Below are 72,089 nucleotides of genomic sequence, written 5' to 3' on the forward strand. Positions count from 1 at the left end.
CTTTTTATTGGCTTTTCCATTCTTGGACACTGGTGTTTCCATACCAGGTCATGGACTTCTGGTTTAAGAAAGCGCTACTGACGTTGTGGGACAGCTTACTGGTGGTTCAGAAGGCAAGAAATATGACTGAAAGCGTTACTAGTAACACCTTTATTGAAGTAAATTGTGGTCAGCTATCACTGCAAATAATGAAGAAGCAAGCAGAGATGAAGCTGATCAGAAGGATGATTTGTACTGGTGTATCGCAAAGCCAGAACATAACATGTTCAAGATAGGATGGCAAATGGAGTTGGTATCACTGCCACTGTTGGAGTGAATGATTCGGAGAGGAGTCGATGCGGAAGAGTTTTGATGCCCATCCACCTAAACCGGGCACAAGGTTGGATCGCTCCAATTGGCAAGCTGATTTGCAGAGATCGAGAGCGGCTTTGGGCTGTGCGACCCGGGTGTGTTGCTACACCGGGGCCTGGGTCCTAAAGCGAGGCACTACACCGTGCTTAGACAATTTAAACGCTGGCCCAGACAGACTGGAAAGCCCGAAGGTGTAGACGAGGGTCAGGCTGATTTCGCTTGTTCTCTTGTGATGTTCATTTCTCTCTCCAGTGCCTGTCATCTCTCAGTTTTGTGGCCTCTTTGCCCCACTAATATGATGAACTTGAGGTCGAGGCTTGGGCCTACTACTCTGGCTGCTTGGGACAGTGGATCTAAGAATGGAATCTGGTTCGGAATGCCGTTGTTCACATCTATTGTTTGCATGAAATGTGTTTTTTTCCACTAATTCTCTGCGCAGTGGTTATGGTGTTTCTTTTTTTTTAACTGGGTTCTTCAGGTTTCTTGCTTTCTGGTGCTTGTAAGCAGACAAATCTCAAGGTGTATAATTTACACATTCATTGATAATATATGTACTTTGACTTTGAAAGGAAAATGTCAAAGTCAAAGTGCATTTATTATCAAAATATACTGTATGCCCTACATACAACCTTGAGATTTGTCTCCATACAGGCAGCCACAAAACAAAGAAGCCCTATTGAACCCATTACAAAAAAGACTGTCAAACAACCAATGTGGAGAAAAAAACAAACAATAACAGCAAGCAAACAACTGAAGCTCACGAGATTGAATCCACAGCCACCAAGTCAGTCATCACTGCAGTCTTAGTTCAATGCAGACAAGTAAACCTTGTGAAGCAGCGAACTGAACTGGCCCCTCCCTAGCCTCTGTCCTTGACATCCTGACCTTTTCGATCTGGCCCGGTGCCCAAATCGTCTAACCCTCAGGTTGTTCCTTGCTCTCAGAGCAGTGCTCTGCAACCTCGATACGCTCTCGGGCCTGGGCCCCGATGTCTCATATTCACAACAGTTAATGTTGGGAAGCTATGACAAGGCAACACTATCAGACGGTATTAATCAGCAGAGATCTCAGAGGCTACCAACAAGCCCGGCATAATCTGCTGTGCTTTGCAGAGCCTACTTTAAGAAATTGAAAACTGTTTTAAAATCATTGGTGGGCTCTACAATGATCAATATGGTTGTATTACTGAAAGATGGCTTGCTGCTCCTGTAACAACTGGACTGCAGCTTGACCAATAATCAATCAAATTGAACAATAAACTGAAAATATGCATATTGATTACAGTAATTAATGGAATATTAGATGGACCAGATTCTATCATTGAGATTTTGATGATATTTGATGCAGAAAAAAACAGAGAGCATGAGACATGGAATATTACAACACAATAGAGGCCTTCAGCTTATGATGTTGTGCCGACCTATTAACCTACTCCAAGATCAATCTAACTTTTCCCTCCTACTTAGCCCTCCATTTTTCTATCATCCATGTGCTTATCTAAGAGTTTCTTAAATGCCCCTAATAACTATATAACCATTACAGCATGGAAACAGGTCATCTCGGTCCTTCTAGTCCGTGCCAAACGCTTACTCTCATCTAGTCCCACCGACCTGCACTCAGCCCATAACCCTCCATTCCTTTCCTGTCCATATATCGATCCAATTTAACTTTAAAGGACAACATCGAACCTGCCTCAACCACTTCAGCTGGAAGCTCGTTCCACACAGCCACCACTCTCTGAGTGAAGAAGTGTACCTGCCTCTGCCACCATGCCTCACAGGGCATTCCGTGCACCCGCCACTCTCTGACACCCCCCTCCACTTTCCTCCAGTGGCCTGCTTTCAGCCATTTCTGCACTGGAAAAAAGTCTCTGACTATTCACCCGATCTCTGCCTCCTATTGTCTAGTACATCTCTATCAAGTCACCTCACATCTTCCTTCACTCCACAGAGAAAGATCTTTAATTCTACTTAATCACATGCAAAACAGGGTATCTGACACCAGTTCAGGCAAACATTTGAAATCTCTGTTGCTCAGACTCAGTCCCTTTTAGATGTAGTTTACAGATAAAGATAAAGATCAACTTTGTTTCTTGCATGTACATCAAAACATAGTGAATGTGGGTTTTATTGCAACATTTGAGAGGCAGCATATGCGCGAGTCTCATGGCGAGAAGGCTGTGAGCCAATGTTTGACTCCATTTTGCTGTTTAAAGCTTCTACTGTTCGCTGATTAAAGCAATGAGGGTGATTGAAACATCGAGGCGAATGCGGAAGGTGAGTGCCAGCTACCTGCCATACCTGCCTTTTGATCGCTGGGAGATCGCTCTGCTACAGAGAGGGGAGGCTGCCTTTTGATCGCTAGTGAGATCGCTCTGCTACAGAGAAGGAAAGGCTTGCCACTGTGCCCGGGGAATGTTACCTATGTTTTCTGTGTTTTGGATGTGGACTTGGACTATAGACTTTTTTTCAGTCTTACAGTTTTTTTTATATTCTGTGTTTCTCCCCCAATCTTTCTCATTATTTTCTGCGAGGAGGGGGATTTGGGGTCGGTATGACTGTTCCATTTTCTGTTTGTTTTTTGAGTGGGGAGTGGGATTGGGGGGTTTGATGATTGTGCTGCCATTCTTTTCTTTCTTGATTTTGTGGCTATCTGGAGAAGAAGAATTTCAGAGATGTATGCTTTGATAATAAATTAACCTTTGAAGTTTGGATAAATGCGTGATGGGAAGGGTATGAAGGGCTATGGTCCAGGTGTGAGTTGTTTGGACTAGAATAATGGTTGGGCACAAAAATAAGATAGAAACATAGAAAGAACTACACCACAATACAGGCCCTTTAGCCCACAACGCTGTGCCGAACATGTACTTACTTTAGAAATTACCTAGAGTTACCTATAGCCCTCTATTTTTCCAAGCTGCATGTACCTATCCAGGAGTCTCTTTAAAGGCCCTATCATATCCACCTCCACCACCATCGCCGGCAGCTCATTCTGCTCACCACTCTCTGTGTAAAAAACTTACCCTTGACATCCCCTCTGTACCTACTTCCAAACACCTTAAAACTGTGCCCTCTCGTGATAGTCATTTCAGCCCTGGGAAACAGCCTCTGACTATCCACATGATCAATGCCTCTCATCATCTTGTACATAAGATGGTCCAGAGGGCCTTTTTCTGTGTTCTATGACTCTATGACATCGAAACATAAGGTGAAAAGCGTCATTTGCCCCAATGGTCAATACAGTCTGAGGACGTGTAGGGGCAGCCTGCTGGTGTTGCCGTGCCTCTGGTGCTGTACTTACAGCCTGGACATCTTTGGAATATGTGCGGGAGGAAACCAGAGCACTCCGATGGTCGCGGGTAGAACATACAAACTTCTTACAGGCAGGGGTGGGAATTGAATCCTGGTCACTGACACATAAAGCATTACACTAACTATACAGCTATACGAACAGACCACACCATAAACGACCATAACCCTATTGCCAGTGCTATGAGAGTGCATAAATCTTAAAGAAATCATTTCAAAATAAATCTTATTGGGGCTTCCAAGGACAATCTATTCTCCAAAGTTCAAGTAAATTCATTATCAAAGTATGTATCTGTCACCATATACTAGCCTGAGATTTGTTTTCTTGCAGGCATTCACAGTAGAACAAAGAAACACAAGAGAATCAATGAGAAACTACACCAAGACTGACGAACAGCCAGTGTGCAAAAGAAGACTAACTGTGCAAATACAAAAGGAACAAACTAATACAGTATTAATAACAATAAGCAAACAAATAAATAGGTAACACTGAGAACATGAGCTGTAGAGTACTTGAAATTGAGTCCAAAGGCTGTGAAATCAGCTCAGAGTTGAGGTGAGTGATGTTAATCCACGCTGGTTCACGAAGCTGATGGTTGAGGGGTAATAACTGTTTCTGAACCTGATGGGGTGGGACCGAAGGCTCTTGTACCTTCTTCTTGATGGCTGCAGTGAGAAAAAGTGTATGACCTGGGTGGTAGGGTTCCTTGATGACGGATGCTGCTTACCTGAGGCAGTGCTCCGTGTAGTTATGCTCAATGACGGGAGGGCTTTTTTCATGATGGGCAGGGCTGTGCACACCATTTTTTGCAGGCTGTTCTGTTTTGGGCATTGGTGTTTCCATACCAAGCCATGATAAGATTGTAAGATATAGGAGCAGAATTAGGCCATTCAGCCCATCAAGTCTGCTCCACCATTTCATCGTTAGACCATAAGACATAGGAGCAGAATTAGGCCATTCAGCCCATTGAGTCTGTTCCAACATTCGATCATGGCTGATCCCAGATCCCACTCAACTCCATATACCTGCCTTTTTGCCATATCCTTTGATGCCCTGACCAATCAGGAAACTATCAATTTCCTCCTTAAATATACGCACGGACTTGTCCTCCACCGCCGACTGTGGCAGAGCATTCCACAGATTCACCACTCTCTGGCTAAAAAAATTCCTCCTTCCCTCTGTTCTGAAAGGTTGCCCTTCAATTTTGAGGCTAGGCCCTCTAGTTCTGGATACCCCCATGATAGGAAACACCCTCTCCACATCCACCCTGTCTAGTCCTTTCAACATTCGGTAGGTTTCAATGAGATCCCCACACATTCTTCAAAATTCCAGTGAGTACAGACCCGGAGCTGCCAAACATTCCTCATATGTTAACCACTTCATTCCCGGAATCATCCTTGTGAACCTCCTCTGGACTCTCTCCAATGACAACACATCCTTTCTGAGATATGGGGTCCAAAACTGTTGACCATACTCCAAGTGTGGCCTGACTAGTGTCTTATAGAGACTCAGCATTATTTCCTTGTTTTTATATTCTATTCCCCTTGAAATAAGTCCCAGCATTGCATTTGCCTTCTTTACCACAGACTCAACCGGTAAAATAACCTTCTGGGAGTTTTGCGCCAGGACTCCCAAGTCTTTCTGCACTTCTGATGTTTGAAACTTCTCCCTATTTAGGTAATAGTCCGCACTATTGTTCCTTTTACTAAAATGCATCATCATACATTTCCCAGCACTGTATTTCATCTGCCACTTTTTTGCCCATACTTCCAATTTGCTGAGGAAGCAATCACATCTGCAAACTTTGCCACAAAGCCATCAATTCCATTATCCTAATCATTGACAAACAATGTGAAAAGTAGCGGTCCCAATACTGACCCCGAAGAACACCACTAGTCACTGGCAGTCAACTAGAGAAGGCCCCCTTTATTGCAACTCGCTGTCTCCTGCCTGTCAGCTATTCCTCTGTCCATGCCAGTACCTTTCCTGTAACGCCATCAGATTTTATCTTGTTAAGCAGCCTCATATGTGGCACCTTACCAAATGCCTTCTGAAAATCCAAGTAAATAACATCCACTGCCTCTCCTTTGTCCCTCCTGCTTGTTACTTCCTCAAAGAACCCTAACAGATTGTTCGGTAAGATTTCCTTTTACAGAAACCATGCTGACTTTGACTTATTTTATCATTTGTCCGAGCTGATCCATTTCCCTCTCAACCCCAAATAAGATCATAAGTGATTTCTTGTCTCAAAACACACTAACACTAAGCTCACGTGGGGCGTCACAGTAGTGTAGCGGCAAACACGACACTATTACAACTCGGGGCGTTGGAATTCAGAGTTCATTTCTGCTACTGTATGTAAGGAGTTTATACCTTCTTCCCGTGACTACATAGGTTTCCTCCGGGTGCTCCAGTTTCCTCCCACAGTCCAAAGACAAAGGGGTTAGTCAGTTATTTGGTCATTGCAAGTTGATTAGGGTTAAATAGGTAGGTTCCTGGGCGGTGAGGCTCGGTGGACCAGAAGGGTCTGTCGGACGCTATATTTTTAAAGAAAAGTAAACGCAAACACACTACTCCGATTAGCAGGAGCACAGAGGTACATCTTAATGCATCTTCAAGGCAACAGATCCTCAGCTGCCTCTACTGACTCAGCTTGAAGGAATTAAGTAATTTAACAACAATTGATTTTCCCAAATAGTGAGCAGTCTTGTTTTCCACAATTGAGATCTGTTTCTGAAGCACAGGGAAGCGAGCTGCTGAAAGGTTATTACAAAAGGGGAGCCAGTAATGGATGAAAGTCAGATACTGAGTGACAGACTCTGCACATTTTCTCGGATAAATGCACCTCCATACATGAGATCCCAAGGTCATCCTGTGCATAGAGCAGTGACCCATCCACCATCACTGTCAGTTGCTGACTTTCAGAGCACTTTAGAACAAGCCTTTAGGGTGGCTGGGTGCATTCATTATACCAATAAACCTCATTGCAGTTATTGTTAAGTAGATGACACAACAGACTCGAATCACTGGTGAATCGCTTATGATGAGATGAAACATTTTCTGCCTGCGGTAGTGTAGCGATTAGCGCAACGCTATTACAGTGCAGGGCGTCGGATTTCAGAGTTCAATTCCGGTGTCCTCTGTTAGCAAGTTTGTATGTTCCTTCCCGCGTGCGCGTGGGTTTCCCCCGGGTGCTCTGGTTTCCTCCCACAGTCCAAAGACGTAATGGTCAGTAGGTTAATTGGTCATTGTGAATTGTCCTGTGATCGGGCTGTGGTTAAATTGGGGATTGCTGGGCGGCACAGCTCAAAGGGCAGGAAGGGCCTGTCTCACACTGTATTTCTAAATAAATAAATCAATCATTACAACAGGAAGCGGCCTAGATTAGAGGGCATGTCTATTGACTACAAGCTGAGCGAACCAGGGATTTTCTCTAGCATGATGAGAAGTGACTTGATAGGGGTGTACAAGATGTCAATAGGCATAGATCGAGTAGATACCCAGAGAATTTCTCTCCGAGGATGGTCACTTTGTTGTGGAGGAGAGGCTGGTGAGTGCCTAGGATCCTGAAAGTGACACTATCTCGAGTTCAGCCGTGACGGTAAAGTCAAGGCAGAGGCTCTCGACAAAGAGAAATCCAACCAAGACCTTCGCGGTGGAGCAGGCAGAAGATGGGTGACACGTCACAGCGACAGTGCACGTGGAGGAAGGCTGCCCCCAGTCATCTTTCATTCCATTCCACTGGATCCTGACCCCAATCTGTCAAGGGTTGTGTGGTGGCCGCTCATCAATCAAACTCCCCACGTTAAATAAAATCACGCACAGGCATTCTCCAGTATGGAAATCAACACTAACATCCCGGTTTTGTGGATCCCATATCGCCCTCACAGCCATCTGAGAAGCCACCGATAGACAACCCCTTTGGAGAACATCACACTCGACTTGCATGATCACACTACTACTATGTTCTACATTCTATCATTAGCTTACCTCAGTAGATTGAGTTTTGATTTTTTTCATCTAATTCCTTGCTGCTTTCAGGTGTCTCTCCCTCAAGTTCCAAGCTGAAATTTGTCAGCACCACTCATTATCACTACCTCATATCTGATCAAACGGATTTTGCTTCTTTTTTATGTTGTGGTTGTATAAGATGTTGGTAAGGTCTAATATGGAGTATTGGGTGCAGTTCTGGTGACCTACCTATAGGAAAGGTATCAATAAGATTGAAAGAGTGCAGAGAGAATTCTGTTGCCAGGACTTGAGGACCTGAGTTATAGGGAAATGTTAAATAGATTAGGACTTTATTACCAAGACCATAGGAGAATGAGGGGAGGTTTGTTAGAGATATATAGATAGTGTAAATGCAAACAGGTTTTTTCCACTAATCTTGGGTGAGGCTAGAACTAGACGTCAAGAGTTAAAGGTGAAATGTGAAATGTTAAAAGGGAACATGAAGGGAACTCCTTCACTCAGAGTGTGGTGGTGAGAGTGTGGAACGAGCTGCCAGCGGAAATGGTGGATTCAGGTTCAATTTCAACATTTAAGAGAAATTTGGATAGGTACACAGATGGGAGGTGTATGGAGAGCTGTGATCCCAGTGCAGGTTAATGGGACTAGGCAAATTAAATGTTCAGCACGGTCTAGATGGGCTGAAGGGCCTGTTTCTGTGCTGCAGCTTTCTATGATTCTATGGCCAATTATTTCTCAATCTGCTGTCCTCTTTAGGAACTGATTATAGTCTGCTCTCCAAGGGGTGGTGAGTCTGAACAACAATAGGATCACAGATTCGATTTCAATACTTTCCAACTTGATAGTCCAATGCCCTGATGTCAAATATCCAGTTCATCCTCGGCTTTAAGTGCCGATTAACAGCACCATGATTATACCCTTCCACCATGGTTTAAATTATCCCGAAATCACTTCCTGTAGCATTGTAAAGTGTATGGGTAATTACAAAATTGTTTCTCAACAAATCAATTTGTTTTATCCCTCCTTCATCCCTTTATTGGCCTGCAGGAGTTATTCATCACTGTACAGCTACCGTCAGCTGTGAAAGAGGCACAAAGTGAACAGCAGCCATTTCCAACGTTTGTCATCAATAGATCGTGAGGACTGGCTGACAGGATGTGCGCTTCCTCTGGGGTATCTTGCTGTTATCTTTTCTTCCTGCCCTCAAACTGAGTTTGAGCTTTTACCATTTCACTTCCAGACTGTTTATCTGGATTACTGGAGCCTTAAAACCAGTCACTCCAGGCAGATGGGGCTTGCCAGCCGGGCTTGGTATCTGGGAGAAGGAAAGCTCTGATCTCAAACCTCCACTGCCTTGTGGCTATACCCTCTCATGGGGAAGGCTTTTGGAGTAAACCCCGAGGAGAAATTCAGAGCTGGAGTCCCTAAGTCAGTCCTACATCGAGTTCAAAGCTAACTGCCAACTCCTGTGATGCCATTGGTGCCAAACTGTATCAGTCTCTGCCGTTCCTTTGGACTCATAGGCTGCGTGGAGAGTGGGGTCCATTGCTCTCCATATCCTGTTACTCTGGCTTGCATCCTGGCTTGTACATTGACTTAGGCAGCTAGAACTCAACATCCATGGTTGACTCCAACCAATGGAGGGATACCACTTATCCTGAAATGATGATCAGTTTATTTGGCAGGGATACAGAACCCTTATAGAGAAACATCTCTGAACCACAGACAAGATAGAAGCAAAGTGTTCTGGAAATACCTCCCAGTGATGTTACAGTGGAAATATTGCAGATGTATAATTTTCTTGGTCATTTGTAATGAAATTATGGCATTATAATAAATAATACATAAAGCATTAAATACATAAACATAATTATCACAAATTATCCCATTGATCTTAGAGATTAAAAGGTCAGCACAACATTGTGGGCTGAAGGGATTGTATTGTGCTGTAGTATTCTATATCCTAAATATTCATTCCTAAGTTTTATGACATGCAAATTTAATCCTTAATTAATAAAAGAACAGAGGTACAGTTCTCTGAGAGTAGCATCACAGAAAGACAAGGCAGTGCAGAAGGTTATGGATGTGCTGGTCTTTTTCAGTGTGAGCAATGAGCATAGCAGTTGGGATGTTATGTTGCAGCTGTACAGAGATGCTGGTGAGACTGCTCTTGGAGTTTTGTGTTCAGTTTTAGTCACCCTGTTGTAGCAAAGATGCCATTGAACTAGAAAGAGTGTAGAGGAGAATTACAAGGATGTTGTTGGGACTCCATGGGTAAATTATGGAGAAAGTCTGAGCAAGGTGGAAATGCACTCTGTAGCCATCTCCTGCACCTAATACAATGACCACTGAGTGTATGTTCATGATCTTCTGCTGCTGTAACCCATCCACTTCAAGGTTCAACATGTTGTGCATTCAGAGATGCTCTTCTATACACCACTGTTGTAACACGTGGTTATTTGAGTTGCTGTCACCTTCCTGTCATCTTGAATCAGTCTGGCCATTCTCCTCTGACCTCTCTCACTAGCAAGGCATTTTCACTCTCAGAACTGCCGCTTACTGGGTGTTTTTTTTTGTTTCTCACATCATTCGCTGTAATCTCTAGAGACTGTTATGTGTGAAAATTCCATGACACAATTAGTTTCTGAGATTTTCAAACCACCCCACCTAGCACCATCATTCTAAAGGGGAAGCCTTTTAGGACTGAGATTAGGAAAAACTTCTTCACACAGAGAGTGGTGAATCTGTGGAATTCTCTGCCACAGGAAACAGTTGAGGCCAGTTCATTGGCTATATTTAAGAGGGAGTTAGATATGGCCCTTGTGGCTAAAGGGATCAGGGGATATGGAGGGAAGGCTGGTACAGGGTTCTGAGTTGGATGATCAACCATGATCATACTGAATGGTGGTGCAGGCTCGAAGGACGGAATGGCCTACTCCTGCACCTATTTTCTATGTTTCTATGTTTCTATGATCAAAGTCTCTCAGATCACATTTCCTCCCCATTCTGATGTTTGGTCGGAACAGCAACTGAACCTCTTGACCTTGTCTGCATGCTTTTGTGCATCGAGTTCCTGACTCATGATTGGCTGATTAGATATGGCATTAATGAGTAGGAATACCAGTTTACCTAGAAAAGTGGCCACTGGGTATATATTCATTGGAATTTAAGAGACTAACTGAGGGGTGACCTTTTAAAGGAAATGTTTGTGTCCAAGTTGGCAAATCTAATGATTCCCTTAGGTTTGTTTGGGAAAAGGAATTAATGGGCCATGATGAGTGACCAGGATGAAAACACAGACTTGTTCAAAGTTCAAAGTAAATGTATTATCAAAGTACCTATATGTCACTATACACCACCCTGAGATTCCTTTTCTTTCAGGCATTCACAGTAAGTACAAAGAAACACAACAGAATCAATGAAAGACCACATACAACAAGATGGACAAACAATCAATGTGCCAAGAACAACAAACTGTGCAAATACATAAAGAAAAAAAAAGAAAAATAATAATAATAAATAAGCGATAAATATCAAGAACGTAAGATGAAGAATCCCTGAAAGTGAAAGGAGACCTGTAGTACTTGTTATCCCTCGTGTAGGGAGATAGCAATGAGAACTTGATAGGATTGTGAGAGAGACTTAGCGAACATGAAGGATCGATACTAGTGAGAAGGCTCTCAAAACTGGCATAGTCTTGCCTGTATAAATAGTTAATTCTGTGTTGTAATGAAGCAAAAATGAACAGAAAAGGACATTTTTCATCTTCTCAAACACACAAATACTTTAAGATTCAGGTATTTATATTACAGATCTCCTGGCACATTTTAGCCGTATGCTCAGCTTTGGGAAAGCTAATCAAAGGCAGATCAATGTGGGATCAGAAGTGATTGCTAATTGATGCATTATTGTCCTGATGAAGGGTCTCGGCCTGAAACGTCAACTGTTCATTCTCTTCCATAGATGCTGCCTGACTTGCTGAGTTCCTCCAGCATTTTGTGTGTGATGCTCAAGATTATCGGCATCTGCTGGATCTCTTGTTAATAATTGCTAACATTCTGGCCAGGTAAGGTTGTAGAAGTCACCAGAATTGTGTACAGTGAAGAAGCTTGTCTAATGTTACAATGGGGAAAGTGGACAGAGGAATGCTAGGTGGAATTTAACTCAGGCAAGTGCAACATAATGAATTTTGGGAAGTTAAACAGAGAAGGACATACCCAGTGAACAGCAGGGCCCGGGGGGTGTTGTTGAACAGAGGGACTCAGTACCATGAAAGTGGTGACAAAGGTATAGAGGCCAGCCAAGAAAGTGTATGGCGTCCTTGCCTTCATCGGGCCTGGCTCTCAGTACTGGAGTCAGGATCTCGGCCTGAAATATTGACTGCTCACTCTCCTCCATAGATGCTGCTTGACCTGCTGAGTTCCTCAAGCATTTTGTGTGTTGATTGGAGTTGAGATGTCGTGCTACTGGTTAGACCACACTTTGTGCACAGTTCTGGTCACCACTCTATAGGAAGGCTATGATTAACCTTGAAACATGCAGAAACATGAAGAAAGCTAATGGCATGCTGGCCTTCATAACAAGGGGAATTGAGTATAAGAGCAAAGAGGTCCTTCTGCAGCTGTACAGGGCCCTGCTGAGACCATACCTGGAGTACTGTGTGCAATTTTGGTCTCCAAATTTGAGGAAGAACATTCTTGCTATTGAGGGAGTGCAGCGTAGGTTCACAAGGTTAGTTCCCGGGATGGCGGGACTGTCATTATTGAAAGATTGGAGCGACTGGGCTTGTATACTCTGGAATTTAGAAGGCTGAGAGGGGATCTTATTGAAACCTATAAGATTATTAAGGGATTGGGCACGATAGAGGCAGGAAGCATGTTCCCGCTGATGGGTGAGTCCAGAAACAAAGGCCACAGTTTAAGAATTAGGGGTAGGCCATTTAGAACGGAGTTGAGGAAAAACTTTTTCACCCAGAGAGTGGTGGATGTATGGAATGCTCTGCCCCAGAAGGCTGTGGAGGCCAAGTTTCTGGATGCTTTCAAAAAAGAGATGGATAGAGCTCTTAACGATAGCGAAATCAAAGGTTATGGGGATAAGGCAGGAACTGGATACTGATTGTGGATGATCAGCCATGATCACAGTGAATGGCGGTGCTGGCTTGAAGGGCCAAATGGCCTACTCCTGCTCCTATTGTCTGTTGTCTGTTGAAACGATTCACACGGATGCTGACTGGAATTGGAAAGTGTTAAGTATGTGGGTTATGACCAAAGGAAAAAAATGCTGCAGTCACTTCGCACTTTAGTGCAAGGTATTTATTAGGTGTGTCAAAAATCAAACTTTCTGCACATCCCCATTGCTAAAGAAATGGAATATCCTGCCGTGCACTGTGGGAAAGTCACCATAAGCTGCATCAGCTCGGTTTAGGACCCATTGTGAGAATGCTTCGGGAGAAGACATTGAGGTGAGTACACTCACTGCAATGACAGCAGAGTGACACAGCGACATTTGTGTGTGTGTATGGAGTGCATTTTCCTAGTGCTCTCCATCACAGAAGGTTTCAGATAAAACGGAGACTGGATAGGCTGGGACAGTTCTTCCTGGTGCAAAAGAGTCTGAGCAGTGACCTTATCCAGATTTATACAATCATGAGGGATATAGGCAGGATAAATGATCACATTCATTTCCCCAGGGTTGTCACCATCATCATCATTATGCGCCGTGTCATTTGACATGGATGATCATAGTCTTTCCCGATGTTTGTTCTTGGCAAATTTTTCTACAGAATTGGTTTGCCATTGCCTTCTTCTGGGCAGTGTCTTTACAGGATGGGTGACCCCAGCCATTATCAATACTCTTCAGAGATTGTCTGCCTGGCGTCAGTGGTCATATAACCAGGACCTGTGATGTGCACCAGCTGCTCATACGACCATCCACCACCTCTCTATGGCTTCACGTGACCCTGATCGGGGGGCTAAGCAGGTGCTACACCTTGCCCAAGGGTGACCTGCAGGCTAGTGAAGGGAAGGACATCTCCTTTGGTAGAGATGTATCTCTACCCCACCACCCAAAAATTGCATGTAAATGGGTGATTATATAAGTATTATAACAGCATAGGGAAGACGGTAAGTCATAGGAGCAGAATTATGCCATTCAGCCCATCAAGTCTGCTCTGCCAGTCCATCATGACTGATTTATTATCCCTCTCAACTCCTTTCTCCTGCCTTCTTCCCATAATCCTTGGTGCCCTGACTAATCAAGAACCTACCAACCTCCACTTTAAATACACCCAATGACTTGGCCTCCACAGCAGTCTGTAGCAATGAATTCCACAGACACCAATCTCATGATAAGAAAACAATTCTTCCTTATCTTTGTTCTAAAGAGACATCCGTCTACTCTGGGGCTGTGCCCTCTAGTTCTTAAATCTTGAACTACAATATTAAGAGGAGATTTGATAGAGGTATACAAAATTATGTGGGATGTAGATAGAGCAAATGCAAGCAGACCTTTTTCACTGCGGTTGGGTGGGACTACAACCAAGGGTCATGGGTTAAGGGTGAATCGTGAAAAATTTAAGGGGAACATGAGGGAAACTTCTTCACTCAGAGGGTCTTGAGAGCGTGGAATGAGCTGCCAGCACAAGTGGTGCAGGACAGCTTGATTTTAAAAGGTTTGGATAGGTACATGGATGGTAGGCGTATGGAGGGCTATGGTCCTGGGACAGGTCAATAGGAGTAGGCAGTTATAAATAGTTCAGCACGGACTAGATGGGATGAAGGGCCTATTTCTCTGCTGTATTTTCCAGGACCCTAATCCAACAGTTTATCGACAGAAGACGAGTAGGAAGGGTTGTTTTGCGTACTGTGTTAATCTGAATGAGGTTAGGATAACTTGCTTCCTAGAATAAGATCTCGGTGATGGAAAGGAAAGCTTGCTTAATGCTCTGCAGATGGAACCTAATAAGGAGGAATGCAGACCGAAACGGCTGCATGCATTGATGATGAAGCTTTCACTCATTGTCAGAGCAGGAAACAGCTACTTATCACAGTGTTGCTGCTTGGAATCAGTCAATAAATTAGAGAACTTGTCGGCAATTTGTCACGTGGATTATTTAAGCGGCCAGAAGGTGCTGAGACGTACAACAGTTCAAAATGTCGGCCTGGAGGGAGCAGGCATCAAGGTCAGAAGCCGAAGCCATCTTCAAATTTCCTCCCGGTAGTATTGATGAGAGTCAAACAGCAAACGTTTGGAGAGAATAAGGAGTGTTTAGCCAAAAATTATGTTCAAAAGTCAATATTTTGTGAAAGTACAGTTCTGTGCAAAAATCTTAGGCACATATAAATAGCTAAGGTATGTAAGGCTTTTGCACAATACTGTAGTAATTTTATGTATTGCACTGTATTGCTGTTGCAAAAAAAAACAAATTTCATGACATATGTGAGTGATGATAAACCTGATTTGGTTATGGGTCTATCGTGGACTGAGAGTGGGAAGGGGGCAGGGACAGGGGAATCATGGTTGGGAAAAGGGGAAGGGAGAGGGGAGGGAGCAGGAAGCACCAGAGAGACATTCTGTAATGATCAATAAACCTATTGTTTGGAATCAAATGACCTTGCCTGGTGTCTCAGGGCTGGGTGTGTCTGCACCCACACCACCCCACCCCTTCCCTCAGCACTCTTTCTCTGCCAGCTGTCCCACACCCCTCCCATGGCACTCTACCCTTATCATTCCCAACATCTTTGCTCCAGCCAGATTTACAAACTAGCTGTCTGCTCCATGTTGATAAATACAGTACTGTGCACAAGTCCTAGACATCTTAAAACATAGAAAACATAGAAAATAGGTGTAGGAGTAGGTCATTCGGCCCCTCGAGCCTGCACCGCCATTTATTATGATCATGGCTGATCATCCAGCTCAGAACCCTGCACCAGCCTTCCCTCCATTCCCTCTGATCCCCCTAGCCACAAGGGCCATATCTAACTCCCTCTTAAATATAGCCAATGAACTGGCCTCAACTGTTTCCTGTGGCAGAGAATTCCACAGATTCACCACTCTCTGTGTGAAGTTGTTTTTCCTAATCTCAGTCCTAAAAGGCTTCGCCTTTATCCTCAAACTGTGACCCCTTGTTCTGGACTTCCCCAACTTCGGGAACAATCTTCCTGCATCTAGCCTCTCCAATCCCTTTAGGATTTTATACATTTCAATCAGATCCCCTCTCAATCTTCTAAATTCCAACGAGTGCAAGCCTAGTTCATCCACTCTTTCTTCATATGAAAGTCCTGCCATCCCAGGAATCAAGCTGGTGAACCTTCTTTGTACTCCCTCTATGGCAAGGATGTCTTTCCTCAGATTAGGGGACCAAAACTGCACACAATACTCCAGGTGTGGTCTCACCAAGGCCTTGTACAACTGCAGTAGTACCTCCCTGCTCCTGTACTCGAATCCTCTTGCTATAAATGCCAGCATACCATTTGCCTTTTTCACCGCCTGCTGTACCTGCTTGCCCACTTTCAATGACTGGTGTATAATGACACCCAGGTCTCGTTGCACCTCCCCTTTTCCTAATCGGCCACCATTCAGATAATAATCTGTTTTCCTATTTTTCCCACCAAAGTGGATAACTTCACATTTATCCACATTAAATTGCATCTGCCATGAATTTGCCCACTCACCCAACGTATCCAAGTCACCCTGCATCCTCTTAGCATCCTCCTCACAGCTAACACTGCCGCCCAGCTTCGTGTCATCCGCAAACTTGGAGGTGCTGCATTTAATTCCCTCATCCAAGTCATTAATATATATTGTAAACAACTGGGGTCCCAGCACTGAGCCTTGCGGTACCCCATTAGTCACTGCCTGCCATTCTGAAAAGGTCCCGTTTATTCCCACTCTTTGCTTCCTGTCTGCTAACCAATTCCCTATCCACATCAATACCTTACCCCCAATACCGTATGCTTTAAGTTTGCACACTAATCTCCTGTGTGGGACCTTGTCAAAAGCCTTTTGAAAATCCAAATATACCACATCCACTGGTTCTCCCCTATCCACTCTACTAGTTACATCCTCAAAAAATTCTATGAGATTCGTCAGACATGATTTTCCTTTCACAAATCCATGCTGACTTTGTCCGATCATTTCACCGCTTTCCAAATGTGCTGTTATCACACCTTTGATAACTGACTCCAGCAGTTTCCCCACCACCAACGTTAGGCTAACCGGTCTATAATTCCCCGGTTTCTCTCTCCCTCCTTTTTTAAAAAGTGGGGTTACATTAACCACCCTCCAATCCTCAGGAACTAGTCCAGAATCTAACGAGTTTTGAAAAATTATCACTAATGCATCCACTATTTCTTGGGCTACTTCCTTAACCACTCTAGGATGCAGACCATCTGGCCCTGGGGATTTATCTGCCTTCAATCCCTTCAATTTACCTAACACCACTTCCCTACTAACATGTATGTCGCTCAGTTCCTCTATCTCACTGGACCCTCTGTCCCCTACTATTTCTGGAAGATTATTTATGTCCTCCTTAGTGAAGACAGAACCAAAGTAATTATTCAATTGATCTGCCATGTCCTTGCTCCCCATAATCAATTCACCTGTTTCTGTCTGTAGGGGACCTACATTTGTCTTTACCAGTCTTTTCCTTTTTACATATCTATAAAAGCTTTTACAGTCTGTTTTTATGTTCCCTGCCAGTTTTCTCTCATAATCTTTTTTCCCCTTCCTAATTAAGCCCTTCGTCCTCCTCTGCTGAACTCTGAATTTCTCCCAGTCCTCAGGTGAGCCACTTAATGTACATATGTGCCTAAGATTTTTGCACAGTACTGTATGTTTCTCCAGTACAGAAAAAAAATAAAACAAATAAATATTAAGACTGAAATAATGATAATCAAATACTGTTTTTAGAATGTTTGACACTTTGGATTAACTACACTCAGTGGCCAAACATCAGAGCGGGGGAGAAGTGTGGTCTCAGTGACTCTGCACGTTGGTGCCCTTCACGGAGGTTTGAAACTGCTTTTCCCCTGGGATTTTCACGCAGATCAGTCTCGAGCGTCTCAGAGAATGGTGCAAAAAAACAACAAAAAAAAAATCCAGTGAGCAGCATTTCTGCAGGCAGAAAAGGTGAGAGGTCAGAGGTGAATGGCCAGACTGGGTTCAAGGTGACGAGAAGGCAACAGTAATGAATAAACACGCATTATGACAGTGGTGTGTGGAAAAGCATCTATGAATGCACAGGACTTCAAAACGTTGATGTGGACGGGCTGGAGCAGCAGCAGTAACTCTGCCGCGGACAGTCAGAAACCCGGCTGCGAAAGGACGAGGGGGGTTGGGCATGTGGCTAGCAACCTCATCCTGTAAAAACCCAGTGCTACAGAAATGCCAGCTGAAGCTCCAAAGACCTTATTCCTGGGAGAGGAAGGATCTTCTAAGATGGTCTGTGCCTAGGGACGATTTGAAAGACTGGCTGAGGATAGAGCATCCACTTAGTCACCACCCCTCACCCTCGACCCCGATCAGGATCAGGTGGACGGTCGTACGAGCAGCTGGTGCATATCGCAAGTCCTGGTTATGTGACCACTGACCACAGGGAGACAATCTCTGAAGAGTATTGATAATGGCTGGGGTCACCCGTCTTGTAAAGACACTGCCCAGAAGAAGGCAATGGCAAACCACTTCTGTAGAAAGTGTTGCCAAGAACAATCATGGTCAACCATGATCACCCATGTCATACAACACGGCACGTAATGATGTTGACTGTGACTATAATACTTATATTTTCTTATAGTTATGTGGGGTAACAAACACAAAATGACAGGAGGACATCAGCAGGTCAGGCAGCATCTACAGAGGGAATGAACACTCCAGTGCTTTGTGTGGGTTGCTCTGGATTTGCTGCATCTGTAGAATCTCTTGAGCTTACAATTATGTGGTGCTGCTTTGGATATTCTATTAGAGTCACTAAGTCATACAACATAGAGAAAGGTCGTTCAGCCCACGTACGCCCATTCAGTACGTGCTGACCAAGATTCTTATCTGAGCTAGCCCCATTTGCTTCTATCCTTCAAACCTTTCCTATCTGTCTAACTGCCTAAGTGCTTTTTAAATGTTGTTAATGTACCTGCCTCAGACACTTACTCTAACAACTCAATCTATACACTGGCCAGCCTCTGGGTGAAAAAGTTGCTGTTACATCTGTCACTCCCAGTTTACCAACCTGGTGGCACATTTCCTCAGTGTAGGTGGGTGGGTGTGTATCAGGAGAATAGTGGGGCCACATGAGAGAGAAGAGATTACAGGTAAATAAGGAAGGGAAAAGGGATTTACAGGATTACACAGAGTTGGGAGAGACTCATGGGTCAAATGGCCTCTTTCTATTTTGTGAGCTTGAACAGATGCCAGATCAGATCCCATAAAGGAATAAGTTTTAAAAGAAAGTACAAGTGCATCGTGTTTCATGACCGACCACCTCTAGACCAGTTGCAGACAAAGCAACTGCACTGGCGAGTTCCACCCACCGTGGGGGTCTGGAGATCCCAGTGGACTGCCATTTTAATTCTCCTCCCCATTCCAACACTGACCTGTCTGTTGTCGGCCTCCTCCAATGCCTGGGTGAGGCTGAGTGCCAACTGAAGGAACCATACCTCATATTCTGACTGGGCTGGACTGCAACTCAATGCATGAACATTGACTTCTCCATTATCATGTAACTGTTCCCTTTGTATCGCCGTTCTCTGTCCTCCAGTTTATCACAGTTCTCCCTCTACTCACCCCGGTCTCCTCACCCTATTTCTTTCCCCTCCATCTGTCCATCATTCACATACTCCTTTCCCTGGATGCTTTCATCCCACAGTTCCCATCTGCCCTCTCCTCTCCACTGCGCCCTCTCCCCCTTTCCCATTCTCCACCTTCCTATCCTATCAGGTTCCACCATCTGCAGCCCTCTGTTGCCTCCACCTATCACCTCCTAGTTATCATCATTTCTGTGCTCACCTCCTCCATCTGCTGGGTGGAGTGGTTCACTACTGCAATAATTGAGGGGCTTTCTCACCCTTCCCAGCCCCTCTCTGACCAGTGGTGAAGAAACTCTACACTGTGGTCCTTTCCCACTGAGCTTCAGTGCGACCCTCAGCGCGTTCTCCTGCAGCCTTGACCGTGCCATTCGGCAGCTTTCCTCCACAAACATCTTGATGTGCTGGTAAAGTCAACAAGTTTCGGGTAGGCCAAAGGATGTCTGATGATCTTCCAGCAACACTTGACGTCCAGCTTGGTGTATGTCCATCCACCTATCATCCCTTCTCAAGATTCAAGATTGTTCAATGTCATTTCCAGTACACAAGTATAAAGATGAATGGAATAATTGTTACTCCAGATCTGAAGCAGCTCATTAAAAAACAAACAAGATAAAGAACACAATAATAATAAAAAACACAATAAAAATAAATTTCAAAAGATAGCATATATACATGGATTGATTGTGTATCCATAAAGTGATACTAGGTACAGGAGTGTCTGTACATAGACACTGTACCGACTGTAAATGATAAAGTAGTGGTGGTTGGGGTGTGGAGGGGTGGGTTTGTGGGCAGAGGTATTGATCAGCCTTACTGCTTGGGGAAAGTAACTGTTTTTGGGTCTAGTGGTCCTCACACGGATGCTATATAACCTCCTCCCTGGTAGGAGTGAGACAAACAGTCCGTGAGCAGTACGGTCAAGTTGCATGAAGCCGTCTATCTCTCTTTCTTTAGCAAGAGTGAAACATTTTGTTCTTCAAGCAAAATCAATATTCAAAGATTGAAGGAAGCCAATTTTTGGTTCCTCCATAATGATTTTATGCATGCTTACGTCCACGAGCATGTTTCTTTGATTTTCTCTTAACTATGGTAGACTTCTCACCAGAATCAATTAATCTGCAGTTAGATACCAACAGCAAACCTGCAGTAGTTGAATTCAGAGGTAACATCTAACTGCTGTGTTCACGCTATGCATTCAGGTTGGGGCTGTAACCATGTTTGTGACTTCCTTGTAGTTATGGGCAAGAGAGAAAAGGAATACAAACCTATCATTGTGCTTACATTCTGTTCCAGGTCACATTACACTCAGGAGCCACTTTATTTTATTAATTTGTTTCTTTGGAGTTACAGTGCAGAACAGGCCTTTCCAGCACAATGAGACATGTGACCCAGCAGCCCAGCTATTTATCCCGAGCCTAATCACAGGACCATTTACAATGACCATTTAACCTGCTAACTGCTATGCCTTTGAACTTTGCAGTAAGAAACCAAACCACCCAGAGGAAACCCATGAGGTCATGGAGAGAACACACAAACTCAGTACAGATGGCACCAGAACTGAACTCTGAACTCTGACAACTCAATCTGCAATGGTGTCGCACTAACCGATACACTACCACGGCACCCTTTGTTCTACCATGAGTGTACGTCTGTAGTCTTCTGCTGCAGTAGCCCATCCACTTCAAGGTTCAACATGTTGTGTATTCACAGATGTCCTTCTGCACACCACTGTTGTAACCTGTGGTTATTTGAGTTACTGTCATTTTTCTGTCAGCTTGAACCACTCTGGCCATTCTCCCCTGACCTCTCTCATTAACAAACTATGTCCTCCCACATTGTGGGCACGTGGCCAAGTGGTTAGGGCATTCGACTAGTAACCTGAAGGTCGTGAGTCCGAGCCCCAGCCGAGGCAATGTGCTGTGTCCTTGAGCAAGGCACTTAACCACATAGTGCTCTGTGACAACACCAGTGCCAAGTTGTATCGGCCCTTGCCCTTTTCTTGGACAACATTGGTGTCGGGGAGAGGGGAGATTTGCAGCATGGACAACTGCCGGTCTTCCATACAACCTTGCCCAGGCGCAGATGTTGCCTGAAGACTTTCCAGGCGCAGATGCATGGTCTCGCAAGACTAATGGATGCCTCCCACGGAACTCTCACTCACTGGATATTTTTTTGTTTTCAACACCATTCTCTATAAACCCTAGAGACTGTTGTGTGTGAAAATCCCAGGAGATTGGCAGTTTCTGAGATACTTAAACCACCCTGTCTGGCACCAACTATCATTTCACAGCCAAGTCACCTAGAACATAATTCTTCCCCATTCTGATGTTCACTCTGAACAACAACTGAACCTCTTGACCATGCCTGTATGCTTTTATGCATTGAATTGCTGCCACATGATTGGCTGACTAGCTATTTGCATTAATGTGCAGGTGTACAAGTGTACTTAATACAGTGTCTACTGAGTGCATATTCCCAACACCATTTCAAAATTTTGCCGTGTAGGGAAAGGAATATGCAGGAGATCATGCAATTGTGTAAGAGATCAGAGGTGTACTAGGCACCTCTATCACAGAAGCTTCTGTTCATTTCATGAGGTCCCAGTCTTTCTAGGACCTATTCTCTACTCCAAGGTTGAAAAGGTTAGGACATTATTCATTGGAACATCAAAGATTGAGAGGAGATTTGATAGAGGTATACAAAATTATGAGGGGTATTGGTAGGGTAAATGCAAGCAGGCTTTTCCCACTAGGTTGGGTGGGACTACAAATAGAGGTCATGGGTTAAGGGTGAAAGTTGAAAAGTTAAAGGGGAACATGAGGGGAAACTTCTTCACTCGGAGGGTCATGTGAGTGTGGAATGAGCTGCCAGTGCAACTGGTGCATGCACGTTCTATTTCAACACTTAAGAGAAGTTTCGATAGGTACATGGATGGTAGGGGTATGGAGGGTTATGGTCCAGGTACAGGTCGATGAGTGTAGGTAGTTTAAATGGTTCAGCACAGACTAGATAGGCCAAGGAGCTCTTAGTGTCCTGTACTTTTCTATGACTCTAAGTCACTTCTGGGGAACATTTATGAGCGCGTGTGTCCAAATAGGTGGTAATTCTCCAAAAAAATCCTCCCATCTGCCGTGATAATTTTGAACAGAGGTTATCACTGGTGAATGAATTAGTAACAATAAGTGTGGACTCTTTAAGGAAAAAGAGCAAGTCATGTTGTTTCTGTTGTTCATTATAAAAATTGATTCTATTGTATGTCTTTAGTCTACTGTGAATTGTGGTTCCTTTCCACGCCAAATCAGGTGGCAACTTTGCCGCTTCTTTCACATTTCTCTGTTTTTCACAAGGCCGAGTTGCTAACTGGATGCTCAACCCAGCACGGATGGAAAACGTGCAAGGAGCCAGCCAAGTTCAAATCGGGGCTCGCTCGCCTCAAGGTCTGGTGTGGATGCCAGGAGACTACCGACTGGTTTTCGACTGTGAATGCCTTCAAGACAATGAATCTGAAGCCATCATATGGTAACATATATGTACCGTACTTGGTTGATAAATTTACTTTGAATGTTGAACTTTTATTTACATGCACGTTGTTTTATGATTTAATGAAGGTATAACGAAGACAGATTGAAATTTATCTACTTATTTGTTTATTGAGATACAACACAGAATAGGCCCTTCTAACCCTTCAAGCTGTGCTGTCCTGCAATTCCCCGATTTAATCCCAGCCTAATGACCAACTAACCTACCAACTAGTACTTCTTTGGACTGTGGGGGGAATTCCACATGGTCACGGGGAGAATGAACAAGTGCCTTACAGGCAGCAGCGGGAATTGAACCTGTGATGCTGGGGCTGCGAAGCATTAGGCTAACCACAATGTTATTGCACTGCCCCATGGATCATTTTAGAACATCTATTCAAACATTAGTAATATTAATCTTTTAAATTGAAAAATAAATATTAATTGAGGTGCTAAACCACATATATATTTTAATCGTTATTACAATATCCAATGTTCATTCACAAATGACAGAAGAAATAATTTAAACAGAACTGGCTCAGCTGTTTACACTCCAAATACGATGTGTACATCAGGGTCTGCAAGGATTTCAATACATATCACACAGTGTCATGTGCTCACGCAATTGTCTGGCCTGCGGCAAGTTTGCATGAAATGTCTCCTGTGAAAACCTCTCACTACTCTCGGGCTCTAAAAATTTCTGGCTTTGGCTGCAGTGCTCAGAAACTGAATATTTAAAAAATATATACGTAGAAAATATGAGTAATTTGAACAAAGCTAAGCAAATTGGAAATGCAAATTAATAATAAGAACTCTAGAAATGGGGGCTACATCCAGTCACAGCAGCTCAGAGTTCGAGCCTGGGTTGATACCGAAGATCAAAGCGCAAAGGTTGATTGGAAGTCCAGCATTCGTAGTCCAATGGTCAATACTTTGAGATTGGAGGCCCAGAGGCCTATCCGTGTGTGGGTGGAAGGGCAGATGGGAGAGAGGAAAGTGCCCCTTTCCCTCCCCTCTTCTTCTGTTCCCCATTCTGGCCCCACATACTTTATACTTGTCACCAAACAATTGGTACTTATGTCGTTTGGAACATCTATCCCCATTCAGAAGGCTCTTCGTATGGAAAAGCTGCTTTCCTCACCCAACCCAGCCCTCCGAGTGTTGGCTCGCCTGCCGGAGTTTGCTGTTACCATCAGGCAGGTTACGATCCCGGGTACCATCATGGGAGCTCCGGTGGGTTCGAAACTCAAGGCTAGGGCCGCCTTGTGTGCCGCATTGGCAGCAAACCTGGACGTAAGGCAAACATAAGGAGCAGGAAATGATAAAGTAGTGGTGGTTGGAGTGTGGAGGGGTGGGTCAGTGGATGGAGGTGTTGATCAGCCTTACTGCGTGGGGAAAATAACTGTTTTTGAGTCTGGTGGTCCTGGTGTGGATGCAACGTAGTCTCCTCCCTGATGGGAGTGGGGCAAACAGTCTATGAGCAGAGTGGGTGGAATCCTTCCCTTGTTACTGGCCCTTTTCTGGCATCTTTCTGTATATATGTCCTTGATATATGTCTTGGCTGAAGAAAAGTTGCTGTTCTTGATTATGGTGGTGTGGGACTTCAGCTTCTGTAACCTCCTACCCAATGGTAGCAAGAAAAGAGCTGGTCACTGACTTCAGGAAGTATGACTTGGAGGGGACTCTGCAACCTAAGTCTTTTCTTTCAACCCACCTTCTCACTGGGATTACCCTGTCACTGGGCATATTTCTTCATCGCAATGGTATTGGGACCATACCGTGATAACCTGACATGTGCACAATGGGACAGAGAGGAGCAGGAAGAAAGGGTCTCACTGAATCCCTCACTGAAGAGGAGATTGAAAGTTCTTCAGAAGAGACTTTGCTGTGGGGCAGCAAATCATAAGTTCAAGGATGGTTTGGATGTACAACCTTGTTGGGATAGGAAATAGTGAACAGATCTAAGCAGAATTCTAAGGCAGGTTAGCCTTATAGGCATCTTACCCTCACTGCTAAGAGTTTCCAGTCTAAGCCCTTTACTCGGTTACGTGGACTTACCCTGGGTCATATTCTACTTTAAAATCATTTTTGCATTTACTCTGGATCTCTGGAGAACCATGGTCCCCATCGTCCTCTGGAGAGTTTGTAGTCATGTTACCACCTCTAAGAGTGATGTAATATTAAATCAATTTAAAATGAAATTTTCTCTGTTGTTGATTTGTATTCAGTCTGTTGCCACAGCATTAATTTTATGTTGCATTGTGACATCTTTATTTTAAGGAATGTTTTAAACTGCCATCTGCCATTTGCATCAGAAATGAAAATTACTCAGATTAATGTAAATGAAGAATAAAGGAATATGATGGCTTCATCTTTGGGAAGGAATTTTGTTACAAATAAATAAGGAGTTATGGAAACACGAATGCCCTTGTATGGAAAATCCTACAAAAAATTATGGATATAACTCAATCCATCATGGGTAAAGCACTCCCCACTTCTGAGCACATCTAAGTGAAACACTGTCACAGGAAAACTGCATCCATCATCAAGGACCCCCACCAATCAGGCCAGGCTCTCTTCTTGCTGCTGCAATCATGAAGAAGGTACAGGAGCATCAGAACTCGTACAACCAGGTTCAGGAGCAGTTATTATCCCTCAACCATCAGGCTCTTCAACCAGAGGTTCAACTTATATACTCAACTTCGCTCGCCCCATCACTGAACTGTTTTCACAACCTATGGACTCTCTTTCAAGGTCTCTTCATCTCACTGATTCTATTGTTTCCTGTATTTTCTGTGAATGCCCGCAAGAACATGAACCTCAAGGTTGTATATGGTGACATATATAAACTTTGATAATAAATTTACTTTCAACTTTGAACATTAAATTCTTGTGCTCAGTTAAATCACTTAACTCCTAAAACATGGACAATTCAGCTCTTCTTTCAAACTTCTGATCAGTTCAGTTACTCCAGTTACTTTCCCCAAGCAGTAAGGCTGATCAACACATCCTCCCACAAACCACATCCCTTACCTCCACTACTATATCATTTCCTGTCAGAGTCACCTTATGTACAAACACTCCTATGCCTAGTATCACTTTATGGACATACAATAAATCTATGCACATAAGCTATCTTATGTATTTACATTTATTGTGTTTTGTATTACAGTATTGTGCTTCTTATTTTATTTTTTTTGTGCTATATCAGATGCGGAGTAACAATTATTTCATTCTCCTTTGCACTTGTGTGCTGGAAATGACATTAAACATTCTTGAACTTTGAATTATGAACTTAGTTAACACATGGTAAGTAAAGCTTTCTGACAAATTTACAAACCACCTGCTGTCAGCAGAAAAGAAAAATGGAAAATCCGAAAGGTTAAAACTCTGGTCATTCAAAAGTGACCAGCTGAGATGTATTTTTACCAACCAGCCACCAAGTTCATGGGGTAAAGACAAAGCCTGTGTAATGCATATCTTCAGAATTTTCCAGTTGATTTACAACATTCACTTTGTGCAACAGTTATTTTGTGCTTATTGTCTCTGTTACTTTTAAGAACGTGGATTTATACATTTCATTGATTCTTTTGTGTTTCTTTGCATTTACTGTGAATTCCTGCAAGAAAATGAATCTCGCGGTTGCATATGGTGACAAATATATACTTTGATAATATACTTACTTTGAACTTTGAACATAATGACATGATAGCTAGACTGCTGGTCCAGAAAAGGGATAAAGCAAATTGTTAGATGTCACATCCTTGTACAGTTTTAGAGGTTTTAATTTAATTCTGTTATAAGAAAAATCTTTAACTTTTTTATAACTTTATAAGAAACTTTTTTTCTCTTTTCTAGAAACAAAGAAGCATAGAAAACCTACAGCACAGCCCCTTTGGCCCACAAGGCTGTGCCGAACATGTCCTTAACTTAGAAATTGCCTAGGGTTACCCATAGCCCCCTATTTTTCTAAGCTCCATATACCTGTCCAGGAGTTTCTTAAAAGACCCTATTGTATCCGCCTCCACCACCATCACCGGCAGCCCATTCCACGCACTCACCACTCTCTGCATAAAGAATTTACTCCTGACATCTCCTCTGCACCTAATTCAACCTTTCTTTCTTTCTCTTTATTTCACTTTCTGTATCTAACTTAGACCATAAGACCATAAGATGATAAGATATAGGAGCAGAATTAGGCCATTTGGTCTATCCAATCTGCTCCGCCATTTCTTCATGGCTGATCCATTTCCTTCTCAGCCCCAATCTCCTAGCTTCTCCCCGTATCCCTCCCTGACCAATCAAGAGTCTATCAACCTCTGCCTTATATATACCCAATGACCTGGGCTCCAGCCCCACCAATGGCAATGAATTCCACAGATTCACCACCCTGTGTCTAAAGAAATTCCTCATCATCTCCGTTCTAAATGGATGTCCCTCTATTCAGAGGCTGTGTCCTCTGGTCCTAGACTCTCCCACCACAGGAAACATCCTCCCCACAGCCACTCTATAGACACCTTTCAATATTCAATAGGTTTCAATGAGATCACCCCTCATTCTTCTGAATTTCACTGAGTAGAGGCCCAGAGCTATAAAACGCTCCTCATATGGCAAGAGTTTCAATCCTGGAATCATTTTCTTGAACCCTCTGTAATGTCAACAATGCACACAAAATGCTGGAGGACCTTGGTAAGTCAGACAGCATCTACAGAGGAGAAATAAACAATCAGCATTTCAGGCCAAGACCCTTGACTCTGACTGTTTAATTGTCAGGGTCTGTTCTGGGACCATTACAAAGAAGGTATGACAGCAGCTCTACTTACTTAGAAGTTTGTTTAGGTTTGGCATGTCACCTAAAATTTGACAAACTTCTATAGATGCACAGTGGAGAGTATCCTAACCGGTCGCATCACAGTCTGGTATGGAAACAGCAACACCCTGGAATGGAAAAGTCTACAGAGGGTGAGGGATACAGTCCAGTCCATCACAGGCAACCTCTCCCCACCATTAAGCACATCTACAAGAAAGCAGCATCCATCATCAAGGGCCCCCAGCATCCAGGCCATGTTCTCCTCTCTATACTAGCATTGGGAAGGAAGTTCAGGACCTTGAGGACCCACACCACCAGGTTCAGGAACAGTTATTACCTTACAACCGTTAGGTCCCTGAACCAGCGTAGATAACTTCACTCACCTCAACTCTGAACTGATTCCACAACCTACAGATGCACTTTTAAGAACTCTACAACTCATGTTCTCAGTATTTTTTTAAATTTGCGTATCTTGTCCTCTTTTATACATTGGTTGTTTTGTCAGTCCTCTATTCTATTATATATTTTCCTGTAAATGCATGCAAGTAAATGAATCTCTAGGCAGTATATGGTAACATATGTGAACTTTGATAATGAATTTACTTTGATTTTGACTTTTAACTTTTTTCCTCTCTATAGATGCTGCCTGATTTGCAGAGTTCCTCCAGTAATTTGTGTGTGTTGCTCCAGATTTCCAGCACCAGCAGGATCTTAGAAACATAGAAATGTAGAAAACCTACAGCACAATACAGGCTCTTCGGCCCACAAAGCTGTGCTGAACATGCCCTTACCTTAGAACCACCTAGGCTTACCCATAGCCCTCTATTTTTCTAAGCTCCATGTGCCTATCCAGGAGTTTCTTAAAAGACCCTATCATTTCCGCCTCCACCACCGTCGTCGGCAGCCCATTCCACACACCACCCTCTGTGTAAAAAACTTACCCCTGACATCTCCTCCGTACCTGCTTCCATGCACCTTAAAACTATGCCCTCTCGTGCTAGCCATTTTGACCCTGGGGAAAAGCCTCTGACTATTCACACAATTAATGCCTCTCATTATCTTGTACACTTCTATCAAATCACCTCTCATCCTCCGTTGCTCCAAGGAGAAAAGGCTGAGTTCACACAACCTATTCTTATAAGGTACTCTCATAAGAATCTTGTGTGTTTTTGATTCTTACTCATCCTTTTCATCTAATTAGTCTTCTAATTTTATCTGTCATTAGTTAAGGACTCACTCTTCTGCTCTTATCACTCATTACCTTCCAGGAACCTTTTTGATTTGTCACGTTACTGCCAGCTCATATATAATCCACTTAAATGAGCTTAAGAAATAATGATAGGCTATCACACATGAAAGAACATATTTCAGCAAGATCTGACTCAGAATTCAAATATCATTGAGCAAGTGGTTTAAGCTTTTGCCTCAGAATAGCATGGTTTTAGCAAAATGGCCATGCTGTGGAAATTGTAGACATATTGACAACTGTAGTGTAGCCGATTACACAACACTATTACAGCTTGGGGTATCAGAGTTCAGAGTTCAATTCCAGTTCCATCTGTAAGGTACGTTCTCCCCATCACCACGTGAGTTTCCTCCGAGTGCTCTGGTTTCCTCCCACAGTCCAAAGACGTATCAGTTGGTAGGTAAATTGTTCGTTGTAAATTGTCCTGTGATTAGTTCATAGAAACCATAGAAAAACTACAGCACAGAAACAGGACTTTTTGCCCTTCTTGGCTGTGCTGAACCATCCTCCGCCTCGTCCCACTGACCTGCACACGGACCATTTCCCTCCATACACCTCCCATCCATGTATCTGTCCAATTTATTCTTAAATGTTAAAAAAGAACCCACATTTACCACCTTGTCTGGCAGCTCATTCCACACTCCCACCACTCTCTGTGTGAAGAAGCAACCCCTAATATTTCCTTTAAACTTTTCCCCCTTCACCCTTAACCCATGTCCTCGTGTTTTTCTCTCCCCTTGCCTCAGTGGAAAAAGCCTGCTTGCATTCACTCTATCTATACCCATCATAATTTTATATACCTCTATCAAATCCCCCTTCATTCTTCCACACTCCAGGGATTAAAATCCTAACCTATTCAATCTTTCTCTGTAGCTGAGTTTCTCAAGTCCCAGCAACATCCCTGTAAACCTTCTCTGCACTCTTTCAACCTTATTAATATCCTTCCTGTAATTTGGTGACCAAAACTGAACACAATACTCCAGATTCGGCCTCACCAGTGACTTATACAACCTCATCATAACATTCCAGCTCTTATACTCAATACTTCGATTAATAAAGGCCAATGTACCAAAAGCTCTCTTTACGACCCTATCTACCTGTGATGCCAAGCTCAGGTTCAAGTTTAATTGTCTTTCAACCATGCATGAATGCCAATGAATACAACTAAATGAGACGGTGTTCCCTGGGGACAAGGTGCAAAACACAGTACCAGCATTCACACACGGCACAAGGAGAGGGTTAAATAGGAGGGTTGCTGGCTGGAACGACTCGGTCTGGAAGGGCTTGTTCCACACTGCATCTCCAAGTAAATAATAAACAAGTAAATAAATTACATCTACAGTTTATTTTACATTGTCTCTCTAATTTTTATCCCTTTACTTTGATATGTAGGAAGCTACCAAGTAACTGAAAGCTAACAGTAAAATATATCGTTATCCTGACTGGGCACTCCTCATGGAGGAAAACTGACAATGAATTCATTGCCTACTATGAACTTCAGTGTCCATCCACCTTTTCAATATTCTCAGGAACAGAAGGTCTTGAGAGAGGGCACAACATACACTCAATGGCCACTCTATCAGGTACACCTGTGCACCTGCTCATTATCGCAGATATAGAGTCAGCCAATCATGAGGCAGCAACTCAATGTATAAAAATATGCAGGCATGGTCAAGAGGGTTTGTTCAGACCAAACATCAGAATGGGGAAGAATTGTCTTCTAAGTGACTTCGACTGTGGAATGATTGTTGGTGCCAGACAGGGTGGTTTGACTATCTCAGAAACCGCTGATATCCTGGGATTTTCACACACAACAGTCTCTGGAGTTTACAGAGAATGGTGCAAAGAACAAAAAAAAAATCCAATGAGTGGCAGGTCCATGGGGAAACTGCCTTGTTGGTGAGAGAGGTCAGAGGAGAACGGCCAGACTGGTTCAAACTGAAAGGAAGGCGACTGTAACTCAAATAACCACACATCACAACAGCAGTGTGCAGAAGGCCATCGCTGAATGTACAACATGTCAAATCTTGAAGTGGATGAGCTAGAGCAGCATAAGACCTCAATGGGTTCCACTCCTGTACCTAATAAAGTGGCCACTGAATGTAGCTCTTTAATTTTCTAATTCATGATATAAACTTAATCTGTGGCTAAATTGGACCCATATTTAATCTCTTTTGAAAAAGTCTTCTCTGGAAGTCATCATACATTAACTAATTTTTATTCTGTCAGCCTAATGGATCTTTTCATTTTGAAAGAACAGTTGTCAACAAATGCCATTTTCAATGCTTCTAGTTTTGTCTACAGCCTTCCTTCAACGTTATTCAAAATTGTAATGGAACGGAAGATGTTGCAGAAAGCAGTGTGTTCTGCCCAATATATCTTGAGCACATCCCTCACCACATTATCTACATGAGTGCTGTCTCAAGAAAACAATATCCATCATCAAAGATCCTCACCGTCTGGGAGATGTTATCGTCTCACAGCTGCTGTCAGGCAGGAGGTACAGAAGCCTGATATGCCATATCACCAGATCAGGGGTTCCAAAACTGGGGTCCACAGACTCCTCAGTTAATGGTAAGGGTTCATGGCATAAAGAAGGTCGGTGAGACCTGATTCAGAGATTGCTTCGCTGAGCGCCTACGCTCCGTCTGCCAGACAAAGTGGGAACTCCCGGTAGCCACCCATTTCAATTCCACTTCCCATTCCCATTCTGACATGTCAGTCCATGGCCTTGTCTACTGTCGCAATGAGGCCACACTCAGGGTGAGGGAGCAACACCTTATATTCCGTCTGGGTAGCCTCCAACCTGATGGCATGAACATCGATTTTTCGAACTTCCAGTAACTGCGCGTCCCCCCCTATACTTCACTATTCCCTATTCCTGTTTCCCTCTCTCACCTCATCTCCTTACCTGCTCATCACCTCCCTCTGGTGGTCCTCCTCCTTCCCTTTCTTCCATGGTCTTCCATCCTCTCCTATCAGATTCCCCCTTCTTCAGCCCTGTATCTCTGTCACCAAACAACCTCCCAGCTCTTTACTTCACCCTCTCCCTCCCAGTTTCACCCATCACCTCACCTACCACCTTGTACCCCTTCCCACCCTCCAACCCCCTTCTTTTCCTGACCTCGTCTTTCTTTCCAGTCCTGATGAAAGGCCTGAAACGTTGACTGTTTACTCTTTTCCCTAGATGCTGCCTGGCCTGCTGAGTTCCTCCAGCATTTTGTGTCTTTTTCTGAGGAACCCCTGTACTAGATTCAAGAACAGCTACATATATTCAATGACGTGGTTCATGAACCTTCTGGCACAACCCTAATCACTTAGCATTAAAATGGATTTTATGAGGTCTTTGTTCAAATTGTGTTCTTTCTTGCAAAAATTATGTGAAATTTATGTTTAATTTATGTCTTTCTTGTGAATGCTGCTTATCTGATGCAATGGGCCTGTGAAGCTGGTGCAAGTAAGTTTGTCATTGCACCTGTGCATATATGGAGGGGAGCTACACGGTAGCGTTGTGGTTAGCTTTTGAAACCCAACTATGACCCAACTTTGGGGCGGCAAGGTAGCATTGTGGCTAGTGCAATACTTTACAGTACTAGTGATGCAGGTTCAATTCCCGTGGCTGCCTGTAAAGATTTGCACGATCTTCCCATGACCGCATGGGATTCCTCCGGGTGCTCCAGTTTGCTTCCCCAGTCCAAAAATGTACTGGTTAATAGGTTAATTGGTCATTGTAAATTTTCTGCTGATTAGTCTAGGCTTAAGTCAGGGGACTGCTGGATGGAGCAGCTCAAAAGGCTGGAAGGGCCCATTCCGTAGTGTATCTCAATAAATAAATAAATGTACCTCCATTTGACACAAGAACTTTGAGCTTGACTTTGATTTTTAATTTCTTTTGGAAAAGTGGAAAATTATTTTTCTGGTCATCATACATTAACTAAAACTTGCAGTTATGTTGGCCTTAAAGATCTCCATCTTTATTTTATTCTGTCAGTAAGCAGCTCTTTATTTTTCAAAGAGCAATTGTCAACAGGAGATATTTTTTAATTTCATCTACATCTTTGCTTCAATACTTAGGACTGATCTATACTGAGCCTTGTACAAACTCTGCAATTGAGATTCTCAGCAACACACACAAAATGCTGGAGGAACTCAGCAGGTCAGGCAGCATCTATGGAAATTTAAAAAACCATTGATGTTTCGAGTTGAGACCTTTTATCAGGACTGGAAAGGAAGGGGGGATGATGACAGAATAATGAGGCGGTGGGAGGCTAAGAAGGACAAGCTAAAGATGACAGGTGAAGCCAGGTGGTTGGAGGAGGGGATGTGAAGTAAGAAGGCTCACACTCAATGATTCAGGAACAGCTTCTTCCCCTCTGCCAGCAAATTTCTGAATGGACAATGAATCCACAAACACCACCTCATTGTTTTTTTTATTTTCTATTTTTGCACTACTTATGTAACCATTTAAAATAAAAATGTTTTTATTGTAATTCAGTGTTTTTTCTCTCTATTATCAGATATTACATTGTACTGTTGCTGTAAAGTTAACAAATTTCACAACATATGCCAATGATATTAAATCTGATTCTGATTCCAAAGCTGTGAGGTGATAGGTGGAAAAGATAAACGGCTGTATAAGAAGGAATCTGATAGGAGAGAAGATAGGCACCGGGGGAGGTGACAGGCTAGTGAGGAGAAGATATGAGAGGCCAAAGTGGGGAATTGAAGATGCGGAAAGGGTGCGAGGAAACAAAATACTAGAAGTTGATGAAATTGATGTTCATGTCATCAGATTGGAGGTTACCTAAGCAGAATATGAGGTGTTGCTCCTCCAAGCTGAGAGTGGCCTCATTGTGGCAGAATGGGAGACCACGGACCGACATGTCAGAACAGGAATGGGATTTGGAATTAAAATTAGGATTTGAAATTCTAATTGTTTCCACTGAAAATATCTGTTTGACCTAGTAGGATTAGGTAGACTAGAAAAACTTGCCTAGAAATTATAAATATAAATGAGTTATACTCCAAATTACTTAGTATGGTTTTTGCAATTTTTTTTTACATTGGAACCTGATTCAGTTCGCTAAAATCAGTCAACTGCCCTCAGAGATGTTTTACAAGATATGTTTTTCATATCAAAATATGTATTTAACTTGCTGGGATCCTAATTTGTATGCACAGATTAAACTATTAGCTGGTTCAAGTGGTTGTGCTGGTTGTTCGTTGTGTTCGACGATGACAAGAAACCTGTGCAGGAGATTTTAAAGTGGAAAGGCCGTTGCATTGGAGTAGTCTCGACCTTGGAAGGCCAGGTCCAGGGGTACAAGAAGTTGTTACAACTGGGGACGTCCTTGGGTGCAGTGGTTAACCATGATGTCTTCTGTTCCTCGTTATGCCCTTCGCTCTCCACAGAACGCTGCATATCTGCACTCCTGGCCGTTGGATCGCACTGCAGATCTCATCTGTTGGAGCTGGCTTCACATGCTAGCACAGGCATGTCCCTAACTCACCGGGGTTTGAGACCTCCAGGCTACCCTCACCTGGTTTAGCCCACCTGTCGAAGTGGTGTACTGCGGTGTGGCTGCTGTCACATGTAAACAGCTACTTGGAGCCACGGGTGAGAGCTGATTGTCTGGTGGGGACCAAAGGTGAGTGAGTTGCCCCAGAATGGACATGACAAGCCTCTTCACCAGTAGTGCTATCCCTTCATGGACACCTCATTCACTGGTTCATGTAAATCTTTACTTAAGTAATTTGCAATGATTTAGATTGAGTTGTTTATATTGAGGACTAAATAAAAATGCTAATTTAATAGTAAGCAACACACATAATTTTTAAAGTAAATTTTAATGATGTTAGATCAAGTTGCTTATGTTGAGGACTTCAAATGTTAATTTTGTAATGAGCAACACACACAAAACTTTGGAGAAACTGGATAATTTAGAATATTTATTCCTCTCCATAGATGCAGCCCGACCTGCTGAGTTCCTCCAGTATTTTGTGTGTGTTACTCTGGATTTTCAGCATCTGTCGAGTCTCTTGTATTTGTAAATTTAAAAGTGCTTCGCTCGTTTTCAATTATATTAATAAGACTGGACAGAATTATTAATACAAATATGTCATGAAATCATTAATTGTTGGAATGAAAAAGAAAGAAAGAAAGAAATTATTATATTTGATTATATTTTCCAATTACCTTGGTTTATCGAGCATTTTACACTTGCAATTATAGAATTTTAGAAAATATCTAGTAAATTAACCAATACAATTTTCAAAGTTCAAAGTTCAAACTACATGTTTTATCAAAGGCATATATATATAGCTCAGATACCTGAGACTTATGCACAGTACTGTATTTGGCAACATGGAGTGGAGAGCGAGTTTGTAAGTCTGGCAAGAACAAAGGATGTTGGGAATGGCGAGGGTGAAGTGCTGCAGGAGGGGTGAGAGACAGGTGGCGGAGGAGTGTCAGGGGTATGGGGTGGTGCAGGTGCAGACACACCCAGCCCTGAGACACCAGACAAGGTCATTTGCTCCCAAACAATCGGTTTATTGATCATTACAGAATGTCTCCCTGGTGCTTCCCGCTCCCACCCTTCTCCTTTCCCCTTTTCCCAACCACGATTCCCCTCTCCCTGCCTTCTTCCACGCTCTCAGCACACTCTCAGTTCACATTGGAGACCCATATCAGAATCAAATTTATCATCACTCGCATATGTCATGATATTTGTTGTTTTTTTGTGGCAGCTGTACAGTGCAATATATAAATTTACCACAATTGTGCAAAATGTCAGACACCCTTAGGTTGTATATAGTATGCATGTTTGTGCCAAAGACTTTTGCCCAGTACTGTATGTATGCTATATACAACCTTGAAATTCGTCTTCTTACAGGCAGCAAATTTCAAGGTTGTATAATCAGACAAAAATTCTTGATTGCAGGTAAAAATGCATTTTTCAAGATTCAAGATTGTTCGTTATCATTCTTCAGCAAAGGAGAGTGAAAAGGTTTGCATCCAGTCTGACTTTAAGTACCACAAGCATTTTAACCAGGTAGTGGCTGGTTTGCTAACTCAAGATAAAGAACTGCTTCACACTTCGAGTAGTTTGAATAATTCTATTGCTCCTTCATTCTTGTATATAAGATATCAAAGACAAGTACTACCTTACAAACATTCAAAAGGCCAGAGGTTCGCATTTGTCTCAAAAAGCAAGCCAGCGCCTGCTGTCATTTTGTGTTTTCTGTCAGCTCCAATGTGGTAAGAAACATCATCCAGTATTGTATTTTCAAACGATCGCTACTTTCTTCACCAGAAGGTCATCAGTGAATGTAGCAAAAATAGCAAGTTACCTGTACAAAGGGAAATCAATGTAAGCCATTCAGAACACTTGACAGAAAATGCAGAACTAATCCTATTTTTGTTTGAAACCTAAACCTTTGCAGCAGGTTAAAGATAATAATGGAATATATTCACAGAATGCTAATTTCGAATGAGGTACTGGATACTAATAGAATAGGATAGGCTTCAATTGAGATGGCAGGTGGATTTTTATCTAATTATCATTGTACAGTAATGATCCGTTTTGATTTTCCCAGAATCAAAGGCTGAAAGGGGAGGATGGTGGGAATCTATGGTCAAGTTTGTATGTGACACAGGGCACTTTCAAAGTAGCATTTCTTTGCAAGAAGTTTGTATCCAGATTTTAATTGGCTCTGAACACGTATAGGTACTTTAGACACAGAATCAGATTTGTTATTTCTTTAATTTAGAGATACAGCTTGGAACAGGACCTTTGAGCCTGTAAGCTTCCCTGCCAAGCAACCCACTGATTTAACCCAAGTCTAATCACGGGACAATTTACAATGACCAGTTAACCTATAAACTGGTATGTCTTTGGACGGTGGGTGGAAACCGGAGCACCCAAAGAAAACCCAAGCACACACAGGAAGGAATACTTCCAGAGGACACTGGAATTGAACTCTGAACTCTGATGTCCCGAGTTGTAATAGCGTCATATCACTGACTTATGTGATATGAAGCTTGTTGTTCTGAGGCAGCAGTACAATGCAAAGACTTAAAAGTACAATGAATTTTGGACGAGTGAAGATGCTTCTTCTGCTTGGTACTGCGCAAGCACTGCCGGACGGCTGTTATAACGCGCAGTCGGTGTGAGCGGCGTGGGAGCTAAATTGTAAAGTGAGCTTTTTTGACTAGATCTCCTAAATCAATTTGATTGAGTCTATCTTTAAAAATATTAATGTCAGAAATACTGCGCAAGTCTGGCGGCAGAAGATCCCACTCTCTTGTTGATCTTGGGTAGAGGGAGTACTGGTAGCAAATCTTATTGAATGAAGGAGTTTCCAATATGTGAGGTCCAGTTTGCTGTCGAGTTGAACTGACCCTGTGACGAATTTGGATGTTTGATAGAGTGATGTTGCGAATTTCTTTGAAAATAAAAATTAAAAACTGTAGTTTAATACGTCGGTTTTCAAACGGTTCCCATTGAGGGTTAGAGAGCATGTTGATGACACTGGATTTCCTGCTGTAATCGTTTAACACAAATTGAGCAGCACGCTGTTGGATTTTTTCGATGGACTTCTTATTGTTAGCTTGATGGGGATCCCATATGGCCACCCAATACTCTAGAGGGACGAGTGTCTTGTATGCATACACACAAACACACTATAAGGCAGACTAAATCGTGGCAGTTTTGTGCCTAACTGTCTTGGAAACTTAATGATATAAACCCGTGCCATTGAAATGATTATGGAACTGTACAGCACATCACAGGCTCTTTGGCCCACCATAAAGCAGGCCTTGCAGAAGGCTGTCCACTTTGTATAATTTTTTTCTAATACAAAAATAAAAAAAACAGATTTATAGGTCTCACACAAGGTTTGCACCAAGTCAGTGGGCCAAATGGCCTTCTCTCATGCAAAACCTTTCTGAGATCAACACGCAAAAAATGATGGAAGAACTCAGTGGATCAGACAGCATCAATGGAGAGGTCTTCACCCGAAACACCATTTGTTTGTACCTCCCTGATCTGCTGAGTTCCTCCAGATTTTTGTGTGTGTTGCTCTGGATTTCCAGTGTTTGAAGCACCTCTTGTGTTTATTACCTTTCAGAAATTCTGTCAATCAGACATCAACCAAAATTTAAATTTACAAATCCATGAAACTAATTTGTATCACAATGGCGTATCAATTAGAATATAGGTTCAGTGTTTCCCGTCATTTATTGTAAATAAGTAGGTAAATCTATAAAATAAAGTACTGCATGTGCACACTCTCAATTACTTCCTGTTCACTCTTGGTAAAGGTCAAGTGGCAAGCAGTTCTCCATAATTACAGTCATAACTTCAGATCACCAAACTAACATCTCTTTCTCTCTACCTACATTCAATGCTGTCAAAATGGAGAACTTCACAGCTAACCGTGCTGTTAGCTTTCCCTGAAACAGAGAACTGACACGGGATTCATTTTAACCATCATAACTGCTTCTGGGTTGTAGCAGTTTCAAACCGCTTTGAGTTTTGATAAATTGTTTTTCAAGCTGAGCTTCTGCTGGTCAGAAAAGAAACATTCGTACATCTTTTCTCCCAATACAATTTGAGTGATGTCTTCTTTAAACTGTGATTCTGTGTGGCAGAAAGCTTTACAACATTAAATAAGGGACAGAATTATGAAGAAACTGCATTATTACCGACATAATGGAGAACAGTTTTTTTTTACCTGAAGTTTTTGGATATCTCATTGCTTATAGCACTGTGTGTTCACAGGCTGAAGCATCATGGGTAATACATCAAATGTCTTGGGAGCTGAGGAACGGGATCAATATGAGCCCGAGGAAAATGAGAAGGCATAAACGAGATACTAGCCTGAATGTTACTACATTATGTCCTAACAGCAATTGGTGAGAATCAGGAAAACAGGGAAGCAAAATGCGGGATATTACTGTCACTTCAACAACTGCAAAATTGCCATGGCAGTGCGCCAATCAATAGAACTGCTACACCATGTGCAATTGCATCTGTTGGATAGCTATTGACTGGAATCAAGATCTATATCTGTATTGAAATGACTTGCTTGGATTAACACCCAGCTAAAAGCCTGATCAAGGCAGTTTGTGACCAATCCGTTAGCATAATTACTGGCACGATACACTTCCTGCACTGTGTTAGGCCCGAGAAGAACCATCTCACTAATAGCAAATATTTTAGGTTTTATTGTTGGGTTTCAATGTGTAATTAGTTCAAATGTAAATAAAAAACTGCTTAATTAAGAAATTTAAAAAGGACACAAGTGACATTCAGGAACTATACTGGTTTACAGTAGGATCATAAAATCGATTCGTGCAATTTAAGTTATCTTTTATAATGGACGTCTGTGCAAAAGCATATTTAAATATATGTTTTTTTTGGTTTAAAAGCCATCGGTATCTGAGTTATATAACAATCTTTATCCATTAATGGAAATGATGGATGGGCACGATACATTATTCAGAGAGATAGCATCCCTTAATTGTTGACTACCACTTCTGCTTCATAGTCATCGCTCTCTTCAACAAACTTTAACCATATGCCTATCTTTCTCTTGAAATGTTCAAAATTTACATAGTACAAAATCCCATCAAGCATCTTTCCTCTTCTGTCTATCTCAGTTCAAAATGCATTGACATCTATCTTATCTCTGATTGTTGGCTTTTTGGAACTTTAACAAAACAATCGCCGTCGCTTCTAAACAGACAATTTAGCATGCAGAAAGAATTTGTCTTGTGGTGTTGACACCTCCAGCAAAAACAGTTAACATACATTGGATTAAAAAATGAAATGATATTTAACATAATTATCACTCATTAAATATGATTAATGTTTATTATTATTTATTATTACAATGTTATTTATTTATTTGTACATTTTGTCTTCTTCTGCACCTTGGTTGCCAGTCTTTGTGTGGAGTTTTTCATTGATTCTATTGCATTTCTTTGTTCTACACGGAATGCCTGCGAGGAAATGAATCTCAGGGTTGTATATGGTGACATAGACATTGGTAATAAATTTACTTTGAACTTTTGATTTGAGCAGTTCTGACATTTTCTTCATTCATTTTTCCTCACAATAAAATAAAACTGGCAGGAAAGAAACATACTGCTAAATTATTTTTGTTTTCTGGTAGTAATGACATAGATTATAATTTCCTTATATCCTACACTGCTGTATGGAGTTGAATCTTGCACCACTAACAGTAGGCAGCTGAAAGCCCCACTATCAGAGAACTGAAAAGATTTTGAGGATCAGCTGGAAGGACAGGCGCACCAACACTGACATACTGGAGGAAGCAAACGTGAACAGCATCTCCCCCACGATAAAACAACTCCAAGTCGATGGATAGGTCATGTCTTTCAGATGCTGAACTCATCTCCCCAAACAGATCCTTTACTCCCAGTTGTAGGAAGGTCAGAGAGTCCATGGTGGCCAAAAGGAAACGTCTCAAAGATAACACCAAAATCAGCCTGGAGAAATTCAACATGACGTCTAAAATCTGGGAAAACATTGCACTCAACTGATACACCTGGAAGAAATCTGTTTCTGTTCAAGAGGGAGCTGCGCTACATGAGAGTGACTTCTGCTGTGCTGCAGGGAACTAGTGGCAGCTGTGAAAGAAGAGAAGAAACTGAACAACCAAAAGACTCGACCACTAACCACAGCCACTACTCACTCTTGTCCACAGTGCACTAGAATATGAGGATCTCAGATTGGCCTCTACAGCCACCTGAGGACTCACCAATAGACAACCCCTTGGGAGAACATCAGACTCGACTCGAGTGATCATAGTACCTTATGCCCAAGTGAATTATCCTATGCTCTCTGTTAATCAAAGTCTGGATTCATCTACTATGTGCTATTCATGATAAATTGAAGGAAAATAAATGTCTTTCAGTTACATTCTTCAGTTGTTGAACACAAATTTAGCATTTTCCCACTCACAGGAGTTTTGGGAAGGTAGTAGTGGTTACTGTTAAAAGTTCATTCGTGGGATACAAATATTGCTGTCAAATCAATGATTATTGTCCATTTCCAGCTGGCTTTTCATTGGACCAATATAACTCCTGTTTGGTGGAGGCCTTTGAGTATGGGCTCCAAGAATGACCAGGAAAGGAAAAGGCTACAGAAAGTGGTGGATACAGCTCAGTCCCCATCAATGTGTACATTTTTCATGGAGTGCTGACACAAGAAAGTAGCGTCCATCATCAAAAGACCTCCTTCTTGTTACAACCATCGGGCAAGAGCTGTAGGAGCCTTAGGTCCAATGCCTTCAGGTTCAGGAACAGTTATTACCCCTCAGCCGTCAGGTTCCTGGATCAGCGTGGATAATTTCACTGACTTCAACACCGAATGGATTCCACAACTTAAAGATTCACTTTCAAGGACTCTTTCCAATTTATGCTTGCACAGTTTGTCTTCTTTTGCATTTTGATGCAAAGATTCAAAGTTATACTTCATACTTTATTGTCGCCAAACATTTGATACTAGAACATACAATCATCACAGCGATATTTGATTCTGCGCTTCCCGCTCCCTGGAGTACAAATCGATAGTAAATATTAAAAATTTAAATTATAAATCATAAATAGAAAATAGAAAAATGGAAAGTAAGGTAGTGCAAAAAAACTGAGATGCAGGTCCGGGTATTTGGAGGGTACGGCCCAGATCTGGGTCAGGATCCGTTTAATAGTCTTATCACAGTTTGAAAGAAGCTGTTCCCAAATCAAGTTACAATGCACATTTAATATCAAAGTACGTATGCAGTGTACACCCCTAAAATTAATCTTCCCACAGGCAGCCATGAAACAAAGAAACGCCATGGAACCTGTTCAAAGAAAACATCAAACACCCAACATGCAAAATAATAACAAATTGTGCAAACAGCAAAAGAATGAGCGAGAAAGACAGAATGTTAAACATCAAACCAAAGAGTCATTGAAAGAGTCTAGGAATGTTGGGTTTAGTTCAATTCAGTTCAATTGAGTGTTGTGTCAGTTGTTGACTGGCCACAGAGCCACTCTGCTCCACTTCAGTTGGCGAGATTGGTGGGAAATGGAATCGACAATGGTCTCCAGGCCACACGCTCTGCTTGAAACCGCACCGAGCTCCCTCAGAGATAGCAAAGATCCCTCAACCAGCCCCAAAAACACACCAGCAAAATGTAAATTGCACCAAGGCACCAGGTCACCCAAATGGACAGAAAACAGGTTCCAATAGTAGCCAAATCATGTTTGAAAGAGGATGAAGAAGTAAAAGGATTAAGAGAAATGGTTTTGCGAATTGTCTGAAGGATGGTGCCTTTGGTCGTGTCATTCACTGACGCCATTTTCTTCAGCAACATTTCGTGCATAGTTTTGGGGATGAAGGATCTGATTCCATGTTGTGCAACGTCATGGTACATTATTCAGGGGGAGATCGTGGTAGATATGTGTGGTGAAGGGGGTGGGGGCCACAAGAGATCACAGATCCTGGAATCGGCAACAGGCAGTACACAACTTTGACCCATAATGTCGGCAAGTTCTTTCAGAGTCATAGAACACTACAACATAGAAACATGCTTTTGGCCCATCTAGTCTATGCCGAACTATTGATCTACCTAATCTCATCAATCTGCAGCCAGACCATTTTCCTCCATACCTCCCGAATCCATGTACATGTCCAAATTTCTCTTAGGTGTTGAAATCAAACCTGCATCCATCACTTCCACTGGCAGCTTGTTCAATGCTTTTACCACCCGCTGAGTGAAAAAGTTCCCCCTCATGCTTCCCTTAAACATTTCACCTTTCACCCTTAACCTATGACCTCTAGTTGTAGTCTTACCCAACCTCAGTAGAAAAAGCCCGCTTGCATTTACACTATCCATACCTCTCATAATTTTGTAGACCTCTATCAAATCTCCTCTCATTCTCCTAAACTCGGGAATAAAATCCTAACCTATTCAATCTTTCCCTATAACTCCTCCTCAAATCCTGGTGAGCTCTTTACGTTCTTTCAATTTTCCTAAATTAGATATTTCACTGCACGATCTGCGAAATTCCTCCATCTGATTATCTGTGCTGTGAAAAGGCTTGAAATTCCACAACAAGCACTATGAGACCCAGTAATCCAGTGACAAATACACATAGCACTGAAACTTCAGGCAGGAAGATGTAAAGTCTTGTGCTAAAATCAATGTAACAAATCCCATTAGTTCTGCAGTAACTGTGCATACTGTTGCAACGCCAGCAGCCAATCCCACCCCATGGCCAGAACCAGGTAACAATAAGGACTGTTGGCTTCATGTGTAAACTCTTAGAGAATAGAACATAGAACAGTACAGCACAGGAAAAGACCCTTTGGCCCACAATGCTTTGCCAAGCCAATTAGATTAGCAATCAAATGGCCAACTAAATTAATCCCTTTTCCCTACACAATGTCCATATCCTTCCGTTCATGTTCCTATCTAAATATCCCTTAAAAGTCTTTAATGGATACACATCTACCAACACCCTGTGCAGGGCATTGCAAGCATCCATTACTGTCTGAGTAAAAAAATTTGCTTCTCACATCTCCTTTGAACCTATCTCCTCTCAGCTTAAATGTATGCTCTGTGATACTAGACATTTCACCCCTGGGAAAAGATGCTGTCTACCTACTCTAGCTATGCCTCCCATAATTCAATTCGTTTAATTATCATTCAGCCTTACATGAATGCAGCCAAATGCGACAGCTTTACTCTGGGGTCAAGGTGCTAAAAACAGTACCGACAGTCATACATAGCACAAAGCACACCTAGCACATATAAGATAGAAAGATACAGCCACTCAATAAAAGAGTCCAAACTCAAGCCATCCAACACCGCCAAAACCTGCAGATGAGCACAACCGAGCCTGACCTGCTGAGCACTAGGGGAGGCAGCACCAACTCCAGCTGGGACGCTGCGCCACACCAGTTCTGGCGCCTCTCTCCTGGCCGCTGTAAACAGGCAACGCTGCGACTTGAGGCGTAATCCTCATACATACAAGGTAACAAGTGCATATAGGATGTCAGCAATACAATCACCCAAAATATATACAGTATGTATAATCTTATAAACCTCTGTCAGATCTCCCCTCAGCCTCCGTTGCTCCAGCAAAAACAACCCAAGCTTGTCCAACCTCTCATTATAGCACACGCTCTCCAATCCAAACAGCATCCAGGTAAATCTCTTCTGCACCTTTCCAATAATAGGGCGATCAAAACCGTATGCAATATGCCAGATGCTGCCTAAGTAGAGTTTTATAAAGCTGCAACATAACTTCCTGACTGCAATACATCATTCTCTTTAAGCTGCATAATACTAGCAAGGACAGAGAATTTGTGAATTGGTTCATTTTTGAGTGAGCCTTTCAATGTTCCCTCTAAGGTGTGCATACCTTTTACTACTAGTGCACAAAGGAATTTAAACTGCACACAAAAGGTTGTTAAATATACTTCACGATCGTACACACTCACATTTCCCTTTTTGGTTTCTGATGTAGATGTTGTAGACAATGTGGAGTTCATGATGATTTTTCTGCAGATTATAGAACTGGCTTATTTATACCGTTTTTATTGAAGAAATTATTCAGTGCGCATATGTTGCTGTCACTGGGCAAAAACTTGTACAGCACAAGATTTTTGTACACACTGTTCATTACAAATTAGAGCGAACATCGGAGCCTATCTATTTTGGGAGTGTGACATCTTCTTGGCCAGCCATGACTAATAAATGGTGCATTGTTTTCATAATGCTAAGCAACGTTCCTTCTAATTTTTTTACAGCTGCATTGTTTCGAGCTGGAAATTTTTACATGGCCTGAAACTGTGCAGCATGGTTATATGCAAGCTATGAATATACAGAATGAAAACTGAAAAATCACGTATGTTGGATTTTATTTATTAATTGAAAGTTAAAATGAAATACAGCACAACAAAGAAAATCTTTCAAGTGTCGTAAACTATTTCTCATGGCTTTTTTCCAGCTGCGCGACAACAAAGGCTATGTGCACGGAAGCACAGGAAGCCAGAGGATTTGGAAACTTTTAAAGAACAACAGAATATAACTAAAAAGGCAATACAGGGAGAAAAGATGAAGTATGAAGGTAAACTAGCCAAGAATATAAAGGAGGATAGTAAAAACTTCTTTAGTATGTGAAGAGGAAAAAATTAGTTAAGACCAAAGCTGGGCCCTTGAAGACAGAAACAGGTGAATTTGTTATGGGGAACAAAGAAATGACAGACGAGTTGAACAGGTACTTTGGATCTGTCTTCACTAGGGAAGATACAAACAATCTCCCAGATGTAATAGTGGCCGGAGGACCTGAAGGAAATTCACATTAGGCAGAAAATGGTGTTGGATAGACTAATGGGACTGAAGGCTGATAAATCCCCAAAGCCTGATAGTCTGCATCCCAGGGTACCTAAGGAGGTGGCTCTAGAAATCGTGGACGCATTGGTAATCATTTTCCAATGTTCTATGGATTCAGGATCAGTTCCTGTGGATTGGAGGGTAGCTAATGTTATCTCACTTTTTAAGAAAAGAGGGAGAGAGAAAACAGAGAATTATAGACCAGTTAGCCTGACATCAGTGGTGGGGAAGATGCTGGAGTCAATTATAAAAGATGAAATAGTGGCACATTTGGCTAGTGGTAACAGGATCGGTCCAAGTCAGCATGGATTTACGAAGGGGAAATCATGCTTGAATAATCTTCTGGAATTTTTTGAGGATCTAACTATGAAAATGGACAAGGGAGAGCCAGTGGATGTAGTGCATCTGGACTTTCAGAAAGCCTTTGATAAGGTCCCACATAGGAGATTAGTGGGCATCTAGGACAATGTCTCCCATCCACTACATAATGGACTGGTTGGGTACAGGAGTACATTCAGCCAGAGACTCATTCCACTGAGATGCAACACTGAGTGTCATAGGAAGTCATTCCTGCCTGTGGCCATCAAACTTTACAACTCCTCCCTTGGAGGGTCAGACACCCTGAGCCAATAAGCTGGTCCTAGACTTATTTCCTGGCATAATTTACATATTACTATTTAATTATTTATGGTTTTATTACTATTTAATTATTTATGGTGCAACTGTAACAAAAACCAATTTCCCTCGGGATCAATAAAGTATGACTATGACTATAATTACAGCACATGGTATTAGGGGTAGGGTACTGACATGGATAGAAAATTGGTTGGCAGACAGGAAACAAAGAGTAGGGATTAACGGGTCCCCTTCAGAATGGCAGGCAGTGACTAGTGGGGTACCGCAAGGCTTGGTGCTGGGACCGCAGCTATTTACAATATACATTAATGATTTAGATGAAGGGATTAAAAGTACATTAGCAAATTTACAGATGATACAAAGCTGGGTGGCAGTGTGAAATGTGAGGAAGATGTTATGAGAATGCAGGGCGCTTAGGACAAGTTGGGTGAGTGGGCAGATGCAGTTTAATGTGGATAAATGTGAGGTTATCCACTTTGGTGGCAAGAACAGGAAGGCAGATTACCAACTGAATGGTGTCAAGTTAGGAAAAGGGGAAGTACAACGAGATCTAGGTGGCCTTGTTCATCAGTCACTGAAAGTAAGCATGCAGGTACAGCAGGCAGTGAAGAAAGCTAATGGCATGTTGGCTTTCATAACAAGGGAAGTTGAGTACAGGAGCAAAGAGGTCCTTCTGCAGCTGTACAGGGCCCTGGTGAGACCACACCTGGAGTACTGTGTGCAGTTTTGGTCTCCAAATTTGAGGAAGGACATTCTTGCTATTGAGGGAGTGCAGCATAGGTTCACGAGGTTAATTCCCAGGATGGCGGGACTGTCATATGTTGAAAGATTGGAGCGACTGGGCTTGTATACACTGAAATTTACATTTGTAGAAGGATGAGAGGGGATCTGATTGAAACATATAAGATTATTAAGGGATTGGACACGCTAGAGGCAGGAAACATGTTCCCGATGTTGGGGGAGTCCAGAACCAGAGGCCACAGTTTAAGAATAAGGGGTAGGCCATTTGGAACGGAGTTGAGGAAAAACTTTTTCACCCAGAGAGTTGTGGATCTGTGGAATGCTCTGCCTCAGAAGGCAGTGGAGGCCTAGAAAGAGCTAGATAGAGCTCTTAAAGATAGTGGAGTCAAGGGATATGGGGAGAAGGCAGAAACGGGGTACTGATTGTGGATGATCAGCCATGATCACAGTAAATGGCAGTGCTGGCTCAAAGGGCTGAATGGCCTACTCTTGCACCTACTGTCTATTTTCTATTACTGCGCAGCCATGCACCCGTGAAGCTTAGAAGGAACAGTAATGCGAAGATTAGTAAACTCATGTTCTGGAGGGTGCACGACAGGAGGATGAATTTGATGGAGATCACTGATGTGGAATGAAACTCCAGCTATCTTCTGCTGGTATAAGGGCTTTGAATTAGGAGATTTAAAACCCTAATTCAAATTTTCTTATTACTACCATCAGGGAAGAGGTACAGGAGCCTGAAGACACATACTCAACAATTTAATTACAGCTTCTTCTCCACCACCATCAGTTTTCTGAATATACAATGAACGCATGAAGACTAACTCTATTTTTGGGGTTTTTTTTTGCTCTCCTTTTGCAATACTTAATTAATTTTTATACATATTTCTTATTGTAATTTATAGTTTTTATATTATTATGTATTGTATTGCTGCTGTAAAGCAACAAATTTCATGACATATGCCAATGATATTAAACCTGATTCTGACTCTGACCTACAGACTCACTTTTGAGGACTCTACAATTCATGTTCCCAGTAGTCTTTACTCATTCATTTGTTTGTTTGTTTGTTTATTGTTTATTTGCACCATTTGTCTTCTTTTGCTCAACGATCATTTGGGAGCCTTTGTATATGTGCAGCTTTTCATTGATTCTATTGTATTACTTTGTTCTACTGTGAATGCCTGCAAGAAAATGAATTTCCTGGTATACGTACCGTGATAATGAACTTACTTTGATCTTCGAAGAAGATCAATGCAATTATATTCAAAGAAGATATGGTGACTGATTTGAATTCTAATGAACAGTGCTTCAGTAGCAATGACAACACTTTGAAAGGCCCCCACCCACCCCCCCACCAGAGGAAGAGAAGGAAATTGAACTTGATTAAAGCTTCTCACATTCTTTTACAACTATGTTGGCAGAAGACTTAGAAATTCCTTGGAGAAAGAGTGTGAATTTCCAATTTTGCTACAGGTCAGAGATTTTTGGCAATCTTCCAAGGAAAAGAAACGCCTCTGGAAATTCAATATTTTTATTCAACTATCTCTTGTTCAAGGGAAAGATTTATCATTGACTTTACTCTATGTATCCTTGTTGGCAACCAGACCCATGTGCCTGCATTGTAGGACACTTGTGAGAAAGCTTAGACAAATGTATTATTGAATCCAATTTAAAATGAAGCAAGTTTTCCACTGAACTAAGGTGTTAAAGGGGCGCAGTAAAATGGTGGTACGCTCAGATACAACAGCTTCTACGGAGCCAACCAAAGGTGATATTGTATTTTTTTATCATCTCAAGACCCTGGAAGTCATTATGAACTTCGTTCTGCAGGTCTACCCTGTTAGCGAGTGGCCAGACTTGGTGGGGAACGTGATGCTGGAGAGGTGTCAGAGTCGGTGTGTGAAGGCGATGTGCAGTCGAACAGCAGGTGATTGTTTTATGTCATTTTCCTCGTTATCACAAGACCTTGTTGGACATTGGCAATGTGGAATGCTTGGCGGGTATAGACAGCGGAGGAAGTTCATGACCTCAGTCATAGTGAGAACTAGGCCTCAAGCCGCGGTGCTGTCTGTTTATAGTCAGGCGGTTGGTGCCGGAGGCATCGGTGCTGCTCTCCAGTATTCGCTCGGTAGAAGACAAGCTGTATTCTGTTGAACTGTAGAATGCTGCAACCTTCATGGACTCAGGGATTTGGGCTATACATTATTTTTCAGTCTTACTGCATTTTATTGCTGTTTTTTATGTGCTATGTGTGCCTTGTGCTGTGAATAATTGTTGGTACTCTGCTTTGCACCTTGGCCTTGCAGTAACGCTGTTCTGTTTGGCTGTATTCTTGGGTATTTATGTACGGTTAAACTTGAGCGAGAACTTGAACTTCAAATTCTTTACTGTTGTGAAGATTTTGAACCCTCCAACAGCCAGTCTAATGGATTAACAGTCCTTTTTGCTTTTCTCTACCTTTGCCATAATCACCAAATGTTCCTTGATTCAATCAAGTATGGTTAACTTCTTGAAATTTAGTTCACCAATAATCACTGAAAGAAGCACTTCTAAGCTTTCCTTAAATCAAGGGTGCCCAAGCTGGTGTCCATAGACCCCTCGGTTAATGGTAAGGGTCTACGGCATAAAAATGTTTGGGAAGCCCTGCCTGAAATTATTTATTATGTAATTACACTGATACAACTCTGTAATGGTTCCTTAAGGTTGTCATAGCCAGGGTTTGTGATAGGGATAAGCTCCCACTACCTATTAAATGCTCCCAATGCATGTGTCTCAAATAGCCTCTGACAACCAAGTCCAGCTTCTGGCCTTCAAGTGTGGCTTAGCTATGAAGCCCTGCGGAACCGTTTCTACTGACAGGAGAAGCGGCAAAGGTGGGTTACTGGCTCCTTAAAACCAGTCGTTCTGAGCAGCTGGGCCCTGTCAGCTGTGATTGGCAGCTCATCTAGGAGAAGGAAAACTCTGCTCTCAAACCTCCGCTGCCTTGCATCTATAGCCACTCATGGGGAGGGGATCGGGAGTAAATGCGGATGAAAGCTCCAGAGCTGGAGTCCTTAAGGCAGTCCTATGTCGAGTTCAACACTGACTGGCAACTCCTGCGACACCGCTGGTGCTGAACTGTGTCGGTCTCTTGTCGTTCCTTTAGATTTATCAGCAGTATGGGCGGGAGGGAGGGAAGGCCTGTTTCATGGACAACAGCTTACTCTTGATATCATATGCCCTACCTTGCGTATCATGTAGACAGCTAGCATGCAATATCCATGGTTGACCTTGACCAATCCAGGGCCTCATCTTGATAATGACAACATACTTCACGACGTCAACAAGGAATTTTGCTTGGGGAACAACAGCTTTCAAATGCAGATATTGTGTATAGTCTATTAGCCGATCACTTTTGTTTGCTGATCTGCAATAGAAATGACAAGCAATAATCCCAGGAATGAAAGGGTTAATGTATGAGATACGTTTGATGGCTCTGTGCGCCTGTACACACTGGAGTTAGGGAGAATGAGCGGGGATCTCACTGAAACCTATTGAATATAGAAAGGTCTAGAAAGAGCGGACATGGAGAGGACGTTTCCTATAGTGGAGTCCAGGACCAGAAGACACAGCCTCAGAATAAAAGGATGATGTCCGTTTAGAACAGAGATGAGGAGGATTTTCTTTAGCTAGATGGTGGTGAATCTGTGGAATTCAAGTCATTGGGTAGATATAGAATAGGGTGGATGGGTTTTTGGATAGTAAGGGTGTTAAAGGTTACGAAGAGAAGACAGGAGAATGGGATTAAGAGTCATAGTAGTCATAGCAATAGTCATTCTTTATTGATCCCAGGGGAAATTGGTTTTCGTTACAGTTGCACCATAAATAATAAATAGTAATAGAACCATAAATAGTTAAATTGTAGTATGTAAATTATGACAGTAAATTATGAAATAAATCCGGGACCAGCCTATTGGCTCAGGGTGTCTGACCCTCCAAGGGAGGAGTTGTAAAGTTTGATGGCCACAGGCAGGAATGACTTCCTATGACGCTCTGTGCTGCATCTCGGTGGAATGAGTCTCTGGCTGAATGCACTCCTGTGCCCACCCAGTACATTATGTAGTGGATGGGAAACATTGACCAAGATGGCATGCAACTTCGACAGCATCCTCTTTTCAGACACCACAGTCAGAGAGTCCAGTTCCATCCCCACAACATCACTGGCCTTATGGATGAGCTTGTTGATTCTGTTGGTGTCTGCTACCCTCAGCCTTCTGCCCCAGCACACAACAGCAAACATGATCGCACTGGCCACCACAGACTCGTAGAACATCCTCAGCATCGTCCGACAGATGTTAAAGGACCTCAGTCTCCTCAGGAAATAGAGACGGCTCTGACCCTTCTTGTAGACAGCCTCGGTGTTCTTTGAGAGAGGTAATAAATCAGCCATGATCAAATGGTGAAGCAGACTTGATGGGCCGAATGGCCTTATTCTGTTCCTGTGCTCTACAGTCTTATGGTCTAATGATATAACTGAGTTGCTGCAAAGGATGAACTATCTTTGCTACAGCAATCAACAATATGCAGAAACTGAACAGACGTGAATAAAGATTATTGGCACAATATTCTGCTCTGTTCACTGAGCACTGTATGGATCAGAACCAGGTTTAATTTCACAGGTTTATCATGCGGGTGGCGAGGTGGAGATACGTCTCTACCAAACGAGGTGTAAGGAGCTCCTTCCCTCCGCTAGCCTGCAGGTCACCCTTGGGCAAGGTGTAACACCTGTATAGCTCCCTGTTCAGGGTCATGTGAGGCCGTGGGAGCAGGAGGTGGGTGGTCGTATCAGCACAAGTCCTGGTTATGCGACCACAGGTGCCAGGCAGATGATCTCTGAAAGGTATTGATAATGGTTGGGGTCACCCATCTTGTAAAGACACTGCCCAGGAGAAGGAAATGGCAAACCAGTTCTGTAGAAAAATTTGACAACAGCAGTCACAGTCATGGAAAGACCATGGTTGCCTATGTCAAACGACATGGCACGTAACGAGTGGTCACTGATATACTGTATGCTGTGAAATGTGATGGTTTGTTGCAGTAGCACAGAGAAAGGCATAAAAATGATTCTATGTTACAAACAAAAATACAGTGCAAAGGAGGATTAGCGAGGTAGTATTCACAGACCATTCAGAAACCTGATGAAGAAGCTGTTCCTAAAACATTGAGTTCTCTGTACTATTATTTTAGTTCAATAATTAATTGATATTTCATGTAATTTTCATATATTGTCGCATCATTAAATCACAAATGGGCCAGGAAGTCTGCTATTTTCTTGAGTTTCACAGTTTTCTACCTTTAACATCTTACTTCGAAAAAGCAAGTTTGCTAATTCGATAAAGAAGAAATAAGAAAGCATGAATGTAAGACCTCATGTTGCTTTGGAATTTCAGATAAAGTATGGTATGGTATGGTCTGGTATGGGCCTCTATCGGTTGGGGTCAACGTTGGACATTGTGTCCTGGCTGTCTGGATAAACAAGCCGGGGCAGTATAATATGGAGAGCAAGCTGTTACCCATGTAGCAAGCTACCCCTCTCCTTGCAGCTGATGAACCCAAAGGAACAGCAGAGACAAATACAGTTTGGCACCAGCAGCATCACAGGAGTTGCCAATCAGTGTTGAACTTAACATAGGACTGCCTTAAGGACCCCAGCTCCGGTCTGAGATCAGAGTTTTCCATCTCCTAGATGGGCTGCCGACCATGGCCGACGAGCCCCATCTGTCCAAAGCAACTGGTTTTAAGGCACCAGTAACCTGCCTTTGCCCCTTCTCCTGTCAGTAGAAATAGTTCCGCCGGGCTTATCAGCTAAGCCACACATGAGGCCAGGAGTTGGATTTGGTTCTCAGAGGCTGTTTGAGGTGCACAGCATTGGGAGCATTTAATAGGCAGTGGGAAGATGTCCTCATTACCTCTCCCTGCTATAAGAACCTTAAGGAACCTCAGATAAAGTACCAGCCGCAATATTCTTTGTTTTGGTTCCATAATTCATACTGAATGTTAATTATAACGTAATGTCAAGAAACTGAGATCACACAGTTGACGTTGCAAGAGCAACAGCCAGGGATTATCATAAACAGAGGAGAATCTGCCGATGCTGGAAAACCAGAGCAACACACACAAAATGCTGGAGGAACTCAGCAGGTCAGGCAGCATCTAAGGAAATGAATAAACTGCCGACATTTTGGACTGAGATCCTTCAGAACTGGAGAGGAAGTGGGAAGATGCCACAATATGAAGGTGGAAGGAAATCAGGGGTTATCTTTTACAATACACTTCAGAATGTGACATTCATTGCATCCTACAATGAAATGCTTGCTTGCTTGCTTTATTTAATTTTTTTATTTGGTGATTGATGGATTGATTGATTGAGATACAATGTGGAAAAGGCCTTCTCAGCCCTTCAAGCCGCACCACCCAACACCCCCCCATCTAACCCTAGCCTAATTTACAGGGCAATGTACAATGACAAATTGGCCTACCTACTAGTACATCTTTGGACTGTGGGAGGAAACCAGAACTCCCACAGAAAGCCCACACGGTCACAGGGAGAATGTTCAAATTCCTTACAGGCAGCGGTGGGAGTTGAACCCAGGTCGCTAGTACTGTAAAGCACTGCGCTAACTACAATACAATTTTCACTGGAACTTGCTTATTATTTTAGCCTTTAGACAACCCCACCCTCTGCCCCAAGAATTGTTACTTACATCCATGGAAAGGCAATGGAAACCACAACCCAGTCTGAGACACGCTTAACTGGTTCATTATTTTATAACATAAGATTGTACTGAAGGGTAGGTGACAAGCTCGGCCCAACATCGTACAATAATGTTCCATGGTCCATATTCTAAAATGACTTTCCAGTAGACTTTGTGGAAGGGATATTACTGATCTCCAGAATGGATGTGGTTATCACAGGAAAGTTCCTCGGGATGAAACTGGGCATTGGTTTCTTTTTTTTTGACGTTGTAGAGAAGCTTCAAAGATTAAAAAATGGCCTTTGAAGCAAGAGTCACCATGTGAAGCTTTGAAAAATAGCTTTGTCACTGCCCTACTTCTCACTTCTTTGAGGCTTCCTTCTGTCAGTTAAATACTGACAAATTGCCGGTTCTTCTTGTTAGTTTCAGAGGCAACAAAGTGGATTACACCTCGGGATTCTTCAGCTGTGGATCTCTGCATTAAAAACAAATCAAATCTATAAGGCATGTTTCAGAAACTAAGGCATATAAAACAATTATATTAGGTCATTAATAAATAAAAACTTGCATTACTTTACAAAAATTAAATGTTTGAGTCAAATATCAATCACTTGAACCTGGTGCGATCACAAAATACCCCCAACGTTACTACTTTATCCTAACATGCGGCATCACTGCATGGTACGGAAACTGCACTGCGGTGGGCAGGAAGCCTCTACAACGGGTGGTCAAGACTGCCCAACACATCACCGGCACCAACATACCCACCATCAAAGACATACATACAGTAAGGTGCCAGAGAAAGATCAGAATCAGGTTTAATATCACTGGCATATGTTGTGAAATTTGTTAAATTTACAGCAACTGTACAATGAGATACATGATAAATGAATATAGAGAAAATAACTGAATACAGTAAGGACGCAAACACAAGGAAATCTGCAGATGCTGGAATTTCAAGCAACACACATCAAAGTTGCTGGTGAACGCAGCAGGCCAGGCAGCATCTCTAGAAAGAGGTACAGTCGACGTTTCGGGCCAAGACCCTTCGTCAGGACTAACTGAAAGAAGAGCTAGTAAGAGATTTGAAAGTGGGAGGGGAAGGGGGAGATCCGAAATGATAGGAGAAGACAGGAGGGGGAGGGATGGAGCCAAGAGCTGGACAGGTGATTGGCAAAAAGGATATGAGAGGATCATGGGACAGGAGGCCCAGGGAGAAGGAAAAGGGGGAGGGGGAAGCCCAGGGGATGGGTAAGGAGTATAGTGAGGGAGCAGAGGGATAAAAAGGAGAGAGAGACAAAGAATGTGTATATATATATATATATATAAATAAATAAATAACGGATGGGGTACGAGGGGGAGGTGGGGCATTAGCGGAAGTTTGAGAAGTCAATGTTCATGCCATTAGGTTGGAGGCTACCCAGACGGAATATAAGGTGGTGTTCCTCCAACCTGAATGTGGCTTCATCTTTACAGTAGAGGAGGCTGTGAATAGACATATCAGAATGGGAATGGGACGTGGAATTAAAATGTGTGGCCATTGGGAGATCCTGCTTTCTCTGGCGGACAGAGCGTAGGTGTTCAGTGAAACGATCTCCCAATCTGCGTCAGGTCTCGCCAATATATAGAAGGCCGCATCGGGAGCACCGGACGCGGTATATCACCTCAGCCGACACATAGGTGAAGTGTTGCCTCAGCTGCAAGTGCTGACCAATATATAGAAGGCCGCATTGGGAGCACCAGACGCAGTATATCACCCCAGCCGACTCACAATATATAGAAGGCCGCATCGGGAGCACTCCTCTCTTCTCCTATCATTTCGGATCTCCCCCTCCCCCTCCCCCTCCCACTTTCAAATCTCTTACTAGCTCTTCTTTCAGTTAGTCCTGAGGAAGGGTCTTGGCCTGAAACGTGGACTGTGCCTTCTCCTAGAGGTGATACAGTAAGGATATATTAATGTCTATTAAATAGTTAAGTTAAAATAGGTAGCGCAAAAACAATAGAAATAAAAGAGTAGTGAGGTAGTAACGTCGTGACGAGTCCAACCCACGCTGCTCATGAACTGTTTGACCCTCTCCCATCACGGAGGAGTATCCACCTCAGGACCACCAGACTTAAAAACAGTTACTTTCTCCAAGCTATAAAGCTAATCAACACCTCCCCCCACTAACTCACCCATCCATACCCCAACTACCACTACTTTATCATTTCCTGTCAGTCACCTTATGTATAGACACTCCTGTGATGAGTATCAATTTATGGACATATAGTCTATAAGCTATCTGATGTATTTACATTTATTGTGTTTTTAAAATTATTCTTTTTTTATTTTATTGTGTTTTTATTGCGGAGTAACAACTATTTCGTTCTCCTTTACACGTGTACTGGAAATGACATTAAACATTCTTGAACTTGCATCTTAAATTTTGAAATCTTGAATGATCACTCTCCCTCCCTTGACGGAGAGGTCCTCGGGATGGCGGGGGCCTGGAGAAAAACCATGGAAGTTTGTAACATCGGAAGAGCGAGTTGCTGGTCTCCACTCTCATTGTTCCAGGAATGACCTCTCATTCCCTCACTGGAGAGAGAGAGAGAGTCTGTCCGAGGTACTGAAGTGCTGGGTTATGGACTGTGGTTTTAAAGGTCCCTTTGGGGGGTTTTGCTGTTGCTGGCATGGTGGGGATTGGTGATTCTGCTGGCACGGTGGGAGAAGGGGAGAGGTGATCCTTCTGCTACTTATGCAAAGGGAGGTGGAGGGGGATTTCCGGGCTTTGATATTTTATCATTCATTCTCTAGGGTTTCTTGTTGCATTGATGTCTGTGAAGAGTAAGAATTTCAGGTTGTATACTGTACACATTCTCTGATATTAAAGTGAACATTTAAAAATAAATCAGTGATTAAAACTGGAAGTGCAATGGTATGATTACAATTAGCTTGTTGAATTAATTTAGCATGTTATCAGAAGCACTGGTGATATTTAGAATTATAACTTGGCACTAAAATAATTTGTAAAAAATAAGGATGTGGTCATCCATCTTCTCAAGCCTTGCTTTGTTTTGCTGATGCCAAACGTTGCCATTATGTTGTCGACAGATTTTATTTATTTATTTATTTATTTATTTATTTAGTGATACAGAGTGGAATAGGCCATTCCGGTCCTTTGTGCCACACCACCAGTAATTTAATCATAGCCTAATCACGGGGCAATTTACAGTGACCAATTAACCTACCAGCTGGTACCTCTTTGGACTGTGGGAGGAAACCAGAGCACCTGGAGGAAATCTATGCAGTAACGGGGAGAATGTACAAACTTCTTACAGTCAGCAGTGTGATTTGAACCCTGGTCGATGGTACTGTAAAGCGTTGAGCTAACCATTAGATTTCAATAATGAAGATATTTTCCCCAGATTCATTTGGATGAGACAGGATTCAGATGGGACAAGATTGTTTTGCTTTCCTCCTGGTGCCTCAGAAAGCAGTAATAACTAATAACTGAACTAATTTCAACAACGTAAGAAACCAGAACCGAAATGAAATGCTTAGCAGTATGGTATAAGTTTTCAGCACATTTACTTATACAGTAAATTATATTGTACACTGTTTCTTAGAGGATTAGGAAAACATTTCAGGGCCCTAGTTATGTCGTTTTATAAAAAAAGTCTTCAATTGGTTTCCTTTGTACACACTCCGGGAGGGTCAGAGTGTTTCTGGGATGCATCAATCAGAGTTTGAGGAGATTCGGTTTGTCGCCAAAGACCCCAATAAATTTCTGCAGATGCACGGTAGAGAACATTCTAACTGGTCCCATCACCACCCAATGAGGCCCCAATGGACAGGATCGAAAGAGGCTGTAGAAGGCTGTAGACTCAGCCAGCTCCATCACAGGCATAACCCTCCCCAAAACTGAGAACATTTTCAAAGCCAGTGGCTCAGATGGGCAGCAATCACCATTAGGGACCCCCACTATCTGGGAAATGTCCTCTTCTCATTGTTAACACCAGGGAGGAAGTACAGGAGACTGAGGACCCATACTCAGTGTTTTAGGAACAGATTCTTTCCCTCTGCCATCATGTTTCTGATTGGCCAAGAAACCCATGTACACTACCTCACTTTTCCTCTGTGCAATACAGGGGAATGTATTGGCCCCCTTCCTTTTCATCCTGTATACCTCGGACTTTCGATACAACATTGAATCATGCCATTTGCAGAAATTCTCTGATGACTCAGTTATAGTTGGGTGTATAAAGGGAGTACAGCAGGATGAACACAGGGCCCTAGTGGACGACTTTGTCAAATGGTGCAAGCTGAACCATCTGCAGCTCAACATCTGTAAGACAAAGGAGATGGTGATGGACTTTAGGAAATCCAAGCCTACACTGGTCCTTGTTACTACTGACAGTGAGGACATGAATGTGATGAAGACCTACAAGTGCCTGGGGGTGCACCTGGATGACAGACTTGAGTGGAACACCAATACAGAGACTGTGTACAAGAAGGGCCAGAGCTGCCTTTACTTTCTGAGCAGATTGAAGTTCTTTGGAGTATGCAGAACTCTCCTTCATATATTCTACCGGTCTGTTGTTGCCATACAATCTTCTATGCGGTGGTGTGTTGAGCCAATGGCATCAACATGGGTGATGCCAACAGGCTCAATAAACTGATTAGATAGGCTGGCTCTGTTATAAGAGTCAAACTGGACACACTGGGGGCTGTGGTGGAACAAAAGACCCTACGGAAATTCCTGGTAATTCTGGACAATGTTTCTCATCCTCTGCATGCCACTTTGGCTGAACAGAGGAGCACTTTTAGTAATAGACTAAGACAACAATACTGCTTCAAAGGGTGCTATATGAGGTCATCCTTACCCTCAGCCATTAGACTCTATAATGACTCAACCTATAACCGGGCAGTGATGACCTCCTCCTGTGAGGCTGTTTGAGGTAACTTATTTTTTATTCTTTCTTCCTTCTCTTCTAATATTTGCATATTTGTATACCTGTAAACTTGTAATGCTATTGTGACACTGTAATTTCCTCTGGGATCAATAAAGTATCTACCTATCTATCTATCTATTTATTTATTTTTATTATAACTCATTCTAGTAATTTTGTACAGTGCGTCTTGCACTGTACTGCTACCACAGAGCAACAAATTTCACAAAGTATTCTACAGATTTTGCACAAATTTCTACAGATGTAGCATGGAGAGCTTTCTAATTGACTACATCACAGCCTAGTGTGGTGGGGGGATATTGTAGAGGATTGAAATAAGCTGCAGAGAGTTGTAAACTTAGTTAGCTTCTTCATGGGTACTAGTCTCCATAGTATCAGGAAATACAGGGCATAGAGTCATGGAAAATTACAGCATAGAAATAGACCCTTTGGCCCATCTAGTCTGTGCCAACTACTCTCATGAATTTACAATGGGACCATAGCCATCCATACCCTACCAGCCATTTACCAATCCAAACAATTCTCTTAAATGTTGAAGCGAGATTGCATGCACCACTTCTGCTGGCAGCTCGTTCCACACTCTCACCAGCCTCTGAGTGAAGAAGTCTCTCCTCATGCTTCCCTTAAATTTTTCACCTTTCACTCTTAACCCATGATCTCATTATAGTCCCAGTAAACTTCAGTGGAAAAAGCCTGCTTGCATTTACCATTTCTATATTCCTCATAATTTTATACACCTCTATCAAATCTCCTCTCAATCTTCTATGTTCCAAGCAATACAGTCCTAACCTATTCAGTCTTTCCTTATAACTCAGGTCCTCCAGACCCAGCAACATCCTTGTAAATTTTCTCCATACTCTTTCAAGGAGCGATGCCTCAAAAAGGCAGCATCCATCATTAAGGACCCCATCACCCAGGACAGGCCCTGTTCTTATTGCTACCGTCAGGGAGGAGGTACAGGAGACTGAAGGAACACACTCAATGATTCAGGAACAGCTTCTTCCCCTCTGACATCAGATTTCTGAATGGACATTGAACCCATGAACATGACCTCGCTAGTTTTTTATTTCTATTTAGGCATTTAACTATTTAATATACTGCTAATTTCACAAGATATGCCCGTGATATTAAACCTGATTCTGATATATCGGTGACAATAAATCTGACTCTGATTCTGAGGGTGGAGTGTTGCGCACACAGCTCTGAAATAACCCCACCACCAGTGAGCTGGCTGACACTGTGGCTGGTATATAGTAGCTAGCTTGCTTCTTTCCGGCAGGCCGAAATGCAGTCTGCACTGACTGAATGTGAATCGATGCTTCACAGAATCAGCTTCCTCAACCACATCGGGGTAGGAGACTTGCTGCTGCACACTGGTTCCGAACATCAATAATTGACACCGTCTCAACACTGCGTTTTAATTTCTGACTGATATGAACTGAAGCGATGTATAATTTTCCAGCAGCAGCCAAACAAAATAACATCAAACGGCATAGAGTCATTTCAACCATTCTGAGAGAAATGAGCAAACAATAAAAAACCTCTGACATCACTATCTGAGTGAGGGAAAGGAAAAGCTGGGTAGGCCGTGCTCGCTTAACCATTTCTGATTCTGGAAAGACGTTGCTGAATTATTTGTTGATACAGAAAATGATCTCTAATTCAGCCATTGAGCAGAAATAATCGCATCCCTGGATTCCTTGTTGATTAACTCACCCCAAGCTAGAATTAAGGCACTCTGACCTGCAGCCAATCTGCATTTGCTTTGCTAGGCTGGTCGATTGGGTATCGATTCTCATTCTCTATCAGTGGTCAGTTGGGCTAATCAGCCTTGCAGGGCTCTGGCTCACTGTGCTATGAAAAGCCTCGCCAATCTTTGGGTACTTTCACCTTTCCCCCACCCCCTTCCACCACCACCCACAACCCACCCCCCTCCTCCACCCTCCCACAGTGTTCATAGACATTGCTACAGGCAAAATCAATACTGTATGGAGACAGGAGGGGAATATTTTTAGCTCCTAATTGGGAAATATGCTTTGACAAGGCCGAGGGATGGTGAAAGGGCTTTGTTCAAATGTAATAGCGTGCAGTTGTTGTGGACCCATGAAACTCATAGGGAGAAATATGCTTGAAAAAACTGTTAGGTTTCTCTCAATTGCCTGTTAGCTGGCTATTAACATGTACCAATAATTAACCATAAAGTGTGAATTATGTTTTAAGAAATTGTGAGTTTGACTTAAATTATTGGCGAGAGAAAAAAATCAATTTTTTTCATTAGTGCAGTATTTAGCATGTCGTAGGAAGGTTTAATTTTAATATTTCACCAGGCTAAATTGGATTCAAACACAATGTCCAGTGTGACCTAGTTTGATAGTCATAGGCTATGCAGGACACAAGAAGTCAAAGCTCGGGATATTTTCCTTCAACTTTCCGGGCTGTTCATGTCAAAGTTGTGTGTCAAATACACGATTTAGTTTATTTTTTCATTTTTTAAATTTGTTTGGAGATACAACACAACAGACCCTTCTGGCCCAACTGCCCAGCAGCCCACCGAGACTCATCACAGGACAATTTACAAAGACCAATTAACCTACTAACCGGTACGTCTTAGGACTGTGAGCGGAAACTATAGCATCAGGAGGAAACCCACGCGGTCACACAAGGAAAATGTACAAAACTCCTTACAGACAGTGCCAAAATTGAACTCTGAGCTCTGGAATTGTCCCGAGCTGTAATAGCGTTGCACAAACTACGATGCTACCCATGTTGTTTATCAGGAGAGAGAAAAAAAATTTATAAAAGTGCTTTAGAAACCCAACTATGACCTAAACTGCATGTGATACCTAAATTTGCAAAGCAAAATATAACTGGAGTAGCAAGGTGTGTTAAGCAAAAGATTAACAAGCTGTTAAAAAAAGAAAAATATATTGGTTTATCTGTGGGAAATGTGCACCGAGCCTCTGTCTACCTATCGTATCATTGTGTTTCTAAAACTCAGGATGACTATTTGCCTTATTGATTCTTCATTGATTCCTCGTGTAATGCTAATATCACACATATGTTAAAAAAATAAAAATAAATGGTTTTCAGTTTGACACTTTACACTGCAAACACTTCATTTCTTGTTAATTACACTTCCTGAACATGGCATCCTGTCAGACACTGACCTTCAACTACAGGAAAAAAACAGGGTGTGAAAAGGTCAGTGGGGATTTTATGACTGTTGCGAGCAACCTTGCCAAACTGCCGAATTACTGCTTGGTGCTGTGTTCAGATCCATTGCGCGATGGTCAGATAATTAACTTGAGACAATCTACAATAAAGGATCATAAACACAAGAAAGTCTGCAGGCACTGGAAATCCAAAGCAACACACACACACACACACATACACACGAAATACTGGAGGAAATGAGTAGGTATAGCAGCATCTGTCGAAATGAATAAACAGTCAAGGTCTTGGGCCAAGACCCTTCTTCAGGACTGGAAAGGAAGGGGAAAGAAGCCAGCATAAAAAGGTGGGGGAGGGGTAGGAAGACTAACTAGACGGTGACAGGTGAAGCCAGGTGGGTGGGAAAGGTAAAGGTCTGGAGAAGGAGGAATCTGAAAGGAGAGGAGAGCGGACCATCGGAGAAAGGGAAGGAAGAGGTGACACAGAAGGAAGTGATAACAGGTGAGAAGAGGTAAAAAGGCCAGAGTGGAGAATAGAAGAAGAGAGGAGGGAGAGGGAGATTGTTACAAGAACCACCCCTTGTTATAATGATCAGAGAGGCACAGAGAGAATCTGTATTTACCAACAAATAACCTTTACTGTCTCAACTAAACAGCACATGGGCTCACAAGCTAACTACTTGAGTGTACACCCGCTGGAATGTCTGACCCTCCGTGAACAGCCAATGATGAGAAAAGGCATTACTTGTGAAAGAAGTCTACTATGGCCAGGAATTCCTCGTGATCCCAGTCTCCACGTGTCCATGGGATCCTCCTCATCCACGATGGTTGGTCTCTGGTTGCTGGAGAATTATCGCCACTATATATTTGGAGCTCCTGACTCTTATAGTGTTACCCATCAGTTGAACTAGTGGTTCTCTATCACATTAGTTCAAAGTCACCTGAAGGAGACTGTGTCTCCTTCTTACTGCATCTAGTCCAGGGCTATAACCAAAATTGTTTTATGGTTCTGCACCCCACCACCCCTACCTTGTGTATTTGTGTCTTTCAGCTCTGACTGGTCAAAATCCGTTGAACTAGGCAATCCAGTCATTGAGTTTCATGAGATTACAGATGTAACTTAAGCTCTGGAATGCCCATGGATCACATTGTTCAACATTTCTCCTCAATTCTTCATCCCATTTCATGTTAAAACCAACTGCAGTATGGAGCGGCCACTGCACAGGATCGGAAAAAGCTGCAGGAAGTTGTAAACTCAGCCAGCTCCATCATGGGCACCAGCCTCCCCAGCATCGAGGACACCTTCAAAAGACGATACCACAAAAAGATGACATCCTTCATTAAGGACCCCCATCACTCAGGACATGTTCTATTCTCGTTGCTACCATCAGGGAGGATGTACAGGAGCTGGCAGACACAAAATCAGCACTTCAAGAACAGCTTCTTCCCCTCCACCATCATATCTCTGAATGGACAATGAACCCATGAAGACTACCTCACTATTTATTTTTTTTATTTCTGCTCTCTTTTTGCTTTACTTATTGAATTTATTTTTATATATGCTTCATTGTAATTTATAGTTTTTTTATTGCTATGTAGTTCAATGTACTGCTGCTGAAAAGCAACACATTTCATGATATATTCTAGTGATATTAAACCTGATTCTGATTCTGCCTTAGATTCACCAGGTAGAGATTGCAAAGAAATCTTCTGCCTTTATTACCTAAGTGCTTCTGAGTCCTGACAACATTCTTTCTCTAGCCTAACAAGTGACACGTATAGGAGTTAGGACTAAAGACATCATAGTTCCTGAACTGTTTCTCAACTTTCTGTTCTAAGCATGGATTTTAGCATTTATATATTCAAGTAGTGAATTAGAACAAAGAATATTACAGCATAGTACAGTTACATCAGGCCATGAAGCTGTGTCCACTTTATAATTGCCTCAGGGGTCAAGCTAACCGCTATTCGCTCTAAGCTGCGCAGGTGCATGGCTGTGCAGTAACTGAAATGTTTCCACACACAGAGGCTTTGCGGTCACGCAGCTGGAAGTTCTTTTATATCACGTTAATATAATTTTAAAATCTGTTAATATAATTGTAAAATAGCCTGTAATTATAATATCATCCATAAATTCTCCAAATAATAAATGTACCACAGCCTTTATTCTGAAACATTTTCAAGATTCAATGTATCAAGTTACGACACTGTTACAAATTGTAACAATAAACACAGAATGGAAGTCAGTAGCTCATTTTTAATAAACTACCAGCCTGCTGAATGTCAATGCCGTCTAGTCAAAATATTTTACCTTTGCCATTTGCCTGTCAGTTGTTTTGACTGCCTGATGTTGTTTACTTGTTTTGTGAGTTTTGGCTTGTGTTTGTTTGATGTGCATATTGCAAAGAAAAACATTTTAAAATTTCCTGCTCAGAGCAATGGTTTCTCCACGCAGCTGTAAAAAACATTAGATTGAATGTTGAAACTAACTCTTCCCTCCTACCCAGCCTCCATTTTTCTATTGCCCATGTTGCAATCTAAGGGTTTCTTAAATATCCCTAATAATTTCAATTTGTATGAAGGTGCCAGAGACCAATGCAACCAATGGCAATAACCTGCAGGTAGTTCACAAAACTGCTTCTTTTACTTCGTCCTCTTTCAAATATGATTCTACGACAAATCTGTGTGCGATTGGAACCTGTAACTTAAATTTTGGTGGTGTGTTTTTAGGCCAATTGAGCAATCTGGCACTTTGCTGTCTCTAAGAGATTTTCATGAGATTGGGAGCGGAGTGTATCGCCTAGAGGTGGGACGTGAGCCCATGACTGGCCCCATTGCTCCTCTCCGATTGTGGCTTTGAACATGCTTGAAGTTGACGAGAACAGAAGTTCTCAGGCGGGTCTGCTTGCGTTCGACCGGTCTTCCTCTCCCTTTCACTAGATGCTGCCAGGGGTAAGTGCAGGAGTCTTGGGTTCCACATTGCAAGGGTCAAACTGTGAGACTGATGGCTGTGGACTCATTTTGTGGGACTTTGAGGTTCATGTTGCATGTGTTTCTGGTTACTCTTTTTTCTGCCGTTTTGAGTAATTTGATCGGGGTGTTTTGGCAAAGAACGGCTCTGCGGCCCGTAGTCAGCTAGCGACACGGCGCTGAAATGAACTATCCCGAATATTCGTGGACTCCTGTTTGATGTTTGATACTCTATATACTGTTCACTCACTTTTTGCTGATTGTACAATTTGTCTGTGTTTTTCTCGTGTTGGGTGTTTGATTTTTCTTTGAACAGTTCCGATGTGTTTCTTTGTTTCATTGCTGTCCACGGGAAGATAAGGGTAAGTACAGATAAATAGTTTCTATAGCTTTCTTCATTTTATTTTGCCACAGTTATTCTGACATTACTAGGACCTCAGGAATTTTAACCACTTTTTTAAAATTATATAAACCACTTTGAACCATGATGCTTAAAGTCCTTTGGGGAGCAGGATAACATCGCAGTGAGCATAATTCTTTACAGCAGCAATGACTGGAAGATCTGGGTTAAATTCCTGTAAGGAGTTTATATTTTCTCCTCATGGCCATGGGAGTTTCCTCCAGGTGCTCCAGTTTCCTCCTACATTTCAAAGATCAGGTTTAGCAAGCTGTAGGCATGCTATATTGCTGCAGGAAGTATGGTGACGCTTGTGGGTTGTCCCCAGCACAATCCTCGGGCTGTGTTGGCTGTTGACACAAACGACACATTTCAGTGTTTGTTTGGATGTTTAGTTGTACATGCGACAAATAAAGCAAATCTTTTAAATCTCTATCTAAAAATGCAGAGTGAATCCAGAAGGGGCAGTAATGAAGATTTGAAGAATAAGTGACAACAGCAATGAGTATAAAGAAGGATGGAAGCGATTGGAGTTAGAGGACTAAATCAGCACTTTTGTAGAGAGCCCAGGAGAACGTACAACACTGATCCATGCTTACACTCCTGTCAACAGGATTGCAAATCAGTCTTAAGCATTATAAGTACATCAAGAGGCAATTAATAAGAAATTACATCTTTCTAATCTTCCCATTTTTGTATCTCTATTGGGGCCTTATCCCTTGAACACCATCATTTTGTTTTTAAGCAACTCACACAAAATGCTGGAGGAACTCAGCAGATCAGGCAGCATCTAAAGAAATGAATAAACAGTTGATGTCTCAGGCTGAGACCCTTCATCAGGACTGGAAAGGAAAGCAGAAGAATTCAGAATAAAAAGGCGGGGGGGGGGATAGGGAAGGAGGACTAGCTAGAAGGTGATATGTGAAGCCAGGTGGGTAAGAAAGATAGGGGCTGAAGAAGAAGGAATCTGATTGGAGAGGAGAGTGGACCAATAGGAGAAAGGGAAGGGGGGGGGGTCACCAGGGGGAGGTGACAGGCAGCTGAAAAGGGATAAGAGGCCAGAGTGGGGGATAGAAGAGGAGGAGGGGGGAGGTAAAAATTTTATATTTGTTTTTAATATCTCATTATTTCACTTCATTGTTAATGTTCAGATAGTTTCAATGGAAAATGAAAATAAAAACTATATGTAATTCAGTAATTAAGCATTAGATTGCAAGTACGTATAATGTATTTTAATTTGTTCATAGGCTGGTCACTTTATACATTTTAGCCAACCAATCCAAAGGTTGACTTGTCAGTATCTGCATGGAATTTGTGTAATGCACTATTTTAAACATATTGTCTATGAGGAGTACTGATGAAATGGGCATACAGTAGCATAGTGGTTAGAGCAATCAGTTTTCAGCACCAGCGAGTGCCGGTCGAGGTTCGATTCCTGCTGCTGTCTCTCACGAGTTTGCACATTCTCCCCTGTGACCATGTAGGTTTCCTCTGGGTGCTCCAGTTTTCGCCCACATTCCAAAGACTGGCTTCATGGCTTTGGATTCACTTTTGTGAGCTTCAGTTCTGAATGTTATTTGCTTACTTTTATTGTCTGCACGATTTTTTTTTCTACACATTGGGTCTTTTTTAATGGGTTCTCTTGGGTTTCTTTGTTTTGTGGCTGCCTGTAAGGAGACGAATCTCAAAGCTGTATATAGTGCACATACCTTGATAATAATTGTACTTTGAACTTTGACATACGGGTTAGGATTACTAAGTTGTGGGCATGCTATGTTGTCGCCAGAAGCATGGTGACACTTCCGAGCTGCCCAGCACAATCCTTGCTGATTTGATATGAATGACACATTCGTATGTTTTGATGTATATGTGACAAATAAAGCTAATCTTTTAATTAACTTTCTGTATAGGTGAGCAAATATTAAGCAAAACATCAGTGGTTGCCCAAGTGTGTAAAGAATTAACTGTGATCTTTCACTTTTATGTTGATCTTCCTCTTTCAAGGGGGGGGGTGGAAGGCGATTATCACTACCCAATTGACGCTCAAATACCATGTTTAATAGATTGAATGGGCAGTCTACAATACAGCTCAAGGTGACAGTCACCTCTGGCCTATCTGCAGTCCCACTGCCCACTGTCTATCCATCAAAGAGCCACTTGACAGCAGCCTCTTCCACCATATTTCAGACAGTGAACATTATCTATTGATTTATCGACAGTAGCTTGCCTGGGCTGAGAGCTGCATCTCAGGGAGCCTATCTACACTCCGCCAGCTCTACACCGGGATTTAGCTCCTTCACCTTATCTCAGCTGAACGCAGATTCTTGCAGCACCTCTGTTTAAAACTGGCAAGCAGGCTGGGTCAGGAACAGCTCCGTTCGATTCAAATGAAAAGTCGCAGTGCACTGGTTGCAAATTTTCCATTTTGTTAGATGTGGTTTAAATTCTTCCTGATCTCCCCCAAAAAAACCCACAGTTGTCAAGATTTTGTTTTGTCCATGTATTCTTATTATTAGTGATTGGAGACTTGATGATTACAGCCTGTATTTAGAACACAAGGGATTCTACAGATGCTGGAAATCCAGGGTAACACACACAAAATGCTGGAGGAACTCAGCAGGTCAGGTAGCATTCATGGAAGTGAATAAATAGTCGATGGTTTGAGCCGAGACCTGATCCCAGGATGTTGAGGTGACCTATATAAACCTAATTAATGATCAATCTAACCCTTCCCTCCTACACAGCCCATAAACTTCCATTTTTTCCCTCACTGATAATTATTTATATCCCCACCCTCTGTTTGGACTACTTAATGTAATTTTTATATATATATATACACACACACAGAATCATACACACACACACACACACACACACACACACACACACACACACACACACGCACACACATATATATATAGTACTGTGCAAAAGTCTGAGGCACATGTATATAGGTAGGGTGCAAAGACTTTTTCAGGGCACTGTATTTGTGAACATGGAGCGAAGAGTGTGGGGTTTGTAAATCAGGCGGGAGAAAACGATGTTAGGAGTGGTGAGGGTGGAGGGCCACAGGAGGGTGTTTGACAGATGGCAGAGAAGGAGTGCCAGGGGCAAGGGGTGGCACAGGTGCAGCCACACCCAACCCTGAGACACCAGGCAAGGACATTTGATTCCAAACAACTGGTTTATTGATCATTACAGAATGTCCCTCTGGTGCTTCCCACTCCCTCCCCTCTCCCTTCCCCTTTTCTCAACCATGATTCCCCTCTCCCTGCCGTCGTCCCACTCAAGTCAAGTCAAGTTGCTTTTATTGTCATTTCAACCATAACTGCTGGTACAGTACACAGTAAAAACGAAACAACGTTCCTCCAGGACCATGGTGCTACATGAAACAACACAAAACTACACTAGACTATGTAAAGCAACACAAAAATACACTGGACTACGTAAAACAACACAAAAATACACTAGACTATGTAAAACAACACAAAAATACACTAGACTACATAAAACAACACAAAACTACATTAGACTTCCTGAAACTACACAAAACTACACTAGACTACCTGAAACAACACAAAACTACACTAGACTATCTGAAACAACACCAAACTGCACTGGACTTCAGACCTACACGGGACTACATGAAGTGCACAAAACAGTGCAAGACAGTACAATAATTAATAAACAAGACAATAGGCACAGTAAAGGACAAATTACAATATAATTATAAAGGATGTAAATGTAAATGCAAACAATGTAAACAATGTTTTAGTCCACAATAGAGACCCATATCCACATCTTGTTTATCGTCACTCACATATGTCAAGAAATTTGTTTTTTTGCGGTAGCAGAACAGTGCAATACATAAAATTACTACAGTACTATCTTGGGCACTCTAGCTATATACATGTGTTTTTGCTCAGTACTGTACGTTTTTTTCTTATTGTCATTTCTAGGGATTTTATTATGTATTGCATTGTGCTGCAGCTGCAAACAGCAAATTTCACAACACACGCCAATGATATTATACTTGATTCTGATTGTTATTTTCTAGTGGACCTGGAGAAGATAGGTATGAACTGTCTCTTTGAGAAATTGATCACTTTCACCTTCGCTGGTGAGCGTCTCTGCATTATGCTGCTTCATAGGATTTTCTGGAATCTTAACCCCAGGTCGGGCTGTTAATCAGACAGTGCCTTGAAAAGGAGAGGGAGCCATTCCATGACCACAGCATCATTGCACATCACCACAATCATTCAGCGCGATCTGTTGAGTGGAGAGTTCTACCTACCAGTGTAGAATAGAATTTATTCTGATACCAGTCGTAAACACTAGGCCATCAACAGCAATGACAGCTGGAGTTGATAAAATTTCTTTTTTGATGTAGAATGCACAAAGACCTTCATAGGAGGCATGCACTGACATTGAGTCAAGGAGGATGTTAAGACAAGAAGCCAAATGGAAGACAAATGATTTCATGAAAGAAATTCGAAGATAATTCAATCAGTCACCAAGAATTATTTGTTGCATACGTGATTTGTTTTGTGATAAAAATGATGAATTATAATTTTGTTTCCTTACCATGAGATGTTGAGAGAGATGGTAAAAGTCTTATGACGTTCTTCCTCCACATCGTGCAATGTGGAGCTAGGTATCAAAACCTGCCCACAGAAATGGACAGTCCTGATGAAGGGTCTCGGCCCAAATGTCGACTGCTTATTCCCATCCATAGATACAGCCTGACCTGCTGAGTTCCTCCAGCATGTTGAGTGCATTGCTCTAGGTTTACAGCATCTGCCGTACCTCTTGTGTCCATAGAAATACGAGCAACTTGCAAATACATGCACGCCAAAATTAGAATTTGTGCATTGAAACATTAAAACATACGGCACAATGTACTATTTGCGCAATGAGCAGCATAGTACGAATATTGAGTTTCAGTGTCATAAAACATTACAGCCCTTCACCCCATCTAGTCTGTGCTGAACTACTAATTTGCCTAGTCCTGTTGACCTGCACCCGCACCATAGCCCTCCATACCCTGCCCATCCATGTACATATCTATATTTCTCTTAAATGTTGAGATCGATCCACATCACAACTTGTGCTGGCAGCTCATTTCACACTCTCACCAACCCCTGAGTAAATAAGTTCTCCTTCAGGTTCCCCTTAAACATTTCACCTTTCACATTTAACCCATGACTTCTCACCGAACCTCAGTGGAAAAAAGCCTGCTTGCATTTACCCTGATTATATCTTCATAATTTTGTAAACCTCTATCAAATCTCCTCTTAATTTTCTATGTTCTAGGGAATAAAATCCTAACCTATTCAACCATTCCCTAGAACTCAAGTCCTCCATTCCTGGCAACAACTAGACACAGTACTCTAAATTATGCCTTACCAATATCTTATACAATTTCAACATAACATCCCAGTTCCTGTACTCAGTACATTGACTTATAAAGGCCAATGTGCCAAAAGTTTTCTTTATGCTCCTATGATCCTGAGGTCCTTTAACATCTGCCGGATGATGCTGAGGATGTTCTACGAGTCTGTGGTGGCCAGTGCTATCATGTTTGCTGTTGTGTGCTGGGGCAGCAGGCTGAGGGTAGCAGACACCAACAGAATCAACAAACTCATTCATAAGGCCAGTGATGTTGTGGGGATGGAACTGGACTCTCTGACGGTGGTGTCTGAAAAGAGGATGCTGTCCAAGTTGCATGCCATCTTGGACAATGTCTCCCATCCACTACATAATGTACTGGTTGGGCACAGGAGTACATTCAGCCAGAGACTCATTCTACAGAGATGCAACACAGAGCGTCATAGGAAGTCATTCTTGCCTGTGGCCATCAAACTTTACGACTCCTCCCTTGGAGGGTCAGACATCCTGAGCCAATAGGCTGGTCCTGAACTTATTTCCTGGCATAATCTACATATTACTATTTAACTATTTATGGTTTTATTACTATTTATTATTTATGGTGCAACTGTAACGAAAACCGATTTCCCCCGGGATCAATGAAGTATGACTATGACTATGACTACCTAATTCCCAGATCTCTCTGTTCTATTGCACTTCTTAGTGCTCTGCTGCTCACTGTGTAAGACCTACCCTGGTTGATCCTACCAAAGTGCAACACCTCACACTTGTCTGCATTTAATTCCATCCACCATTTTTCAGCCCATTTTTCCAGCAGGTCCAGATCCTGCTGCAAGCTCTGGTAGTCTTCCTCGCTGTCCACTACACCCTCAATCTTGGTATCATCTGCAGATTTGCTGATCCAGTTTACCACATGATGACTGGAAGAATTGGATCAGCCCATGATCGAACGGCAGAGCAGACTCGATGGGCCGAATGGCCTACTTCTGCTTCTATATCTTATGGTCTTATTATCATCCAGATTTCTGATATAGATGACAAACAACAATGGACTGATCACTGATCCCTGCGGCACACCACTAGTCACAGGCCTCCAGTCAGAGAGGCAACGCTCCACGACCACTCTCTGGGTTCTCCCACAAAGCTAATCTCTAATCCAATTTACAACCTCTTCTTGAATGCCGAACAACTAACCTTTTTGACCATCCTCCCATGTGGGACCTTGTCAAAGGCCTTGCTAAAGTTCATGTAAACATCAATTGCCTTGCCTTTATGAACTTTGCTGGTAACTTCCTCAAAAAACTCTATGAGATAGGTTAGACACAATTTACTGCACACAAAGCCATATTGTCTATCCTTAATCAGTCCCTGTCTCTCCAAATACTTATACATCTGGTCCCTTAGTATACTTTCCAATAACTTTCCCACTACCGATATCAGGCTCATTGGCCTTTAATCTCCTGATTTATTCTTAGAGCCTTTCTTAAACAACTCTGGCACCTCACCTATAGCAAAGGAGGTTCTAAATATCTCTGCTAGGCCCCCTGCAATTTCTGAACTTGCCTCCCACAGGGTCTGAGAGAACACATTGACAGGGCCTGGGGATTTATCCACCGTAATTTGCCACAAGATAGCAAACACCTCCTCCTCTGAATCTGTATAGGGTCCATAACATAACGG

This window comes from Mobula birostris, chromosome 26, assembly GCF_030028105.1.
Source record: "Mobula birostris isolate sMobBir1 chromosome 26, sMobBir1.hap1, whole genome shotgun sequence".
Lineage (NCBI taxonomy): Eukaryota > Metazoa > Chordata > Chondrichthyes > Myliobatiformes > Myliobatidae > Mobula > Mobula birostris.